A 72,089-nucleotide genomic window follows, 5' to 3' on the forward strand; every position below is an offset into this window, starting at 1 on the left:
GTGTGCGAGGGGGTAGGAGGGAGGAAAGGAGAGCCGGGGGTCACGTGACCTCACGTGGTGGTAAGCGTGAGCAGTTCAGCGCTGGTGCGCATTCTCAGCGGGGAAATTTGTCCTAATAAAACGTCAGGCCCCAAGCAGAATGAACTGTAATGACTTTCTGAGTTCACTAATGGTCAATAAATCTTAGATTAGAGAGGCCCGGCACAAAACCCATGCAAGAATAAGCCAAGCGCTTTCATGGACACACACACACAGCCATGTGGCATTGGACGGAATTTGATGGGTTTATTGTCTCAGTTTTCATGCGTTCCTGTTTGATTTGCATAGTACAGACTTTCAAAAGTTGAAGGGTTTAAAACACATCAATGTTTTAGAAAAAACATTAAACAAAGACAGCTGCAATTTCATCTTCGCCATCTGATTAATTTCAGTGGGGTTTCAATAAAGACAGGGCCGCAGATAATATGTTTTTCAGATACAATTTTTAAGATGTCTATAGGCTATCAAGCGTCAATGCAAGAAAATAGTGCTCAAAATCTCACAAAAAGACTAAAGAATACAAAATTTGTTTTTTTAAAAAAATCAAAGAAAGAGAATGAGACCTCTTTAATTTTTTTTTAACTAGGAAATAAGAGGAATAAAGCTGATAAATGAGTCGGAAGGTGGCTTGACCCTGCTAACCGAACCCTGTGCGCAGATTGCCTTCTTTACTCTAATGGCTTCACTTATCATTTGGCAGTGGGGGGGGGGGGGGGGGGGTCACACTGAACGAATTGCACTGTGGACTGAAGGGGAAATTGGTGTAGACGATGCGAATCAATCATATTATCCATGTACATACAGCGGTCGCTCCTCCCTCCTCCCAGAAGGAACAAAGAAATGAGCTAGTGATCGCCTCCGATTTGACATTACTGAATGGGGTGTGTTTGGAAAGTGCATTACGAGCGTTTTAAGTTGAAATATTAATATGGATGTTTCCTCTCATCCAGCTTAACTTGATTGTTTTGCTCTCAAAAAATCCAACACACGAAAAAGGAAAATCTAATTTGAGATATCAATCAGAAGAATCAATCATTCAGATGTACAAGCCCATATTATTGTAACCTTTGCTTACTTAAGGGACATTTAGAGAGAGGACAGCGACTACTCAATCAAGACACAATAGGACCAAGTTCCCGCCAGGATGAAATACGCTTGGCTCTTGGCTCCCCGAAGAGCAATTCTTCTCACTTTAAACTGTCTGGCTGTGATTTTTGGCACTTCGGCGTCCAAATACGGACAGGGAAGCAGAGAGCCGTCTGATTAATGTCCAATGTACCGTAGTCTACTTGAGGACATTCAGTGCTGCAATATGTTGCCTCCATCCAGGCGTGCCAACTGGCAGCACAGCACTGAGAGAGACTGGGCATTTGATAGGGATTGGCACACTTTATGGGTCACTTGCTAAAGAGTGCAACTGGCGCACACGCATGGCCAGAGGGAGAGGGATTCAGTGGCCCTCACAGTCCAGAGACATCTCATATTCAAAAAATAAATATATATAAAATCCCCATGCGCCACATTGAACAAGTAATACCAGTTTGAGACAGAGATTAAGGATGCCGGATTTATTTTCAAGCAGGGTATGTAGGGTAAAATGAGTGTGAATTCACTGCTAAATTCTAACATATTTAAACATGAGTTTAGCATAGTTCTTTTATAATTGAAAAGCAAGAATCTTGTCCTACTTGCCCTACTGTCATTTTTAAAGTTTATTTTGAACAACTGAAGAATGACATGTAAATAAAAATACTGAATCCCAGAATAAAATGAAGGTATTTTCAATAAACATATAAATTCAGATTGAATGATTCTGCTCAACTGTCCTATAGGTCAAGATCACTGAATAATAACTCCATAAATTATAATAATTCGTGAGCTTAGAATTATAAGGTTCTATCTCCACTTTTGGTCGAAATTGAGTTTGACATAATCTGATCCATTAGGTGTTTATTAATGCCTGTGTGGTGTTATTTTTGTAAAAAAATATTTTGTTAGTAGTTATTAATAAAATAAAAAGGTTCCATCTCTCCATTGCCAGCTGGGATGTAAAAACTTTGATGCTCAATATCTCAGAACTACCCTAAATGGAGATAGAACCTTATAATTATAAGCTCACGAATTTCTAAATTTAATTACAATATATAAAAAAAACATCGTACCACTCAAGGCCTTCTGCCTCAACTCAAGTCTAACTTTAATTGTTCACTTCAAATTAAAAACAATATTATAACATAAATAAACATAAAAAACATCACAGTTCACTTATCCAATACCAAAAAAAAGATAATTGATCCTCAAAACTGCTGCAATAAAGCTCCAAAATGTTAATGTTCAAATTAAAAAAGTCAGATTTAATAAGAGAAACCCCTTAATAAATGTGTTGGCAGTGAGATGGTCAACAGAAAAATTCAAGGTGGGAGGTGGGGCATCTCACCCTACATCCGGGACAACCTTCATGGACCACTGCTTCTTTTTGACCCAATGGTCACCATTCCATTGTTTTGGGGCAAATTAAAAACTTGTAATTGGATTCAGAGCTGAACGGGTGTAGTGGGCGCAAACCTGGCGATTCAAATGTGTTCAGCTAGGCGTCATAATGGTCTCAAGTGCATCTTGAACATAATTGTGTGTAATTGCACACCAAGTTGTTTGATGCACAGCAAGAGAATGAGCTTTTGGATGAAAATGGCATGGTACAGTATGCAGCCAAGTGCTGGCAGGGAGTCTCAGGCAGCAGGGACAAAATCTGTGCTTGAATGTGCGGGCATGTGTGTTTTTCGTAAGACTGATCACACACCTCATCTTTAGAGTGGTCCAAAGAATGTGTTGTTTAGCGTGAACAAGCCTTTTCAGTGTCAATTTTAAAAGAGTAAATGGATTTCTTGGAACCTGGTCACAACGCCACAGTGCAAATATACCTGGATCAAAGCATGTCAAGAGGGGACACAAATTAAAGATCTATTCAATACAAATCCAAGCTGGTTAATGGGATAAACATGGCCAATCTTTTATCTCTGGCACCAGCCATCTTGCAATGTACAACTAAATCGTGTCAGATAAGGTTGCTGTCACTTTCTCCTCTGGCCATTCTGAGCACTGGTCCGTGTGCTAATCAACATCACAATGTGACAGACACAATAAAAATCAAACAGCATTTATAAAAGTCTATCTGCACCGCTCATGCCAGCGGAGGGCAAAACGGCATTACCGTAGAAGAGAGAGAGTGAACAAGATATATACAGAATATATATAGAATGTGTAAGTGTGTGTGTGTGCACATTCAGGTAATGCTCACTAATGACCCATCGGGGGGCTGTCAGCTTGGACCGGCGGGCACACTGACTGAGTCCACTTGCTCCCCAGGGGGACAGTGCTGAAGCCCTGCACTGCCCTGTGAAGTCGTTGATCATAAATATTTCAGCCCTCTCTCACGCTCACTTTCTCTCTCCCTCCCTCTCTCTCTATCCATCTAATGCACAGAGGAATTTGGCGGCCATCATGCCCCCCTTGCCGCACCTGTCACACACCCTCTAATTTGGGCTCTCTAGAGAGGCTGCTCCCTTGTGGACAGCTGTCCCCAGGGGAACATCCAGCAGTAGACCCCCAGGAGCTGTAATCACCCACAGCACCTTTAACAGAGGAGGGAGAGGAGAAGATCACTGTGGAAGGATCAACTATGAGACTATGCAGAGTTCATTTTCTAAAGAGTTGCTACAGTCTTGTCAGCATGCAGACAGATCAAATATCTCAATTTCTAAGCCCTTTAATTTCAGTGCAGACAAATCTTAAATAAACAAATCATTACTGATCATTGCTGATTCAGATTACCTGAATCTTAAATAAACTAATCATTACTGAGTGCATTTGTTGCATTGCCAATGGATATTGTCTTGAACGTATACTGAAACCTATAGTGGAATGCAAAAAGTTTAAATTACCGATGCAACTGTAGAATTCAGTTGATGTAGATGTGACCCACCATGGTTAGGAGGCCAGGATGGACAGAAGCCAATGGTCAACTTTTTGGGGGGATTTTTAATGACCACAGAGAGTCAGGACCTCGGTTTAACGTCTCATCCAAAGGACAGTGTTTTTTTAGTTTTTTTTTTACAGTATAGTATACAGTGGGGAGAACAAGTATTTGATACACTGCCGATTTTGCAGGTTTTCCCACTTACAAAGCATGCAGAGGTCTGTAATTTTTATCATAGGTACTCTTCAACTGTGAGTGACGGAATCTAAAACAAAAATCCAGAAAACCACATTGTATGATTTTAAAGTAATTAATTTGCATTTTATTGCATGACATAAGTATTTGATACATCAGAAAAGCAGAACTTAATATTTGGTACAGAAACCTTTGTTTGCAATTACAGAGATCATACGTTTCCTGTAGTTCTTGACCAGGTTTGCACACACTGCAGCAGGGATTTTGGCCCACTCCTCCATACAGACCTTCTCCAGATCCTTCAGGTTTCGGGGCTGTCGCTGGGCAATACGGACTTTCAGCTCCCTCCAAAGATTTTCTAGTGGGTTCAGGTCTGGAGACTGGCTAGGCCACTCCAGGACCTTGAGATGCTTCTTACGGAACCACTCCTTAGTTGCCCTGGCTGTGTGTTTCGGGTCGTTGTCATGCTGGAAGACCCAGCCACGACCCATCTTCAATGCTCTTACTGAGGGAAGGAGGTTGTTGGCCAAGATCTCGCGATACATGGCCCCATCCTCCCCTCAATACAGTGCAGTCGTCCTGTCCCCTTTGCAGAAAAGCATCCCCAAAGAATGATGTTTCCACCTCCATACTTCACGGTTGGGATGGTATTCTTGGGGTTGTACTCATCCTTCTTCTTCCTCCAAACACGGCGAGTGGAGTTTAGACCAAAAAGCTCTAGTTTTTTTCTCATCAGACCACATGACCTTCTCCCATTCCTCCTCTGGATCATCCAGATGGTCATTGGCAAACTTCAGACGATTTTGGATTTTTGTTTTAGATTCCGTCTCTCACAGTTGAAGTGTACCTATGATAAAAATGACAGATCTCTACATGCTTTGTAAGTGGGAAAACCTGCAATATCGGCAGTGTATCAAATACTTGTTCTCCCCACTGTATATGATGTAGAAGATGCTACACACCATGACTACACACACTGTGGGCAAAATAAATAACATGTAATATCTGTCAAATTTGGAGCAAATGTTTTATTATTTCAAACAAATGTTTTATTATACATTATATATTTATAGCATCTACTTCATATATACTATACTGTAAAAAAGCACTGTCCTTGGGATGAGACGTTAAACCTAGGTCCTGACACTCTGTGGTCATTAAAATTCCCAGAATGTCCTTCGAAAAAAAGAGTAGGGGTTTAATCCCGGCATCCTGGCAAAACTTGCCCAATGGCCTCTGTCCATCATAATGGCCTCCTAACCATCCCCATATATACTACATTGTGGCAACTTTAATTACCTGCAAACTACCTATGAGCAAGTGTACCAATGATAAGGCAGCTTTAAAAGCAAAGGGTGATAAAATATCACACCAAATATAAATTAGATTTTTAAAAATAGAAGTTAATAATTTCATGAATAGAAGTTTATTGATAAATAAAAACTATGACTAGCTTAGTGCCTAAAACTTTCTACAGTACTTATAGTATAGTTATCACGCAAAAAAAACATGATTCACATGCGTAGACAATTTCACATAATAATACATTTTATTTATTTGGCGCCTTTCTGGACACTCAAGGTCGCCTAATTAGGTTTCACATGCATGAAACCTAATTCACATACACAAAAAAGAAATAATTCACATGCGTGATAAAAATATATACAAAAAGCAATTCACATGCGCAAAATAAAATTATATATTCATAAAATAAATTTCACAAATGCAAAACACAATTCGTAGATATACAACTGTGCACAAAAACCTTTGAATGTGTAAAATTTACGAATTTATCCTTGAATGTGAATGTGCAAATCTTCATTGTGTGTGTGTGTGTGTGTGTGTGTGTGTGTGTGTGTGTGTGTTTTTGAGACTTTCCTGGCAGAAGTTTGAGATCAGTTGAAGCAATAGTTTATGACCCTATAGACCCTTTTACAGCCCACGTGATCAAATAGTTGCGCGCGCATTTTGGCAACCGGAAGTGGTGTTTTTCCCCACTGACTCTAACGTGTTAGCAACTCCGAAAGTTTATCAAAACGGTTTCCCAGCATCAAAATGTCTGGTTGTTGCGTTTACGGTTGCACTAATCGATATTCCACCAAGGGGCTTAAGCTTTATATTATTCCGACAGGATCACGGCCGTTTCAGAAGAGTGGCTGCAGGCGATTAAACGTGTTGATTGGAGCGAGGACACAATAAAAAATGCTCGCGTCTGTTCTTTAATCCGCTCGCGTAGCTTGACATGCTGCTGATTCTCGCCATACTTCCGTTGCCAATATGCGCGTGCATACGTCATCATTGTGTACAAACAGTAAAAGGGTCTATTAACTGATGTAAGCTAGTGCTGTGGTAGGACGTAGGCTCACTATTGGCCAGCATCGCACGCATCACACATGACCAGCGTCGGCCAATAGTGAGCCTACATTCAGACGTACAAACCAGAAGCGCTGCGCTGTTACACTACGTGAACTCATTCAGAGGCCCACACATGAATAGTTGAACAAAGTCGTTATTTTGGGGGGGGGTTTGTGCACAAAAAGTATTCTCGTCGCTTGATAAACTTATGGTTGAGCACCTGTAGTCAACTGGACTATTTTAACTATGTTTTTACAAACTTTTCTGGGATGGCAGATGTCGATTACCTAGCAGCCTATGAAGGAGTGAGCCAGCTCTCAGATTTCATAAAAAATATCTGTGTTCTGTATTTGTGTTCCGAAGATGAACGAAAGTCTTACGGGGTTGGAACAACATGAGGGTGAGTAATTACTGACAGAATTTTTGGGTAAACTAACCTGTATGAGCCATATTCATTTTGTATTATTCTATGTAATTTTGTTCTGTGCCACTAGGGGGCTTTGTGCTTTGTGGCTCAGCTGATCTCGGATCAGCCCGGGTAGGTCATTTAACTCAGAGGAAACCCAGACACAGGTGTTGCTGATTTGGGAAGCAAACAGTTTTCGACTGTGCCTTTGTGCCTTGCCTTTGTGGTGAACAATTCGGTTTGTTGTTTTTGTTATATGTATTATGAGTTAAGATATTGGGGTGGTGGTGGCGCAATGGATAAGACACATGCCTTTGGTGTGAGAGACCCGGGTTCGTATCCACTGTGAGACACCAATGTGTCCCTGAGCAAGACACTTAACCCCTAGTTGCTCCAGAGGCGTGCGACCTCTGACATATATAGCAATTGTAAGTCGCTTCGGATATAAGCGTCAGCTAAATGAATAAATGTAAATGTAAATGTAAATATTGCCACTGTATGATATATGGAGGAAAATAAACTTGCTAGATAATACTTAACATTACTGAATTTTCCGTTTGTTTTGTGTGAGGTCATACGGGCACACGTCTAAAATTAATCACGCTGTATTAGCAACCAGTACTAGACTTCGTTTAGGACTTAGTCAGTACATAACCCTTTAATAAACAATTATGTGACTTACATTTTAGACACAATATTGCTTGTTTTGCTCTATTTCGCCAATGAAAATAGTTTATTACTGAATGAATCAGTCCAGTTGAACAAATTGGTTGTATGAATGATTCAATGACTCACACATTAAGAAAGTCAAATGCTTTTTTTCCTAAAATAATCAGCTGTTTGAACAAATCGGTTGAATTATGACTTAATTATTCGCTCACAGAAACTAACATCTTAATTTCTGCTTTGAAGATGAATAAAGGTCTTATAGATTTGGAATGACATGAGGGTGATTAAATGATGACAGTATTATAATTTTAGGGTAAACTACAGTATCCCTTTAGGTAGGTATATACCCAAACACATACTCATATTCAAAAGGCTGAAAAGTGGTTGTCCTGGCTGCACAGGCTCATTGCAAAAACGTTCCTGTGGCAACATTTTTGCAAAACGCTAAATACGTACCAGCACGTACATATCACTGCAGATTCTACTAGACACTAGAGGCAACACTAGAGGCAGTAAAACAGCAAGCACTTTTAATCGTTTTCACACACAATTATGATTATGGTGCAGATTTTGAAGAACTAGACACACAGTGAAAAAAAAAAAGTTTTTTTTTTTTTTTTTTTTTTACTGTGAAAACTAGTAATTATTAATCCAAATTAATTAAATATGTACATGCTGGTACGTATTTTGCGTTTTGCAGAAATGTTGCCACAGGAATGTTTTTGCAATGAGTCTGTGCAGCCAGGACAACCACTTTGGAAACTGTCACACACACACACACACACACACACACACACACACAAAAGATTCTAAATTGCAATTTGCCACTTTAAACGTCAGTGTCCTCAGTGCCCTTAATCAGTGCGCAAATGCCATCAAGAACATTCTGTAGGAACATTGTTTTCTCGAAACTTGAGGAGAAAGGACACAATGTTTCTCTTTAAAGCACACACCTGAGACAAAAACAAAGAGTTACAAAAAAGAGACATCTCTGCGGTCATAAAGGAACAGATGGCATCAGAACCAAAACATGTTGAATTTACTTGGAATTTCTTGGGAAAAGGCACAACAATTAATTTAAGTGAAGGAGGTATATTTATCACAGTATAAAAGCACAAAGGGGTGTTGCTCAAGTATAGAGAGGTTTAAAAATACGCAGAGAAACTTTTTACCGAAATACCAAAGGCACTACAAGAACCTTTGGGAAGTCACGAGGGCAGACGACATCTTCTAATTTTATGTTAGGAATTTTAAATTGTAGGACAAATGTCTGATAAATATCAGTGAGATAATGTTACCTCAAAAAGTTGGGTGTCTTTCAAAAAATAGAAAAGAAAAAAAACAATTCAAAAGAAATATTTAAGGAAAAAATTTATATCGCACAAATAATAATTCACCACCAACATAAACCAGTTATACCACCCTAGAGAATATTACCCACATCTTTAAGCATTCTGCCCATGACATATGGCTGAAACTCATATCTACAGGACAGAAGCAAAATAACATTACTTTGAAGGTCATGTTCTTTACTCTTGGGAATTTGACAGACCAAACATAAGGGTCATAGGATCAATAGCTTCATTATAGGAATAGTTCAATCAAAGCTGAAAATTCAGTCATCATTTCCACACTCATAATGATTTTCTTCCTTCCATGCACTACAAAATAAGAACATGCTTTTTTTTTTTTTTGGGCACCGTAAACAACTGGAATGACACGACGTGTGTAATCGATCACAGAATTTCCATTTTGGATTTACAATTTTAGTTTTTTTTAATCAAAAGAACTATAAACAATATTTCACTACAAATATTTTTGCTTTATAGGCTCTATGCACGAACGCTGCTGACGTATTTCCGGTAGGATCTCAGCCAGCGTCTTTACTTCCGCATAGAGCGTTCTATAGCGAAGTGTATAGCGGCAAAACTTTAATAAAATTCATTTTCTCAGAAACGGAGACAACGATTTTAGAAACTGATTCGCTAGTCGGATTTCGCGCGATATGAGAGAATACTCACCCTTAAAGTTGTCGATGTAGCTCGAAATTTATAATTTAGAGCCATTCTCTTTCTTACTCTTATGTGTGACAGCTAACTGCCTCACAATATTGTTAACATCATTCACGTTAATCGCTGCAAGTTCTTGTAAACAGCGAGTGTAATTTGCCATTATCCCCACCTAATGCAAAAACGGCTTCCGACAAAGCACCGGATGTAACTGGGCGGGCTGAGACAAACCGCAGAAGCCATCGTGCATAGTGCATAGAGCCTACTGAGCCACTGAATGAACGTTAAAATTCAAGGGTATAGCTTTTCGCGTTTTGACAAACTGATTTTCTAACTAAAACAAACAGTTATATGAATTTCTAGAAATGTCAATCCATTTTCATTCTACTTCCTTTCAATAAAATGTAAATTCTGAACCCTGTTTGCTACCTCAATTCAAATTTGCAAATTGAATTGGAATTTTAAAATACATTTTCAATTCAATTGGGATTTGAGAATTGTGCACAAACCAATGAATTGTTGGAGAGGCCACAATAACATCAAAATTGCAATCAAAGTTAAGCTTCATTTTCATTGTTCTGTATTAGGGCCTCTGTCTCAATGTCAATATTCAAATACGCATTTCCCAGAGAATCCTCCAAAGAGGCCACTCTGTTTTGAAGACAGTTGTTAGAGCAGTTCTCTCATCTGCAGTAAGGGTTTCCTTCTAGCTTCGTCCTTTGAATGACACACCTAAAACAGAGGAAGCTGTTCTGATACCAGTGCCAGACTCTTTGCCGTGTCCTTGAACGAGATCTGTGTTTGTCTACGCTAACCAGCTATTAACTTTGAATGAGTCATAATGTGAATATACATGAGAATAAATAAAGACAATATCCATTTAAAGTTTAGATGGACTAAATAATTTAGGATAGAGTTTGATGTGGCACGTGATGAAAATTTGTAAAAGTATACAAATAAATTCTATCGGTAACAGTTGTCTACACACCACAGTTTAGAAATCAGAAACAGATGTGTAAGTTTCAAACCATCAGTTTTATTTTTCCTCACGATCTCTCTCCTGTGATATCCAGCGCTTTCCAAAGCTACCATTGTAAGAGCTGGCAGGTGTAATCACTCATAATACACATTGTACCACATTCATACACCTTCATTCAATCAGGCCATATTGTACAGTCATAAATGCATGTACTGCTCACATGGGGAAAGCATGAGCAGATACAACAGGCTGAATGAACTCCCCAGATGGCGGCCCACATTCATGCCCAAAAAGAAATTGTACGGGAAAAGGAAATAATGTTAATTACCGTAAACAAAATCTGTGTCAGACACACTGATATATTTTAGCCCAAGTCAGTGGGCTGGGCCCAGCTTCATGGTTTTGCATGCTTATCTTTTATTCTCGACCCCCTTCCTTCTCTCTGTGATCGCTTTACAAGCTCAGCAGAACTGCAGTCACAGCTGCCATCAGTGGCCCTGTTATCTCTTTGTGTTTTGCAAAAAAAGGAAGATTAGGCATTAAATATCTCCTCCCATCATGCCACTAATTGTTCTTTAACTCGCTTCCTGCTCAGTAAAAGCGCAGAGCCTCATACAGATGATAATGTCACACTGCATGAATTGGGTGTTGATTTGATACACAAATGTAATTGTTGTGTTTAATGAGGGCAGGCGACGCTACGGGGTGAAGACGGTTTATTTAAGTCTTTAAAAACTCTTCCATCTGCAAAAGAAACAGCAAAGTTTAAAAATTGGCTGTGGCTTAATGCATCAAGTCTGAAAGTTTTTTTGTTTTTTTTTCTGCATTGTGTAGGCTACACATGACTCAATCCCTTGTTATCAACAGCAATTTTATATTATTTAAATAAGTGATTAGATGAATATGCATTGATTTTAAATGACTCTCTATTACCATTGTTGTTTTTCTTAAGCAATTAGAGCTTGAAAATCATATTGTAACTAATGAAATGGGTGACCAGTTGGTTCTATGGTTTCAAACTAATTATGAGTTTATGTCAGGACTAATTATGCCAGACAACTGAGACTTTATCACAGCTCATTTGCAAAGAGTAGCCTATGTGAATTATTTAAAAAACAAAAACAAAACAAAAACAATGGAGAGGAAATATGCTATTACCAAATATCCGGACCGACAAATGCACTCTCAACGAGTCCCTCAAAGTTGGGGGCTGCAGGCTGCAGCCGAGATAACAGACATACTCCACAAACAATTTCTGAATTAAAGGTTCATTCAGGGACGAAGCGGGAGCAGTCTGGTGAGACATGGACAATTATTTCATTACCTCCTGAGAAAGTGCTGCTGAGATCAATTCTCATGCAACGAAAATAATTATTTCACAAGTTTTATAGCTAAATATATTACTTAAAAAGTTTGCCATGTATTTTCTGTGTATTTTAATTTACTTTTAATTAAACTTTAACTAAAAATAATCTCATTACGTCCTCACCCTTGTGACGGATGTTTTTTGTTTGTTTGTTTTTTCACAAAAGGAGAATTTTAAGATTCATTAAACTGTTCTTTCAAAACAGTTAATGTCAGACACCAAAAAATGAAAATTTTGTGAATCAGATTAAATACTGAAGAATCAGCTAAAAAAAAATGTGACATTTACAATTCGGACTGATCTGGTTCTAGGATTAACTTAATGACTCAATGTCAGAGCTGGTCTTGAGTCAACAACTGGAGAACGATTTAACAAACATCAACCTAAATTTTGGTCTGTTCACAAGGCTTTAGATTTCGTAGACTATACTACAAAGATGGTGCAGTCATATTAAAAATGGAAGAAAATGCAGAAGTCCCGACTTCTAAATAAAAAAGCCAATCGGCAATTGGTAAAGTCATTGTGTCAATGCAGCAGCCAGTAGAAACTTTGGTTGCTGTAGACACAGTCAGTGTTCTGAGTTGCGCGCTTATGACTGCACATGCGCATTGGCTGGCCAAGCCTGACAAATGCAATTTTTGTCATGATTTATGCGTTTAGAAACAAAATTTATGAGACAGTTGTTGTCAGATATCATTGGTGATTTCAAATAGGAAATTTAATTGTAAAGTTGGTGAACAGCTTTGGAGAATTAGATTTTTCCCCATTCAAAGAGATACTTGCATTCCTGAAATAGCTGCCCAAGAGACATTTCAAAGAGGTGCCGAGTGAAATGAACTATATATAAAATATAACTATTTTGAACTGTGTGTTATCCATTTCATTTGGCAACGTGGAAGAAAGCTATTTTCTGTGAATATGCGAGACTTATGATTTGTTAGCCCTATTGGTAAAAATCTAAATGCAGTAAACGGTAAAACTATTTGAGCTACAACCACAGAGTGTTTAATTATGACAATCAATTAAAAGCATGTAAGAAATACAAGTTAGCAATATCAACCAAAGAGCTGTTTTGTACAGCAAAAAATTACTGTGAGTGGATGACACTGCTTTATGGACTGCTTTGATGTGTTTTTTAATGTCATTTTATAGACATTTGAAAATGTATAAGGGTGATTTAACATAGGGTGAAATAACATAATAACAGAATTCTTGTACAAATTCAAATTAATAACTACTCCGTGAAGAGGATGAGGATGATGATTTTGAAGCATGTGTGGGTGAGACTGAGGTCATATCCAGAAGGGTAGTGAGCTTCGGCTATCATTTCTTCTCAGTGGAAGAAAATGGAGGCTCAGTCTCCTGACCACACTGCAGTGACCGCTATTAACTCCAGAACGGGGTGAAACCACAAGCCGTAGGGAAGTACTGTCTACAGACTCTCCTCTCTCATGCACACACACACCTGCAGTTTTTCCACTGCTTTCTCACATTTGCACCTGTAATCAAAAGAACGTGATTACTCTTTCGACAAGAAATCAATACAATAAGCCCTGTTTCTGGAATTCTTACATAGTCCTCTGCCAATAGCACTGTAAGGCTGGAGAACCTGGAAGAACTGAAAGAGAGGGCTATTTCCTGAGAAAACAAAGGAAATTAACATTTGAACTCTCTTGCTATATTACCAACCCCATTCGAGACACGATCACACTTGAGTCGATCCCCTCCCAATTTACACATCATTCCCTTCACCCATCCCTAGACCTGAATTCACCCAAGAATCTATATGGTTTGATGTGAATTATTATCATACAGTATTACACGTTTGATATCATTTGAAATGTCTCAGTGCGACTGGTACAAAAGTCTAATTTCCCAAAGAAGTAAAACAAAAGGTAATAAACTTTTTAAGAATTTAGAGATAACTTGCACACAAAGGAGGGTGTTTCTTCCAGGCAAATGGCCCCCTGCTCTCAAAAGGTGTAAACTCAATGCAAATTCCCATTGTTAGCAGATGTTTCCATGTAAATCAACTGCTGTCCCCAGTAAGTCTGGGACGGTGATTAATGCAAATTCTCACTGTGAACTTATGTTTACAATTGAAAAGAGGTTTCTGCCTTGGTCTGTCTATATAAATAAATGCAACAAGAGGCTCGGAGCGTTTTGTAGACAAATTGGCCCGTGATGCTGAGAGTGGCCGAGACTCTCAGCTTCATGTATTTTCTAATGTCAGGTTTGCATCTTTTCTCTTTATTCCAGAGCATTTGATGTTTTGTATTTATTATCTTTGAACTGATTATGAAATTGGCATGATACATTTACCTGACATAATAAATTGTGAACATTTGATTTTATTCTAACTGACTTGACATTATTTTCAGTAAAGAGTTAAAAAGAATAGTCAAACATTCGCTCACATTTAAAGATGCACATATATCATTAAAACCGTTCTCATTTATGGAGTCAGATTAAATAACGAGGTATTACATATGAAAACATTTATTTCATTTAATCAAAATAATTTGCCACGAGAAAAGACAGTAACGCGCAGAGACCTTCATCCGCTGACCGGATGCCTCTATTGGGCCGATTGAGTCGGGCTTACAGCATTATTTATTAACAAAGCAAACAAAGCATAAAGGGATATTTCACTCAATTTCAGTCCCAAAAACACTGCATGTTATATATCAACTATTCATAATTCAGTTTAACCAGGCAATAATTGCTAAATCACAGAAAATAAAAAGTGTTATTTATCTGCTGCAATTGTCAACTAATACACATATTATGATTCTGGTCAGCAACAGTATATATAAAATTTTTATACTATTTAGTTTAAATAAATTAAGTTGAAGTGAGTGTTAGATGATGGCAAAAGTAATCTAAATGTAAAGTGGAAATTAGCATGCACAATCAAATATATAGTATCAGCTGATACCGATCAATTAATAAAAGGAAAATCTGGTACAACAGACAGCACAATTCATTCTTAGTGAGAATAAAGAAACATTTATCATGAGTGTATGGAAACCATAAAGCTCATATATAGCACACCAAAATTCTGCATTTTGTCAGTATGTCTGAATTGGTTTGTGCCTCAGACAAGTTTGACTGAAAGACTGAAAAAACATCTTTCATGAACATACTGCAGTTCCTCAATTAATCCTGTGTATTTGTATAAGTTATTCTACACCACCCACAATGACTGATGCCCGGGTCCATGTCTGGCCTCCATGGTTGCTTTTCATTTGCTTTTAATGACTATTTGTTCAGCGTAACAAGGCTCTTAGACGTTTCTCGCCAACCTAGGGGATTCACAACGATGCAGGCAGATAAAGAGAGAAAAGTCCTAGTCTGTTGATATCACGCCAACCACTGCGTGAGAATGCATATATGAGACCAACACCTGAGTGGAGCTGTTTCATACTGGCAACATGACTTGACCCTGCCGCTAAACCACAGCATCCTGCTGTGAGACAGAGAGTGACTCCAGAATGGATATAGTGATAAAAGAAATCTAAAATGCACAGTGTCATTTATCTCACTCTACGTAAGGCATAAAAGCCTTTTAGTGACTCTAATTGGGCTTCTTGTAACCATGACGCTGCCTCATAGAAGGCTGTGATATATTCAGTGCGAGCTACAGTGAAATTTCTTAAGCTGATCAAAACAGATGTTGCAAATAGATTTAGAGGAGTCATATTGCTGCCTCGAGGGGAAAATAAGTGCTGCTGACGTGTGGCAGAACAGCACAGGCACCTATTCAGCACCTCATTCATACCCTATAATGACCCTGATATGAGTAGCTCAGTCACACAGGGTTTACAAGGCATTTACTCAGTTCATATTGCTTTTATTGTGTAATGTCTGAGCCGGATCTACTTTGAAGTATTAAGACGTATTCTTCAGCACAAGTCCACCCAAGACTTTTGACATCTGGAACAAATGGTTTAACAAGATCAATTATCTGCACCATGTCTCTTATTGTGTTGTTTTATAACCTGCGTGTCAGAAATCCTATCTGCTTGTTAAGTAATCCAATAGCTGGGCAAAGACATCAGGGCTGCATTATCATGTCTGAGCGTCAGGACAAACAGAATTATTCACAGGCTTTGTGTGTGATCATGGGCTGTCAGATGCACTTCAGCAAGAGGACAGTTCCTCACAATTTACTGAACATCCTCACTGTTGTTCCCATAAGAGGAAATACGAGCAGTGTGAGAGAGAATGGAAGATTGATAGAGGGAAAAAAGTAAATGTGGAACAATTGTGGTTGACGATGGTTGTTGAAAAATCTAGCCTTATGCTAATATAAATCATCTGATATATGGTTTGTTGGTGGTCTAATATGGTCTACTAGCTTGGACCAGCTAGAAACCATCCACCACATTCCAAGGCCATAAACAAGTCTTGAACATTGATCAAACCAATTGTTTTGAAGGAGAAAGTAATGTAGTAACAGTCCTTTTCATTTAAAGGAATTAAATATTTGAAGGATTTAAGTAAATAAAAAATTAAGTACTAGATGTATTGTGAAGTAATCAATTTGTCATATCCACATGCCGAAAACTGTTGTTCATGTTTCTTGTCTCATCACATTCAATTATGAATAACATGAATTATGTTAATGATAGCCTATATCTTCCAATTCAAAACGAAATTTATTAAAAAAGTAAAATTGTTTGAATCACTTGTATATTACTTTCAGTAGTTTCTATTGTAAAATAGTAGTCCATGCTTATCTGCTTACATTTTACCTCTCACTCTTTTACCTTTAAAAGTGATGCAGTGCACTCAAATTCAAGGCTTCTGTGAACAGTAAAGATTATTTTAATTGATTTGCCATTTCAATTATTTTGACACTGACTGTTGCTAATTTACACCCATTTACGCTGTTAAGACTTAATAACAAACAGAGTGGTGTATAATGGCATGCAGCATCAAGAATGTCAAATATGGGGGGGTGGGGGGCTGAGCCAACTTGGATATAAGTAATTATTGGGGGGGGGGGGGGGGGGGGGGGGGGGGGGGATTTGTCCCTCTCAATGTCTATGGTGAGTACGGCACTGCCACATTCCAAATGACAGTTAAAGAGAGAAGAGAAGTTAGGAACGGAACAAAAAATTACTAAGAAAAGGAGGAGTGAGAAGTGAAGATAAAAGAGAGAGAAATAGGAAATAAAGAGACTGGGAGTGTGGAAGGACAAGTCAACACAGAGGAGCAGGTGGGCAGAGCCATTGGAGCAATCCTAGAGTTTCTCCTCTCCAAAACAGGAAAAGCTGCACACAGCTGCCAGCACACATGTCTCATTTATAAGCATTTTACATGCTCGTGTCTCTGCATGTGTGTGTATGGAAGGCAGCAGCACTCCTTGCGTCTAGAGAAAATGTCACCAGCCTGGCAAAGTGGGCTGGAACGGCAAGGCAATGGTGAATATGATCATTTAGGGGCGGCTTGATATTTTTAACCTGCTGGTGGGAAAATGTGCTCATTAAAAAACAAAGACAGAAGGAGAAGGCAAATTGGTCCCATTTATGGCACCCATTCCCCTCTCTCTTCCTTATTGTCTTGCTTGTGTGTTTTGCTGCATGTGGCGCGGTGAAAGCGCAACTGATTGCGCTGAATGTGCTGAGAGGGAAAAATGCTCTGTGCACAGCAGGGGCATGTGGATGGCATATGGAAAACAATACATTCTCGGAGGAGAGAGAAAAGACAGAGAGGTGGAAATAGAATGAGCAAGAGGAAATGATGTTGGAGACAAATACATGGTTAAACTTGCATCCAGGCAGAGTAGTAGATGGTCACTGTGACCATGGTAAAGAAAACATACTTGATGACACACTTCAAACTACAGTACAGTATTGTATGAGAAATTCATGTCAGCAGATGTCATATATGGCATTAAATAGTACCTCGCATTCATCCATTCAGGGTATTTCCCTGCCTACAGCCTAAGATGGTGGGATATGCTCAGGCATCCTTGACCCTACATAGGACAAGCAGGCAAGTTTAGGACAAGATTTGAAAATGGTTTGATGGATGCCACATCTAATTTCTTATTAAATGAATGAGCTATTTTATCAAATGTCACAAAGAGTTCAAAGAGATTTAAATGATTCAACTTCATTTTTCAATAAACTAAATATAGGGTGCATTTGATTTTGCTTGATTAATGATTTTACTTACTTCAATAACTTGACTAGAGATGCACCAGTCGACCAGCCATAAATCGGAACAGTTTTAGTTTTATTTTGGCCAATCTCTATTCCAGACTTGCACAAAAACTGCATTGCAATCATTTCCCAAAATGTAATTTGTATGGAAATATTACGAAGTCTGTAAACAGGACATTGACACAGGCCGGACACGGGACACACCGAAGACGGTCGTAAAGAGGAGAACAGAGACACGCCAGCAGAGAAAATATTGTACCAGCTTACTGCCCATGATGCTCAAAATTTAGGAAGAAAAAAATATAGATATTTAATTGGTTTGGTTTATATAAATTAATCTCTGAAGGCAACTGACTCTCTTCAGAAAAGTTTCGATGACATTTTCTTTTCCTCTTACCTCTGTATAAAATAAGCACAGCACTGCTTTGTGTACAGCGGTAACAAAGAAAACGTTATATCATGCTGTTCCATAAGCTTTTGCATTCAGTACGTGTGCCGTTTTTGTTTTGTGCATGTATGTTTTGTAGCATAATTTCACAGAGTCAGACCATTCTTTTTTTGCTTTCAATTTTGAAATTATCCAATCTTATTTAAATCAAAAACAACTGCTCATGATACATGTGTGTAGCATCTTTGTTTGCATTCGGCCTGTAATAGAGCAAATAAACAGCAAATAAATTTACCTGAAGAAAAAATAATTCAGCTACTGGTATCAGAATTGGCCAATTTGCGTGTAAAAAATGGAATCATCAAAAATCATGATCAGTGCATCCCTAAACTTGACCTTTACCAAAATTATCAGCCAATGGATGGTTGAATGGATTGATGGTTGATTGAATCATTGATTGATTGATTGATTGAAGGATTGATTGAAGGATTGATTGATTGATGGACCAGCTAATGCTCATTCTTGTTCTGTGAATAAACAGGTGGTATGCATATGGCCTAACAGAAAAATCTCAGATTTTTTCTCAAAAAATCCGATTTACGATTTAAATAGATTTTTTTTCTTCCCCTACTTAAAATCAATCTGCAGATGCCAAAGAAATTGTTCAAAACAAGTTCCCTTTATGGTAACTAAACAGTTTACTGACAACACAAATGACTGGTATGCTACTGTTTTTATTATTGCTTTCACAATTTCAGATCAATTATTGTGATTTGATTCTGATCTTGATTCAACATCGATTCCTTTGGATACATATATAGAGTAGATACATGTTAATAAAAAAATAATAAAAAAAACTCACACAATGCTGTAAACATACAGAGCCCTGTCAGCTGGTATTATTATTAAAGGTTAAAAATAACATCTCAAATTAAATATAATGCGTTGTTTTATAATAACAACATTATAATATTTTAATGATATAGGTAAAAATATAATACATTTGTAATATAGTTATCATATTTTGCTAAATACTCCTCTCTATAGCATTTTTTTTTTATCCAACTAACGTGCTATGGTAATTAAATGGCCTTCTTGAGGTAAATGTAACGTTACGTGACATATTGTTCTCCAGCTGTTTTATGGACCTCTTTCCGCAGTTGAAAAACACTGATCGATCGATTTTATTTCATTTCGGTAAGTTGAACTGTATCTTTCAAATTACCTATTGCTGGCCCGGATCTACCGTACGGCAATCTGGGTAAGTTATAGCCGTTCAAAGTCAGGGATCCCAGCGAACGGCGATCCGGTAGGTGGCGTCCCCGAGGCCCGCCACTCTTGCGCAGGCATGTGCACAGGTAGGGCTCAACATGCCCTTTTTGCCCTTACACTCCGAAGTGCCCTTTTTTTTTTGGTGGTGGTGTTTTTTTTTTCTTCAATAAATCAATGCTATTGGTAAACCTTTACGTCTGTCTGTCTGTTTTACAAATATTTAGTCATTGAAAGTTTTTAAAAAGAGCTTGTGTAAATCTTATTCGATCCTCAAACTGTCAGTAAACCTAATATCTGCCCCCTCTATCTTGACTTGAATTCTCGAATCAACTGAAGTTCCGCAGCAGCCGCACAGCAGACAGCAGCTGAACGAAGTTTTGCAAGGGTAAACAAAGATCTTGTTGTTTGATTAAGTACTAAACACTATGTCTATAAAGTCTCATATTTTATTTATTTGATGTCTGACTGAGACATGTGGGACCTGAGAAAGAGGTCTAGCATTTGCCATCTAGTCATAGCCAATACATAGCCTACACTTAAATAGCCTGATCATACAGTAGCTACTCTCCGCTCGTCTTCACATGTATAGGCCTACATCATGTTTTTTAAGGGCTAAAGCAGCCCTGACACCCTGTATATCTATATTATTATTATGGTTGTTATTAATAGTGAATAAATCTCAAGCTTTTGAGACTATTATTTTGTGTTATGAATTTGTCATTAAGATGTGACCATTTCTTCCTTTTATATAGGCTTACTAAATAATCTTAATATAAAAAATATATATATATATAAAAAACAAAAACAAACAGGGAGTGGGGTGCCCTTTTTCAGTTTCAACACATCCGCAGCACGGCCCTGCTCTCGCGTTCTATTGGAATTTGAGCTCTCTGGGTCTTCGCGGTGCTGAGATACGAGCGATTTTCTTCTGAGATCGTGACGTCACCGGCGGCCCGCTGGAAGCCGCCATTTTGAAGCGCGCCCAATGGTTTTCGGTTAATATCTCTGCGAAAACACCACCAAAAATTCTGAAATTCTGATGCCTCCTTTGGAGGGTGTGGTTGTCATTGTCACAGTGTCTGGTTGGTGTTCCCTGGGTGTCCACTAGAGGTCTCTTCCCCATAACGTCACCACCACATCATGAACTGCATTTCCCATAATCCTTTGTCTGAACTCATCACTGATTATTGCACACAGCTGTTCCCACTCATAGATCCAGCAGTATGGGTTTTCGTATCCTTCCCCCAACCACTGAGAAGGAAAGGAGAGGAGGGGATGATTCTGTAATTTAGCGACCCTACGTCAGCAGGGACAGATGGTGGGTTGTCTGTCTCAGGCATTTTGGACTCTCTCTCTTGGGTTATAATGATGCAGCACTGAAGGATCTTTTTTAATAACTGCCTTGATGACCCTTTGCCTCGGTGGGAGATGAAGGGGCTTGAAATCCTGTAGCACCCCCAGAGGCGGTAAGCTTGATGCCACCGCCTCACCATCATAAAAGGAGGAAGAGGAGGAAGCAGGCCTCCACCGTCCCTCAAGGCCCAGAAGCTGTCCCCGAGCAGCCCGCTTTTGTCCCGGAGGCTGTCCCCGAGCAGCCCGCTGTCGTCCCGGAGGCCGCCCCCAAGCTGCTCGCCCTGCCGGCTCCGCCCAAACTGCTTGCCCTGCTGGGTCGCCCCTGATGCCTGCCCTGCTTGATCCGCTCAAGCTTCCGGTTCCGCCCTGGCCTCCTGAATGGTAGGTTCCGCCCTGGCCGTCTGCACAGCCTGCTCCTCACTGGCCTCCTGAATGGCAGGTTCCACCCTGGCCGCCCGAAGAGCAGGTCCCGCCCTGGCCGTATGCACAGCCTGCTCCGCACTGGCCTCCCGAATGTCAGGTTCCGCCCTGGCCACCCAAATGGCGGGTTCCTTCCTGGCCGTCTGCACAGCCTGCTCCGCACTGATCTCCCGAATGGCAGGTTCCGCCCTGGCCGCCCGAATGGCACTACCCTGGCCATCTGCACGGTCTGCTCCGCCCTGGACGCCTGCTCAGCCTGCTCCACCCTGGGCCCCTGAACGGTCTGTTCCACCACCTGTTAAGCCATCATCTCCTGTTCTTGTTCCCCTCCATGGACCTGGCCCCCCATCCCTCCCCCGATCCTCCACCGTTCCACCTCCCTCCTGGACTCCTGTTTTTTCAGAGGAGCATCTGGTAGCTGCTCCTTAGAGGGGGGGGTAATGTCACAGTGTCTGGTTGGTGTACCCTGGGTGTCCACTAGAGGTATCTTCCCCATAACGCCACCACCACATCATGAACTGCATTTCCCATAATCCTTTGTCTGAACTCATCATTGATCATTGCACACAGCTGTTCCCACTCACATTGTTTTTATCTGTCTATTTATACCTATGTTTCAGTTATTGTCATGGAGTCCTTGTTTGATGTCAGATTGCACTTCTGAGTTCCATTCCTGTTTTGTTTCTTGTTTTTGGACTGTCTTTGTATGGATTTTGACCCTTTGCCTGGCTGCTTTATGATTACGGATTACCCCATTAAACTGCACATGGATCTTACCCTTTTTGTGTGCATCCCGTGACAGTCAGGTAGGGGAGGGGGGCCCATGAGCTTCAGTGCCCAGGGGCCCCTGGAGGTACTAATCCAGCCTTGACCTATTGATCATTCATGTTTATTTAGCCTACTATTAACTAGTAGTAAAGAGTAACAGATGATCGGTTCACGTGCTGCTTGAACTCTGTCAGAGATCTGTCACGTCACATTTACAAGCACCAAAATGGTGTTTATTGTTTGAATTTCGTAATTAAATTGACAGAATCTGAGAGCTGAGAATTTGTTTCATATCAATAGTAACCTTCTCTGTCTTGTCTGTCGGTGTCAGTGTCCTCTTTGCTTCGCGATTTTTCTCTGCGTGAGAAAATGGATGTGTGGTATGACAGCGTGTAAAAAGTGACAATTGCCGGTGTCTCACCGGTGAATGCGTGAGTGTTGGCAGTGAGAGTTGGCAGCCCTGCGGATTCAGTTTGTAAATATTTTTGGCGGGTGTGCTTGTGCTGTCGTGGTCTTGTTCATTTGCCATGTTGTTTGTGTATCTGTATGGCAAACGCGCGGGGGGTTGGCTGAGCCCATTCGGAACTACGGGAGCCCAGAGGGGAGCGTCGGCGAATGTTAAAGAGAAAACCGATTTTTATTCAAACAAATCGACGTAAACTACACATTCGAGTTAATCGATGAAATCGATTTATCGCCCAGCCCTAGTATGCACATAAGGATACATCTCAAGTTATCAGATTCTCTCATACACACAATTTGTTCCTAAACACCATGCACAGCATTTGAAGCATAATTTGACGAGCAGTGGTATAACGGAGGTGATATTTTGATGTACCTTTTATCAGACTGGACGCTTTATTACTTCCTTCATTGGACAGTGGGGTGTAATTCTTGAGGGAGATTAAGGAACAGGGGTCAAATGACACATCTTTAATGAGCTTTTCAGCTTATACATCAAACTAGTCTATCTGTTTCAACGCCTCTCTGATTAAGCACTTAATTAGGGGCTGGCATTTCCCACTTAGCCTTTCCATAACATCTGGGTTAAATTTGTCTGATTTGGAGGCTTTCATGCCAGTAATTATTTCAACCTTTCTTAAATGTCACCAAGACTGAGTTCTGAGATGCCACACTGGGGCCTCTCCTCTAGAACAAGTCCAGTCATTAAATCAGCAGCCACCCATGGACGTTCCAGAAACATCTGCACTGCTTGACAAGGTCTGGGAATAGTGTTTGCATATTATGTCGTCATATGAGATCTCTTATCTTGTCCTGGAGGGGGTGATTGTGGTATGGTTGGTTGGTGGTACTGAAAACCCGCAAACACTGATTTCTAAAAGGATTACACATGTTATTCAGTGTTCTTTTCATCTCAAGCACCAAGGTTTACAGAAAAGAGCATGCCAGGCATGCTGACAAAAAATAAAAATAAAATTCTTAATAACTAAATGCTGAGCACTGGAAATAAATCCATGGTCAGAAATTAGGAACAGGAGAAGGAAAATGCCTGAGATGCTCAATGCTGAGCCAACATTCCCACACACCTCTCGCTATCGTCAAATCTTAGAAGGTCTAACATGTCACGAACTCCGTCCCTATCCAACATCTACACTTCTGTTAAGGTCATTTTGGTGATTTTATGAATTATTGATGGATCTTTCCTTGTAGGAGAAGCAAAGTTGCCCTAGGGTGCACATTATAATACTGTGTATGCCTCCGGGCAGCAACATTTGATTTGAATATTGGTATAAATGAAAACACTAACCCACTGTTTATGAACAACATCTCTGCAATGATATTAAACCTCATACCAGCCAAAGGGAGTTACAAAAGAGTGCCCGACGGTCACCACTACACAAACCACAGTTTATGTCCTTTCAACTTCTAGTAAACAACACACATGAATAAAAAATTCTACTTCTCTGAAGGCTGTCTTTTCATTAATGACATTGCCACAGGCACAAAGTCGGGAAGGAAAAGTCACACAATGACCAAGTCAGGCAAAGTCACAAGCGAAGGTGGGGGGTCATTTTAATAAGCTGTCTGCCTGCAGGCAGGATATGAGACGAAGCAAATGTACAAAAAGTTTCCACTCAAGAAGTTTCATTAACATTTATGATTTTTTTTTATCCTTTCTGAGAGCATTTCTTATTCTGAAGTGAAGGAGCCAGAAATGGAATGGCATGTCAGATTTCTAGACTTTGGCTAAAAGGACTTGCACTGACACAAATTTACAAACTGGATATTGCTATGATTTCAGTGCAGGCAGCTGCATTATTCATGCAACACTCTCTTCGATATGTTTACTGTTCTTTTTTTTCCTTTCCTTTCTTTTTTCAGCTTGTGGATTTATGTCTTAACATCCAGCACTTACTTGTGATACATTACATTCATTACAATTACTAATGGAGCCTGGGAGAAGAGCATGGGACACATTTGTAGTCATGGCATATAATGCTGTTGTCATAGTGTGCCGTGGATTGCAGATTTGGATGGAAGCGGTTAGTGGTGGATCTGGTAGGCTAATTGCATTTCTCTTCAAGAAAATCATTGAGACAGAGCCCTTTCACGCCCTCCTTTTCTGACAGCACGACATTACCGTGCCGTTAAGCTGAGGATAAACATTAGCACGGGCTCTACGAAAAAAAAAAAAGAATGAATATAGATAAAATGAAGTCAGAGCCTCTTTCTGCCTGAAGCTCTGTAATGCACAGGTAGAGAGACCACTAGAGAAAATCATTCTCAACAGCTGGAAGTATGTGCTATCTGGACAAGTAAAATATGACTATTCATTGAGCAGCACAGAGAGAGAATAGGGGTATTTTTCATATTTTATTCAGGTCAATATGTGGAAAACCTTGTAACTGCTTAATATTTCTAACACAGTATTGTATGCCACTGATTTTGTTTTTCATTTTGGAGATTTAACAACATTTATGCATGACAGGTTCTTTAAGATTTAATAAATCTGTAGTAGTTACAGTCATCAATTGTTCTATGCATGAACTGATTATAATTTATATTATTTACAACTATTCAGTGCTGGGTACTTTGTAATAAATAGCTGTTTATGCAACATCCCCAAGGCTTCGGCACAAATTCAGCCAAATAATTATATCACTGCTTGAGATTGCAGACTTGTTCTCAAAACACTTGTTTCGCTCACTTTGTTTTCAAAATATTAATCGATAATAGATTTTATACCAGACCCTCATAAAATTGCATATCCCAGCAGACTAAATAATCTAAATTATCATTGTAGGGAGCCCTTATTAGGCACTGAGCACTGAATTTTAAGTCGGGTCTATGGTAAATGAATACATATAGTACATTAATGTATTGACATACTTGATGCAACTACATTACCAAGTGATTAATCAATATATGTACAGAGTCATGTATATTTCCATTATACTTAATACATTTTAACATGGTCAAATGAAACATTTATCTAAACTTTAGTTTTGATTGAAGTTGTCTTAATGTGGTAGTTTTGAATTATTTCAATTTATCACAAAAATGTGTATGATATCAAAAAATAATTGGTTGCCCCATGCAGCACTGCCACAGACCCCCTGTTGAAGACGCCTGCTTTAGAGCTTTAAAATAATCCACAGTGTGATTATCTCAGCTGATCAGAATTTGTACATTTATACAGTCTGTCCTCATTTGTACATTCGCAAAAAAAAAAAAAAAGCCTTTCTGATAATTTGCTGTGACAGTCATAATGCAGTGATTAGAGAAGTGAACTTATTGGCTTTTGTGCATTAGACGGTAATTTAATGCCAAAAATATCCAAGGACAACTTAATGGAGTTCAGGTTCCCAAATGATTCACTTTTATTTTATTTTATGTGGAACACAAAATCAGAAGTGTTTGCACAGCTTTTTCATGAGGAGTACATAATGGATTAAGAGTTGTGTACAGTTTAAAAAAAATTTTTATGCTTCTAAAAAATAATGTTTGGAAAAACAAAGACTTAATTAAAATGTTTGGTTGAACTATTCATTTAATTTTCTTCTCTCCATTTGAGTGTTCTTATGAAATTTATATCTAGAATAGCCCTACAACATACCTCACAATTTCATAATTTGCTTAAAAATATATATATATTTAACTAAATATGCATATTTTTACAAATGTCAAAACTTGGTAAACAGGATTCATTACATTAACTAAATATCTAATTGGATGATTTATTTATTAAGTATGTTGTGTAAGCACCCCATAAGGCAGATGAGCAAAATCACTGTGGCTGAAGGAAATCTTTCCATATGCAGGGAAATGAAACAGCTAGTCCTTATCGGAGGAGGATACATGGAGCCAATCAGCCACATCTCTCCAGCCAGATCTACCAGTAATCATTCAGAGAGAAAAAGGAGCAAAAGAAAGACCCAGCCACATCTCCATGTCCGTACACTTATTAACACTGTCGGCTGCAGCGTGTCATACATCTCTCTCTCCCATACAGACACGGCAAGCCTGAGTGCTCAAACACACGCTCTGTGAATGACACCTGAATCGCCAAAAAGGTCAAGACTGCCACAACCTCCCTGATCTTGCGGTTAGCAATTCAGTCAGAGATTGGCTTCAAAGTCTCCTCAAGAGCAGGAACAGAATGAGGGTTTGTACACATGTTTAAGGCCCTTTGATTTGCACACTATAAAAAACGCGGACTGAATTGCAGTGCAGTCATAAAAATGGAATTTACTGTCTAGCATGCAATGTCATAGATGAATAAATAGTACACTGTATACTTAATCAAATCTCAATATGTTTACATTGATTTTACTCGAAATAGAAAGTTACATTTCAGGTGTTCGGTCACTTTTGACTGTGAACAACACAAGTGTGACTCCCAAATGAACAATAACAGATGGTTAAAAAATAATTGCTTTAATCAGACAATGATATCAATTATTGGCTGATGCTTCAGGGCATCCCTAATTTAAATAAACCATTAAAACAGAAATCCAAAACAATTAAAATGGAAAGCACAGGATTTGGGAAAAAAATTAAATGGAATTTGGGAAAAAATAAAACATAACAAAACATTTTTACTGCCAGCGAAATCAAATTAAATGAATCCAAGTGTGACAGCCAAACTTGAGTTTGGCTACTGTTAAGAAAACAATTACATACAGTGTATATAAACTATGACGATTTGAAATATTTCAATATGTATTATGTGAAAATTATTTATATATATAAAATAAAGAAAGAAAAATAAATAAGTAAAGAAAAACAAAGAAAGAAAAATAAAGAAAAAAAGAAAAAAGAAAGAAAGAAAGAAAATATATATACACACATGTATATATTAAAATATATAGTATATATTAAAATATTTATATATAATAAATATTTATTATATAAATACATTTTATATAAAAATAAAACACTAACTTTGAGGTAGAAATTATGCCATAATTGTGGGAGATTATATATATATAATTTCTACCTCAAAGTTAGTGTGCTTAGTTACCATACAACCTTGTCAGTGAAGAGCAGGCTTGAGACTAAAGTAAACATGATATATGATGTGTGGAGCAAAAAAAAAAAAAACACCTATATATTATTAAAAATAATTACATTATGTGTATTTATGATTCATAAAGTTCTAGCCATTTTATAAATTAGCCTTTTAAGAAAGGAGTGTATTTTATTACAGAATGTTTAAAATGTAATTTCCACAGTCCACTACATAATACTATTAAACACCACACATGATTTGATGTGGTGGAAATAATCATGGCATTCATGAAGAAAAAAACTGAATGACATAATTATCCTGTGATGATTGTAAACAATTCACTGTTAGTAGACAAATACAATAAATAATGTGTTTTAAGAGTCTATGAGGTCAGAAGTTCCCAAAGTTAAAAGTTAATAGATAATTCAATAGGCCAAATACTCTACACACTGCCACTGCTTGTTCCACAACACTATTTGGTTTTCAAAATGAAAAGAATAGGCAGGAGAACATCCCTGAAAATGGTTTGCTTAAAAAAAAAAAATGCCATTGAGTCCTTGAGGCTGCATTTAGTCTCTTTATTCAGGTTTACAAGATGCTAACCTTGCCTGGAGCATGCTCGGAGGTATCAAACACAAGGATATCTAAAGCACCCACTTTATTGTGAAAAAAGCAAGATCTGAGATTTTCACCCTGTTAAGATAAAGGGCAGGGTAACAAGACATTAATCGGAAAGTAAAAGGACACCAAGATACAGAGGCATAGTCAAACTACAAATAAACTTTTCAGCTCTACAGTTCATTTTTGAACACTGAATGTAACTATTAACTGGCATTATGCTACCTCTACAACAAAGTCAATTAATTCAGTGCATTTAGCAACTACAGCTCCCAAAGAGAGAAATCAGGTTCCCCAGACCTTGATAATACTGTTTTTATTTTTTATTTTTTTTACTTATCAAAAACATTATCTTTAAATGAAACGAAAGATTCAACCCCCTTTTTTTTTTACTTAACTCTCAATTGCATGATGGAAAAATACAATGAGACATTTCTATGCCTAACCTCACCAGAAAATCCATCTTAACTCTTTCCCCGCCATTGACAGAATTTTCCGGCTTTCCGTGTTTTCACTTTTATAGGGGCACTATCACACATCTTCTGAAAGAGAATCGCCTTATCAAAACACATGCGAAGAAGAGGCAGAATCAAGCGATGGCATAAGCAATCATATGCATAAAATAACAAAAAAAAATTTTTTTTATTGGGTCTGTTCTTTCTTTTGATATATTGAATGTTCAGATATTTAAACAACAAAATATTATGGGGGCATGACACTTTTGTGAAAATGATCAAAAACGCTGGCGGTGGCTGGCAACTAAAAAAAAAAAAAAAAAAAATTAAACACAGCTGCGGAAAGAGTTAAGCTGCTAGCTGTGTCTTGGACCGGGACCAATCCTAGCTACTAGCTGATCTTACCAGCTTAAGGTGGGCAAGCTGGATTTGAGAACATGGACACTGGTCAACCACTTGATGACATGCTTTCATGCACCAGTTAAAAACAGTTTGGACCAACTATTTACCAGCTTAGAAACCAGCTATTTTTACAAAAAGGAAATTTTCTCAGAAAAAGAATACAATCATTGCACCTTTTGACAACTCTTGTACCAACCTGAAATAAAAATGTTATCCGAGAATGGAGGTTAAATCCTCGTCTAATTATGGTTTGATTAAATTCATAACTAGTCTTAACTCCCCTTTACAGAAGCAGGTTTCTAGCCAGTGACTGGCATAGGCCCCCTGTCACATCTAGAGACACGGTAAGAAAAAGGAAAGAGAGGGAGAGATAGGGAGGGAGGAAAGTCTTTTATTGTCTCCCCTGTAGCTCATTAGGCTTCTAGCTGTCCTGGAGGAGCAGCCACCGTTGACAGCGAAAATAAAGAGCGGTTTACAGGGCGCACGAAGGGAAAGGGGAAAAAAACAGGCCAACCTTGCCGCTCATTATCTGCAATTCACCTTCAGCCTAAACATTTTTTCTTAATTAAAGACAAATTGAAGTGCAGGGGGAAAACAGTCGACAATAAGCTGCAAAGAATCCAAATTACTTTACAAGTGTGAATAGTTTGGTGAAATTAAAGGCAAAGAGAAGGGGGGGGGAAATAATCACTCACTTGCTTGAAATAAGGAGTCACTCTCCTCACTCTATTAGATATCAAATCTAATAAACATTCATCTCACTACAGCAAAAATACATTATTGATTTTGTTTTTAAGAAATAAAAAATTCTGAAACACAAAGCACTTCGGCGCTGTTACAACAAGCCGTAAGCTGCAAAAATTTGCCATGGATTTTATTTCCGTACTACCGAGCACAGCAGAGCCACCGCCCCAGTGGTTGCGACTCAGTCGGTGTTGTCAGGTAAGCGGGCGAGTGCCCAGCAGTTCTAATGCTCTGTAAACGGTCCCCCGTCATCAGACCGACAGGCCGCGAGAGCTTTGAGCCATGACCTGCAATTGTCCACACGGGAAACCTTCACAAAGCGCAAGGCTCTTACCACGCTTAGGTGGCTGTTAATGCCATGGTGTGGAGAGTCAAAGTGGACGGAAGATGACTTCTCTGTATCAGCCGTCATGCAGAAGCATGCCGCTATCAAAGTCTGCAAAAGTACTCCCGCTATTGTTACGAGTTGTAACAAGTTTGGAAACTTTGAAAAGGGGACTCAACTTTCCAATTAATCTGGCAGTTTGGGGTAGAAAAGTGGTTAAAATTAATAAATACAAAATAATGTGACGGGATGATGGGTGTAATTGGTCACACTTAAATGAGCATCCAATAGCTGTGCCAATCAGAACAATTCAGGAACATTCCATTATTATGGAAGCAATCACAACTCATTGGCGTGGAGTTCCTTTTATTCCAGTAAATGGCTATTCAGGTAGCTTCCTTGCTTCGTCAGTGGGAGCTGATGGCATATATTTTTTGCCATTAATGCCTTGGACGTCCACAGCCGCCCTGGCCACAATCAAGAATTTCTGGAGAGAGGTGATGACACGCTGTAATTTAGTGCTCTTTGTTTCAAACAAGAGGCCCCTCTGCCCTTTATAGACAGCCAAAATGAGAGCTCCGTCAAAGCTGCCAGCTCGTGTTTCCTTGTCTCCAGTAAAATGAGTTTCAGAGAGGCTTTCATAGAAGTCAGAAAGACGAATGTAATTAGGACGGCAGAGAGCGGCAGAAGTTGCGTCTCTCCCCATGTTATTAAACATGCCTTGATGTAAATGTACAGCTACCTGTGTATGTGTGAGAGAGAGAGAGAGAGAGAGAGAGAGAGAGAGAGAGAGAGAGAGAGAGAGAGAGAGAGAGAGAGAGAGAAAGAGAGAAAGAGACATATGCTCACCTAATTCAAAGTTATATGTGCAATAAATTTATTGCTCCAAATAAGTTAACATATTAGTCCGCCTCGACCCCAGAGGTCCTTTTCTTTGCAGCAGGGGTTCACAAATCTCAGAGGACTAGTGAGAAAGAAAATTGTCTTTAGCATTTTCACAGCCTGCAGACAGTCTTATAACAGACGCAGGATGTGTCAAGTGTTTTGCTAATGGTGAGGACGGGCATTAAAAAGGGGGGCAAATGATGATAAAATAGACACTTTCAAAAAAAAAAAGAGAGACGCACAAAGAACAAAGGAAAGAGAAACACGATGGATGTCTTATAAAGGGCATTTATGATGGATGAGGCTATATTTTAAAAGGGCATGCTCATTTCATTGATAATCTTTCATTCAGATCAATATTGTAAAAAAAGAGCAAATAGGCAAAAAATAGACCGAAGATGTTTTCCATAAACACACGTTTGCCCTTGTGAGCGTTCTTCAAAAACTTCACTGCAATTAAATGTTACGGTGTCGTTTTTAAGCGCAGAGGAACTTGTGAATAAAATATGATGTAAAATTGTGTTTGTGAGATGAATAATGAAACAGGAGAACTAACATCAGGCCTGACTTGCAGAGGTATCCACAGTGTAACAGCTTGTCTTTGTAATCATATATTTCAATACATCTTGTTGATCTAATATTTGCCTCACTTTGACCATATGAACCGGACGGGGAAATGAGGGAAGAGACAATGACATTCTTGTTCTCCGATACTGCTGATTACAAGAAATACCTTGTTACGGAACATCCAATAAAAAAAAGTTTGTGTGGCCTGTTTTCACCAACTCTGCCTTCCAAACGAGAAGAGCTTATTTAGAGAAATGCACGGACAAGTAAAAAATTGAAATATTATTCAGATTTTTTTCCCGTTATGATTCAGTGGCTGACAAGATGAGCTATCTCTGCTCTGCTGACATATGCTTCTGTGTTGGTAAAGGATATGTCACCCATCATATATCTCTTTGTGTATTGATGGACACTCTCACTGATATTTGTTGTTTGACATTATGGTATAAAAAAAAAGAAAAAGTAGAGTACGAGGGAATTTTAAGATTACAAAGTACCCGTTTCTAAAAAACAGCCAACACAGTAACTCGAACGCATCTTTATGCATCTGTAAACGATTCCATTGTTTAAAAAAAAAAATCTAATATTAAAAAGAAATTAAGATTACAGACAAATTGTGTTTAAGACAAATTTAAGAAATTATATTTAAACATCCTTTAATAAAGATTTTAAGAATCTTAGATAAATAAACTTAATTCAAGATGCATTCACCATTTGCATATTTTTTTTTTTAGGTTTGGCCAAATGGAATAAAATTGTGAGTGCTTACAAATGCCAATGATTTAAGACAATTAAAAAAAATCCTAATATCTTATGCAATTTTACTCTAAATAAAAGGATCTTTTTTTAAGGATGTTAAGACTTTAAGGATGTTTATCGTAATTGAAAGGCAAGAACAAGATTAAAAAAAAATATATATTTTTTCCAAGTTAATAATTAGGTAAAGCAACACCACACAAATGCAAAACCATTAAAACTGCTTTTAAAATCCAAACAAAGGTTGTGCATGGAATTGGAATGTGAGGCTCATTTTTGATTCCTTGAGTCTGCTGATGCTTATCACACTTTTGAATGTCCTCTCGTGCCCTCTCCTGGAACCTGGAGGAACAGACTCTCATCTAATCAGCAAACCATATCTCAAACCATGGATGATATGCTCTTATTGCAGAAAAGATTGTGGCCGTGGGTATTACGACAGGCAAAGAGGGTGTGAGTAAGTCTCTGTGGACGGGTTTGCTCTTGTCACCATGATGATTGGAGAGAGGCCTCTCAGCACTTATCAGGAGGCTCAGACACATGACCGGATAGAGGAAGGTTACATTCACCTCAGCATTGTGGAATTAACACACGGAGAAAAGGCAGATGTTTCACTCCATGTGTTTCACAGTAAAAACACATGGAAAACTTACTGTGCACCCACATAAAATCAAATGCATACAAGGTGAACATGTATGAATGACATACTGTACGCTCACGAATCCTGGCTGTATGACTAGGCTATATGAAAGGAACAGCTCACTGCAAGGCATGATTCAAACTCTGCAACTTGATATAAATTTAAATAAAAAAATAAAATAAAAAGATTTAGGAGTACAATTCCAAACAGATACAGCCAGGTAAAAAAATAAAAATAATTTACATTTACTTGAAGCTTGAAACAAGTAGATTTTAGGATAAAAAAATAAATAAAAACATTGACGAAGTGAAAAATAAATATTTAAGACTCTGCCCTATTTCTATATCACTTATTAAATAAATACATGTGAAATTGGCTACATTACCTTCGCAAATCTTTTTTAATTTTTTTTTTTACTGGAGTACAGGATAACACTGAAGTACTGGATAACATGATCAGGTTTTATACAAACTTGGAGTTACTAAGAAGTATTGATATAATAATATTCTGAAATTCATGTTTCTCCAATTTTTCAAATGTAACTTACAGAAATATTTTGTTAAAAAAAGGAATAGAAGCATTTTAACACGTGTAACTCTTTACCAAATTTCATTAAGCTAAAAATCACATTAATTTGTACTGGCATATTGCTGCACTGCTTGGTCAGAATTTAACAGACACATCTTTACAGTTACACCGCAACTGCCTGTGAAAATCTAGAGAACAAATCACTAAAAATAATTTATTCTCCGCAACCTAATCTGTTTTTTTACAGGCATGATAATGCCCGCTTTAGTTATTTGATAAACAGGCAACTCAATAAATGGGATGACCTGCATGCAAATGGCTGTCAATGACACATCACGGTCTCACAATCAGAGTCACTTTCGTCTCGGCCTGTTGACCCGCAACGCAATCAGTGGCTCGCACACAAGAGAGATGCTGTGCTTGTTTACCTCCCTGGTGACAAATCACTTATTTCCGACATGAAGAGCGAGACGCACCTGTCTGACACCTTATGGGACTAAAGCTGCCCAGGGCACTCTTGATAAAAAAGGACAAGCAAGTCATTTATAGAAACATCGTTTCATCTCTTCTTCAGTTTCTCACACCTTTTTTCTTTAAATGAGCTGTCACATAAACCACCACTTCATTTTCTCTAACTTTCCCATGCAGCAAAACATCCACAACAAAGAACGAGAGAAAAAAACATAATAATAAAACAAAAATAAAACAATGCACCCGAGATTCATTTCAACTTCATCGGTGTCACTCGTGGTCGACAGTGATTTCCAACACACCCAATTAGTCTTACTAAATATAGCCGAGAGGCTGTGTGTGTGTGTGTGTGTGTGTGTGTAGGAGTACTTGAGAGAAAGTGCCATGATGATGGTTACCACCATTGGGGGAGGTAGTTATGGAGCGTGTTTGGGAATACACATCTCCTGGACTGCCAACATACTAGAGATTTAGAGCTGGGATAACAAGACAGAGAAGATATGGTCCACGGGCTCCAGTCTTCAGCCACTTATTACTACCTACCACAGTCGTCAAAAGGAAGAGTCAAGCGAAAAATGTCTCTTCGTTCTTCACTTATCATAATTATCTGCACTTAAATATAAATTTACAAAGCTGCCGCTGTTACTTAACAAGGTCTTGATTCTCCTCAGTTTAGTTTAGCAAATAAAAGCAAGCAGAAATAGAGCAACTGCAGGATGTCAATGAAAATGATTCAATATTCTGAAAAGCTTTAATAATATTTGTGACATCCGTGTACATGCTGTTAATCTGCATACTTCGTCACCTTCACCTGGGGTGTGTCTGCCCATGCATTTTATTTTATTACACTCAAATCTGTCTGAACAATAAACATACAATAAAGCCCAGGACTACCGCTCCCCTCTGAACACAATGAGCTGTCTTTAGAGGCACCGCTCATGCATAATGCATATTACACCAGGCCTTTCCCCCGTAGACGGGAGCATGTGGTGGATTTTATGAGAAGTCTGTAAAAACTAGTAAACTAGTCTATGGTCACCTTTAGTCAACAGCCCCATTCTGTTTATTTGGCTTGTTTCACACCCGGTGACCTTTGCTGTAATGGGATGATATTTAATTTTTGTGTCAGCAAAGTTCTTATACAGTGACTTGATGCTTTTAGATTCACCTGCACAAGCCCTATGGGCTTGATCTGTGGGTCACATAATTTTCTGACAAGGATGCCAGCACAGGTTTTGCAGACACTCTACTGCAGTATTTGGCCTGTTTCACACAGCAAGCCTATAGGGCATTTTGTCCAAGAAGGCAAGGGAAGCAATGGTGCCACGAAATTCAGAGGAGAACTCCCTTGAGCTTCTCATTGAGCTCTTAGTAAAAAATTATAATTTTTTTTTAATTAAAATAAAAAATCCTTACACTCTTAAGTGTCCCTTACTGTAGACTTGGAATTTAGTCTTTCCCCTTATTATTAGATTCACAGGACCGGACACCAGTTATCTTGCCAAGAAGAATCTTTATTCTTATATGTCAGGAGAGAAACTCTGAGAAGATGTTACATTCATGCCAGGTCTATACGTTCTCGTATTTCTCTTCCCTCACATCTCTTAGTTTCTCTCTCCTCTCTTAGTTTCTCTGATGTGTACAGTAAGATTGAGCTTATATACATCAGGCTTCCTTTTATGGTAACAAACTATGTTGCTTGAGCTTTAAAAATGGAACGTATATATCATGCGAACACATGGCACAATTCACTTTCATATTAAGAACATATCTTTGTTGCTTACATCTGCATCAGTTGGAAACATGTTACAGTACACACCCCTCTTCCTATATCTCTGACATATGATCTTCATATGAATCCATGCTACACTGTTAGACTTTTCAAGGGTTTTTTACAGTAACTTACTGGCAACACTGTTGCCAGTAAGTTACTGTAATTAAGAGTTACAGTACCAAACCGTATTTCAGTTTTACAGTACATGGTACTGTAATTGTGTAATACAGTGCATCACTGTAAAAACGAAGCTAATCAGTACACTACTGTAATTATTTTTATTTGTACTAAATATAAATTAGATTTTACAATTTTGATATATGATTAATTTTATTTGTATCCTACATAAGTACTACTGACATACAAACCAATTAGACAAAGTTATCACAAAATAAATTTTTTTTATTTAAAACATTTCATATATATCACAAAATAAACATGCCAATGCTGGAAATGATATGTGAAATTTTTACACATTAATGGGTGAGTTTAGGGATAAAATTTTTTGTGTTAATTTTAACTCATTCATTGTGTTAATGATTTTAACAAAGTAAATATGTCAGAAAGGTTAGCACAAAGATGAAACGTGTTAAATTAACACATTATGTGCTGTCCTTCACTGCACACATTTTTAAAAACATACATAAAACCATAAACAAAACATTAGCACAATACATGACACATAACCCCACCTTCAAAATAATTTCACTTATTTACAAAAATGTGTTGATTCATGTACACTGGTGGCCAAAAGAAGTATTTAAGTGTCTTAATGTTTTTGAAAGAAGTCTCTTTGATGCTCAAGAAACATTTCTTATTATTATCAATTTCTGACTGTCTACTCCTCCATCTTTTCTACAGCATAGGAGTAAAAGTCATCATCAAAATAATCTTTAAAAGCCAACACAATGTTTTTGTCCACCTTTGCGAATAAATGAACTTCTCCAAAGATTGGTTCCTGTTCAGAACTTGATTGACAACATCAGAATGTTCCCTGGTCTGCATGCGTGTCCACAAACACAAATGTACTCAGTCCTTCAGAGGAGATCCCGGTTCCAACACTATATGAGAGAGAGAGAGAGAGAGAGAGAGAGAGAGAGAGAGAGAGAGAGAGAGAGAGAGAGAGAGAATATTAGTGTCACATTATTTTTAACCTCCTTTTTTGTTTATTTTTATTATTATTTTCACAAAAACTTAAGAATATATATTTGTAAACAGCTTTTGTCAATAAATAGCATACAAAAGAACTAAATTAAATGATGCCAGATTAAATTTTAATACTTACAAATCCTAAATTCTGTCCAAAAATGCTGAGATCCATAGAAAGAAAGACTGGAATCGATGATTTTAGCCCATTTCAGCTTGTCTGCAGTGAAGGGGTTCCTGTTTGAGACAAATACACAGTAAGACACATGCAAGAAATCACTGTGTGATGATTGTTCTCCTTCCTACAGTAGTTAACCCACCTGTGCGCTGATATTAGGACCTTCCTGGTCAGGTGGGACTGCAATGGTAGAGTCTTCTGCCTAATAAAATATAAAAATAATGCAAAAATATAAACTTAAGTTGTTTAGAATGCTAGATTTGGTATGAATTAGTGAGAGTTTTACTGCAGTGCTTACCTGGATACATTTAATCTGGCGAGACAGAACAAAGACAATGGCCCATCTTCTGATTGGTTAATTTGCTGTGTAATAAATATAAAGTTAGACATGATGCAAAGGTCACTTATTTGATATAAAGTTAGCCAATTTTATAGAGATTTTATAAGATATTGTAAGCTACCTAGTCTGCACCTGTGGCTCCAAAGCAATTTTCACATATTGCTAATCATTTCAGCAAACTTATCTCAAAATATAGGCTATCACAAATGGCCTAACGTTACCTCTGGAATCTTGCTACAAGTCACTGGCGCGAATTGGCGCTTTGTTGCAGTTGCCTTTAAACACATAAAAATGGAAGTAAATATTAAATTACATAAAAAAAAAACTATAATATGTTATAGTTTGCAACTAATGCTAAAACTATAAAGGTTCTCATCTGTAGGCCAACATTATCTACAACCAAAACAGAATTTCACATGAGTTTATTCACATTTATTGTTAATGTAAACGCGTTACACGTTGGCTTATTTTAACTCGACAATTCAATAATCTAACAAAGTGTGTAAAATGAAACGTTATTTACCGTGGTAAAGTTCGTTACCGCCATGTTGACGACGTTAGGCGAACGTTAACATACTTTAAACTGGGCACAATCCTGTCAACACACACAATGTTTTATTTATTTATTGTTTTTTTTTTTTTTTTTTTTTTTTTTTTTTTTTTTACCTTGGTTGCTGATCTCTCTCTCGGTGAAGTGCATTCCGTCTCTTCCCCGGGCCAGACAGGAACGGCGCGATCCAACAAAAGACAGACCCCACTGATATTACACTGGATGCTCTGGCGCGACACGAGTCACGACAAATCCCAGACAGTGTAGTGATGCGCCGCGGCCGTTATATTTCTGACGTACGGTACTCCGAGTCCAAGCGCTCGCGCAATTTCTGACAAGGGACAAACAGGTTTGCATTTTGTATTAAAGGTCCGGTTGCTTCAATGTGTCCAATATAGACAGCCTCTGGCTATTATAGCGTTGTAGACACGCGGTGTAAGGCAAAAATTAGGAAATAAAAACCACGATGGAATGGTGCCAGCCAGAGAGGCAGTTACGTCAAATACAGTAGTATACAGCAAATGTAAAAAATACAGTAAGTCTCTGTATGTGGTGTTAGACAAATACAGTAGTATACAGCAAATTTTAAAAATACAGTAAGTCTCTGTATGTAGTGTTAGACGTAACAGAAAATTCCCATGATGCAATGGGAATCACAGTTATTTACTGTAAAGAGAAATAGCAGTATAATACTGGGGGATTTAAAGTAAATAACTGTAGAAATTACAGAAAAGTCTAACAGTGTATCTATAGTCTCTCCCATGCACTCAAACTCTCATGCACATAAAACTCTATAACTCTATAAGATATTACAACTGATTATGAATATTAATAAGGAATAATAGTACAGATACATAATATTCAATAATAAAATAATGAAATTATATTAAAAGATGAAATTTTAGTCTTCACTTACGAAAAAGAAGTATACTTCAAGTTCATTTTATGAAGTATCCTTAAGTAATGTTCAAGTATATTTTTAAGTATACTTACTTTATGTAGTTAACTACTAAGTAAACTACTTAGTTTACTATTTTAATACAAGTAGTATTTTTTTAGTAGTAAACTACTAGTTTATACTGCAAGTACTGTAAGTTTTCTTTAAGTGAACATAACATTATACTTATAGTTTACTATTTATATATTATTTTTGCACTTGCAGTATACTACTATGTTCAAATATAGATATAATTGTTTTATACTTGAAAAATACCTTTAACTGTACTTTAATTTTAAAACCATTTTATTAGCTTCATGCATCCTTTTTTAATCAACACTTGAATGTCGGTAAGTTTCATAAAGAAAGGCAAGATTTTAAACAAAAAAGTTGAGAAAATCACATTTTTGTCAAAGACTACACCTTGATCAGATTCATAACGATGGATTTGCACCTGCCCACACTGCCAAAAGAACCAAAACCTGGTTCTATTATGATGGTATTACTGTGTAATTACTGTGTGATTTCATGTAATATTCAAATTTTTTGAAATCCTGTTTTCGTGGGTTTTATGAGCTGGAAGCCCAAATTATGTACAAATAAACAACTAAATACTTGAAATCGTTTAAGTTGTGGGCCCTGAATCTATAATCTGTGGAAGTTTAATGTTTTGAATGGAATTATGGAAATAAATAAACTTTTCCATGATATTCAAATTTTTTGGAAAGGGTCTGTATATGAGAGTATTCTTTTAAATTGCTATTTTAGTTTCTTTATCCTAAAAAGCATGTCAACATTAAATGTAAATGGAGCATTCATTTATAGTTTTTTATATGAAATGGTTATTGGAAGTGTGATATTTAAAAGAGTAGTACAACAAACTTGATTGCCAAGAAATATAACATGGTAATTTAATCTTCATCGAAAGGAATCTAGATTCGTCCCCCCAAACCTACTATTTCATTATCTGCTAAATTAATAAATATATATGTAGTTCGTTTCAGCATTTAAGACTTCATGGAAGTCTATATTGTAACAGACTGTGTTGATAAATAGGTTTATAGTGAATTTGAATACATTGCTACACACAAGAAAAAAATAGGCTCAGCACTGACATTCTACTATGCCTCTGTAAGCATTACCTGTAACCTCTTAAAATTTACACAAAAACTAAATTAAACCTGTCTTAATACCTTCATGCGGTGAGCTGTTTTTACTTCTGAGAAAATTGCAAACAGACTTCTTCAAAAACTTAAAGCAAGTGCCTCTCCAAAGGTAAAAACTAGGAGAGCGCTTTCAAAAGCAGAGCTATGATGCAAGTCTCTGGAGCCTGTTTGTTAAATGCCTGAACAGTGGAGAAAAGATGGCTCTCTCCAGCATCGGTCCATCCTGACGGGCGCTGTGGGAGCAGAGAATGGTGCTGTGGTGCGGATCCGCCAGCACTGCCATAAGACTTGTAAAACAGGTCTGATCAGGCCCCACTCTCCATCTCAACTCTCACGGCTTGACTGGCATGACACGGGAGGAGGCTGCTCAAAGGGTAGAACGTGTGTTCTTGTCAGGCCGTTCCGGTTTTCATGCGAGTATTTCCTAGCAATAAGAGGAAGAGGAAGAGCCGTTGATGCCGTGCCCGTCGAGTGAATATTCAATCCGCCTTCATCTTCAGTGAAAGGTTTCATGATTTTGCTAAGCTGCAAACTGACAGGCGTGACCGGATTGATCCGTCACGCATGTAGAAACTCAAGATGCAGAGACTGCACAAGATCAATTGCAGTGAGGGGGAAAAAAAAAATTAAGAGAGCAAACGTTGAAGCAGCTCAATACATTCCTTTATACAGAAGACTGCAGGTGTGTTTGTAGATTTATGTTTGAAATAACCACAACATGCATCGGTTTAAAAAATTATGAAAAGAAAATAGAAGACAACATCATGATACACAGAACTATAATGCAATTGCAATGCTATTTCAAACAACTACCAGTCTGACATCCATTCAGTTAGTGAATAAAAAGTTAAATAAATGTGAGCCGCACAAAAGCTTCTGAAAATGTCCAGCATGGTCAAATCTGACAAATGGACTAATACTAAATGACAGACAAATTACTGCACTAAAGGGACATTTAGCAACTCCCATCGCAGCTTGTGTGAATACAAATTGGCAGGTAAACAAGTGCTATTGGACTCGGCAGATAAGTATTTTTCAATCAACCTCACCATTTTTTCGTGAACAATCAGTTCAGTAAACTGCAAATGCCCTTCGTGGATGAAACAAGGTGCTATTTATTCGCTCTCTCAGTCTGTTATTTTGAATTTAATTATTGTGAGCTGTAAGAATGACAGTAGGCTACAGGCACAATGGCAATAACTTTAGCAAGGTAACAATATGAACAATTGAAATTTTAAAAAGGCAATAAGCATTTACTGGTGCGTGTTGCCGCCATCAAATTTGCTGAATAAAGTGTTCAAACAAGCCTTGTTTCAAACTACAGCTTATTCTTCGACCAAAAAGATTTCTGATTGCTGGCCCACTTTTATAATAACTAGATAACATACAGTACAAAAGCTCTATTGCTTATGATGATTTAATGCAGTGGAACAAAATAATCCTGAATATGACTGGGCACAGACTATTGATGATTAAACACCACGCAGCACGTGCCAACGAGTTAGTGGACAAATCCTTAACCCCAGAAAAACAGGGTGGTAAGCCAACCGTAGCTTTGTGCTGGTGCCGCACCAAAGCCCGGTCCTAAGAGTGAGCAGCAGGGCGCTGAGCTCTCCTCCTGCGCTTCTGGCATCAGGGCACACTGGTACATCACGATTCCTGGGTTACCGCCCACCCGAGATGAGCATTTATCTTTGGACAACATTATTGCCTAATTCAAACAACTGCTGCTTTGACAGCACCACCAGTAAGATACATTTGGGGTGAGGAAACCTAATAAAGAAGAAATGTATTTATTCAGTGTCATCTCCACATTAGCTGTAGAAACATCACATATAGGGATTCTGAATAAACATTTTCATGAGAATAAATACCATAGTATAAGTCAGACCTGGTCTGTTCCGTTTAATGTGCACGTTGAGCATTAGCTTACATTATGAATCTGTTTGTAATTGACTTTTTGAAAAGACAAGTTCTCACCATATAGCAAGAATGACAGTGTTGTAAGAGATCCTGATATTAAATTCTGACCAATTTGATAAATAGTCAATAAGCAATAAATTAAATTCTAACACTATAAAGTTATAAAAATATAACACTAAAAACTGAAAACAATTGTTTAGCCATTACATTATAGTGTACATTATTAAAAATATTTTATTTTTAGATAAAGATTAGTGTTTTAAAGATTAACTTGAAGTTAGCGTTAGATCACAGTACTTAGTTTAAATGTAAAAATAGGTGAGAGGACCAGGCATAATAAAAAATAAATAAATAATCCAACATCAGCCAATATGGGCTATATGAAACTGTTTGACGCTACATAATAGAATTTACAAAAGACGGAGTTGAATGACATTCTGTGACCTTTTTGCACATGCCCAAAAAAGTGGAACCTTGAATCTATGAAGCAAATTGAATTAACCAAGCACTGTTTACGCCCTTCTGTGTTTCCCGCTGTGAAAATTAACTGCAGAATCAAATGAAAGTTTTCCGCGTTCAATTAAAATCAATGTCCCTTTCCTGAAGTTCCGGCTTGCTGGCAAAGTGTCTTTGTGTCCATTAGGGTCTGATTAGTGGAGGCGTCTAATAAGCAATTCCTTCCACTTGCTGCAGAAATTATGAAGCAAATGGTGCAGAAGCGGAGGAAAATGAGAAAGCCATAAGCATTCATAAGCATGTAAATGCACTAAACTAACCCTCAAGACACAAAGCAGAAGCACTCAACTCAGAGTAGAGATGGCCTCAAATGAAGATGATAGAAAACATTGCCTCAGGTAATAAAAACTACAGAAAGTGACATATGCAACTATCTGTAAAGTGACGTGCACAAGGGCGAAAGTAAAATAAAGTAAAATAAAACTAAGAAATTAGGCAATGTTAAAGGGTTGTGAAACATCCCTTTTTCAGCATAAGTTTATCACAACTCAATTTTGAAAAATATTCAAGAAACGAGTGTGAAAAGCTGTGAAAAGGTGGGAGGGCAGAGAATGGGAAGAGGGAAGGAGACCAACAACTCACTCACTTCCAGAGCAACAACACATTCAGAGATGGACACAACAGCGTGAGCCGAGACATTGCTCTATATCAGTCATAGCACATGTGTGAATGTGCGTTTATAATGTAACTATCATAGACAAACATGAGATAAATGGCACACATACACCAACAAATGGGTATTTTAACATTTTAGAGATATTGGTCTTCAAGGAAGAAAAACTGATACAAAGGATTTAAAAGGTCTTCGACACTACAGAACGGATGATATATTGGTTAAACAAGTTGTAGCATGACAGTTTTAGACTATCATAGTCGTCTGTACTGTTGTGTCCATGATCATGCCACTGTAACAAAACAGTTATTTCCATAAATATATTTTATTTAGTGACCAAATATGTGCACCAAAACTATGCTGTTTCATGTTTGCAGCTCTAGATAAAAAAATTAAAAAAAAAAAAAAAAAAAAACAATGGTCAGGATTCGCACAGTGAGTGATGCTTACAAACTGCTCTCAAGACTTCTGTGAGTGATTTATTTAGTTGTTTGAATCCTCTGCTGTGTGTGCTCGCTACTGTATCAGGAAGTGTGCGGTAGCAATTGAAGGAAATTAGAAGAAAGTTCCCACTCTCATGAATAATGTGAGGTGTTAACACTTCAAATGTGATTTCATGACGCATATTGTCGAGATCAAAGGAAAGTATCAAACAAAACAACTAAATCTGTGCAAACCGACTTAAAAATATATATTTACAAATTAATTTAATTATACATAAATTCAAGAAGTGCTTAAGCGTGATTCTATCATGGCTGCAAAACAGGCCAAATTATAACAATTTATAACATAACAGCATCTTTAAAATGTATGAATTGAAGAATTGGACTACAAACTATTATTATTTAAACTCAATAAATGGAACTATAATGGAAAATATAAAGGTAATGTTACAAGCTGCCATTTACCTGTACACGAAAATGCATCAACAAAATGACAACCTCCATACACCAGGAGATGGCAGCATAGTTTAAATTTTTAGAGCTCTATAAACAAACATATCTCCCAGACCAATGCTGACCACCACTGTCTTCACTGGACATAATCTTGTAATGAACACGCTATTCTAAGCAATCATACATTCTGACTTTTCTCCAGACCACATCTGGATGCTTCACACCATGTGACTCTGACTTTAATACAACCACTAATCTTTTCCTGGTTTATTCAAGAAATTGAACCTCTTAACCACCTTCAAATCCACACTGGCCACTTTTCTCAATGTGGATTCTGGATTATTACCATTGGTAGACTTTAATTAGATAGAGAACAACTTTGGATTTCTTCCATGTGGGCAAAGGTTTCCTTTTTCCTATTTTTTTTTAAGATACTGTTGCCCTAAGTTAGGTTGATTGTAACATGACTTACTATGATACTATTCTTAACAGACTGAAGCAATGTAAACAGAACTCAAGTGGCTGTTATAATAGCAGACAGGAAAACAACTTAAGTTAATAGGGTTTCCCTTTTTAGCCAAATGTTTTTGTCATGACATCTGCCTTCTCATGTCAGTTATTTCCTAATGCTTCATCTAACTAAAACGGCCATATAAAAAAATCTAATTAGCCTTTATATTTAAAATTTCCAAATGACAGAGCAGTGACAGTTCTGGGTCACATGGTGCCCTAAAAGATCTCAAACATCTATGTGGCGAGCAGGATGAGGCCGAGGGCCGTGAGAGAGCGGCACGAGGCCGGTGGCGTACTGATGAGCGACACCTGCGCGACGCTCTCTCACGGCCCTCTGCCTCGTCCTGCTCGCCACAATCATATGCTCAGGAAAACGTTACCCATCTTGTCGCAACTCAGCTTCAATGAAAGATCATAAAACGGGCACACAGAGAAATCTGTGGCCGGTTACATAAACCGTTAAGACTAGTCTTACAAGTCAGTCATAACATTTTTGTCTTTAAGACTGTTCATGACTTTTAAACGTCAGTTACATAAAAACTTAGATTGGCCTAATTTCATACCGAAAAGTAAGATTGACTGCCCTTTGACTAACTGCTAGTGGGTCATACTAGATCTTAAGACACTGTCTTACCATAACGGCTATGTTTATGCAACTGGCCCCTGAGGTGTGCAGAGGCCGCATCATGTGCCAGCCTAGGCGATCATGAAAAAACAAAATTATGATGAACGAAATTTCATAAGTGGAACTCATACAAAATAAATATTATGTTAAGGCTTAAAGTTGTAGTAAATATGTGGCTTAACAATAAAAAAAAGATAAAAACACTGACAGCAGCTCATAAAAAAAGCTCAGACAAAAGATGTCAATATGTTCTTGTAAGCACAATAGCGTGCACTTTTTTAATTTTTGCATAAGAAAATCTTATTTATCCACTTCAGCTGTGATTGCCCTGAGGTGGCTGTCAAGTTTTGCTTACATTATGAAAAGCTGTGCGCACAACCATAGTTACTTTAAGCATAACAAAATAATTCAAACCACATTCATTGAATGATAGTTCAAGAGGATAAAACAGCTAGCATCTTATTTACTGGTTGAAGACTTCTATGAAGCAGCATACATGTAATAGCCTTTCCTTCTATTCTCAAATAGGTCTGGAAAGCATCTTCAAGTGACAGCATCTGATTAATGCAATGCAGTACAGCTGTATTAACCTCTCTGCCTGTATTCAGGATTTACAGACGATTCATTCATCACCTGGCAAATTAGTACCTAGCGGCTGTTATCTTTCAGGGAGGTCTCCGTGCCGTGCCACTGCTTTCCATCGCCTTCAATTTCACTAAATCCAGGTTCACACTGTATAGGTTGGCCACAATTTAGCAAATTCTGTGAATCTTAAAAGATTCCTCTGATCCTAGGCCAAAATCAAAGTCTTTGATCATTCGTTTGACATGTTCATTTGATCAATTTTACCTCAGACAAAATTGTGGCAGTATCAGAAGATTTGACGCACAGTCCTGTAGTGTGACTTCTACGACAACCGTCAAATCAGACAACCATAGAAGCGTCGAACGTTATGACTTAGTGAGACATCATTAAACCACCCTTTGCTTCACACACATCGGCAAAGATGTAAAACTCTGGACGAGTCTCCTTGTGTGCGCAAGTTTTGTGTCTTGACTGCCATACAGTCTGACATTAATGACAACTGACATCCCACAGTGTGACGTCTGACAGAGGGGATCATGTTCTGACATTCTGACCAGCAATTATAAATTGTACTATTATAAATTTGTATTTAAGTGGCATGAGGCTTGACAGGGTCTAAGGGTACACGACAATGATGTACTAAAAAGGGAAACGTTTTTCCTTCGCATTTTTCGCATACAGACGACAATGTTGTCAAAACGATCCCTGTTCACACGGATCCTCGAAAACGATAAAAAAATAATGCTGTATTATGCATGTCAGGCCAGTAGTTGGCGAGGTCACTTTGTAAAGAAAATCTACAAACCTACAGACTGAACACGTAATACGCATGCACATGACGTCACAGTTTTCTCAAATTTGCATTTTTGTAGTTTACATAGAGACAATACCAGTATCGTTTTCAAAGACTTTGAAACCTGTTATCAATAGTTTGCATTTTCAGGTCACTAAAACGCCACTGTCCTGTAAATGAAAGGCTAAAATGCATAAAAAGTTTTTTGTTTTTTGTTGAAAAAGGTGTTGTGTAAATGGCACCTTAACGCAGTCTTGGACTGTAATCATATTCAGAATATAACATTTAATCAATATTTTTCTTACATTTTACATTATGCCTATTGGTGAGCCAAAATCATTACAACCAATCATAGGTAAAGCGAATATCATTGCATCTCCTATCAAGGCTACATATTAAGGTCTGTGTTGATTAGATGGTACTGTAAGCAAACAATCATCTTGTAATCAATGTGCTGGATGCAGGAGAAATGGACAGGAATAAAGATCTGAGAGACTTTGACAAGGGCCAAATTGTTAAGGCAAGGCGACCGTTTCTGAAACGGCAAGGCTTGTGCGTTTCTCTCGGTCAGCAGTGGTGAGAATTTACCAGCAGTGGTCCGAGGAGAGACAAACCACAAACAGGCGACAGGGTGTTGGGCGCCCAAGACTCATTAATGCACAAGGGCAACGAAGTCTATCCCGTCTGGTGCGAGTCAACAGAAGGTCTACTATGGCACAAGTTACACACAATTTTAATGATGGTTATGGGAGGAATATGTCACAAAACTGCTGTAGGGCTGCATAACCACAGACCAATCAGAGTGCCATGATGACTCCTGTCCAGCATCGAACGCATCAATGGGATCCTTCACACTCCCTCTACCTTCTTGTCGACGTCCCACAGTGCATCATGGTGCCAACACTTCCCCATGTAAATGGCGCACGCGTGCATGGCCGCCCATGCGTGCGCCATTTACATGGGGAAGTGATGAGACCAGGATGCACTGTGGGACGTCGACAAGAAGGTAGAGGGAGTGTGATGCATCCTACTAGACTTGAAGGATCTGCTGCTAACATCTTTGTGCCAGATCCCACAGAAAACAAAAAGGGATCTTGTACCATCCATGCCTTGGCAGGTCGGTGCTGTTTTGGTAGAATGTGGAGGACCAACAGCATATTAGGCAGGTGGTTATAATGTTTTGGCTCATCGGGTGAATTCAAAATGCAGGGTGATTGAGCCATTGAGATGAGTTGGAAAAAGTGTCCTCCCAAACAACCTGAATATACTCACTCACTCACTCACACATATATATAGAATATCATAAGGAAAACTTGTAAGGAAAACTAATTATTGTGTATTTACTACAATATACTTGCTCCAGAAAGACGTGTAATGACTCCTTTCCACAGCATCTTTATTCAGATCCAAGAAGAGGTATTTTTGGCACTGGAAATGAGTGTGTCATTTTTCTAATGGTCATTTCTAATGGCCGTGTGTGTTGTTTAAATAAATGCCATTTGATATGGCCTTGACAAATCCTGCCCACACACTCAAGATCCGCCAGACAAGCTAAAACAGGCCTTAAAACATTGAGAATCATTTTTAAACTGTTCTCTCTTGATACTGTCCAGGAAGTGCTTCTGATGATTTGAGAAATTCATGCAGGAGGTTTCCCAGAGGAACTCAATGTGCACTCCCAGGCTCAGTGGCATGGCCACACACACACACACACACACACACACACACACACACACACACACACACACACACACACACACACACACACACACACACACACACACACACACACACACACACAAATAAAATAAAAATCTCACCATAGACCAATGGTCAGTGTTTAGATCTGTGTGCCATTCAGCTCTAAAAAAAAGAAAAAAAGGGGGAAATTTCCACAGATGTGTGTTGTCTGTGGAAGATAGGCTAAGTTTTTGTTGGCATTGCTGAACAGGATTAAATGTATGGGAAATGTCTTGGTGGTAGCCTAGCTTAAGTAGACTAGACAGCAGTTCATTTGTCAATATGTGCGAGTGAATACCAGTCCCTAATAGTGCTTTAGGGGACCCTGCTGATCTGAGCCCTAATTATGAATAATTCCTTAATAATTACAGGATCGTTCACAGTTTTCTTGATGTGAAACGCAATATCGTGGAAGAAAAACAATCCATAAAAAATCAAATTAAAATGAATAGCCCTGAAAAAAAACATCCACATCAATCGTCTGTCTTACAGAGATTCCATTCTCAGTTCTCAGTGGGTCAGAGCGTTGTCCCCAGAAACAACAGTGACAGAGACCAGGGCTTTTGAGGCTGTTATCAGTGAGATATCCTCTAATGTGGACCTCACAACCCCATATTGAGACATGTCAACAGCAGAGCACTTTATTTAACTTCTGTGGGAAGTGGGAGTCAAGGATGTATTTTCAGAGATCATTAAGCAGTGGATTGCTATTTATCATTAACCCTCATGTTCTGCTTTTATGTTCAGGCACCACAAAGTAGGCTGGCACTTTTCAGAAATGCTGCTTCTGTTTGGGGTAAATTTGATCAAATTTAATAAAATAAAATAATAATAAAATAAAATAAAATAAAATAAAATAAAATAAAATAAAATAAAATAAAATAAAATAAAATAAATTGACACAGAGTATCCTATAGCCTGTAATACATGGTACTTCAAACATAATTTTTTTTTTTTTAATAAAATTAAAAAGGAAGATCATTGAAGCATAACCTATAGGTACACAATATCCCCAACAGAAATATGAGTGTTAACATGGTGTGGCCTAATTTTAGCAAACTATTTTATTTTTTATTTTTTAAAACTATTTTAGCAAAGCTGTGTAAAATAATAAAACTTGTTTTCAAAGAGTACATCTTGAATAAAAATGAACTTTTTCAAAAATTGTTGAATTTTTTCTTTTTTCTCAAGCATCTAATCAATTTAGTGTGGTTTATACTTAAAAAAAAGAAAGAAACATTTTTTTTTGCCATTGCCAATGTGGTAAGAAAAAAAAAAGAGACTTAAATCAAGATAACAAGAAAAGAGACGTTCCAGATAATAATTTATTGTATACTTAAGACATACAGAATGCCATCGTTCGTTTCCTAGTTCACATGGCTAACCTAAAAACATATTTAACTGCAGTTTATCATGGGCAATTGCACTTTAGATGTAAGTGAGGGTTACTATCCATCATACACCGACATCATTATGCATGACACACTGTCTGGCATTTGACCCAAGTAGTAACTGCACAGAGGCATCAGTGACTCGTGACCGGCCTCCAGTAAAGAAAGTAAAGTAATCACTGCCTCTTCATCCTAAAGGCCTTTTTTTTTCTTTTGCAGCCTGTGCTAAATTTCAAAATACTTTTTTGTGACTAATAAGAGGCCTTCCACCAGGTTCTGGAGTTCTGTTCTTTCAGTCTCTGAGCAATAGCGGATCCAATCAATTTGTGAACTATGAGATACAGACATGATATTGCAGGTAGGCTAATTTACAAAAAACTGACATTTTCTACCGCGGGTTTTGAATTAAAACGGTAATATACGGTTGCACTGCAAATTATGGCTCTATCTAGACTAAATATGTCAATTTTTTATAACGTCTGGAGAACAGATGACCCATATGACCTACAAATAATGTTAAACACTATATTACAATTATAAATAGCATCAGCTGCATAACCAAGGTACAAATTTAATCAACTCGTAACTACATCCATCCTTAAAGGTCAGTAAAGAATTTTCAGAGTCCATTAGTCTTTACGATTGAGAAAAAAATAAACATCAGCTTTATATCTGAGGAGCAGTATGCTGTAGCCAAACAACTGATATTTTTCTTGAGAAACAATCAGGTCCAAAGGAAATGAAGAACAGTCATGGTAGGGTCATGAGAGTGGTATGTCTCCCCAAAGGGTCCTTGAGGAAGCCTCTCCAAACGACTTGTGAGAAATGGCATTCCTGCCCTTTTCCTACCAGACTGTACCCCAGTGCAAAAAATTTTTTTTTTTTTTTTTTTTTACCAAGAAGGTCTAAAGTTATTTGTGGGCCAGATCAAAACTAAAAAAGCTTACTGAGATGTATCCCTTACAGCTTAAAGCAGGGGTTTCCAAACTCGGTCCTGGGGGGCCACTGTCCTGCAGAGTTTAGCTCCAACTTGCCTCAACACACCTGTCTGGAAGTGATGAGTGGGACTTTGATTAGCTGGTTCAGGTGTGTTTAATTGGGGTTGGAGCTAAACTCTGCCGGACAGTGGCCCTTCAGGAGCAGGTTTGGACACCCCTGGCTTAAAGCATCAAGATACTTGACTTTTTACTATGTTAAAGTACTTTTTCTTATCTCATCTTAACATCCAGATTGTGAAAACTGTAAGTAGGCCATTAGTAGGTTGGTTTTTGCATGGCTCAACAACTGGCGTGAATTTGGGGTGGTTTGTTCAAACAACAGAAGACAGTGGAGACTTCAAGAAACTGAAGAATTTTTTTTTCATGTTGTGGCACAAATTACACAGTTCAGTGACTACATAGTAAAAGACAGAGCCTACTTGAAAATTATCAATTTGTCATTATAACCATTGCAAATTCTGAAATTTAAAATCTCAAAGCAGGCTAAGATGGGCAGCACTGAAGAATGTTTCAGAAACAACAAAACACAGAAATTCTGAATATGGGACCTAAAGGAAATCCGGTCATCATTTAAAAATCCTAGGCATTTAAGGGTGGAAACTACTTTAGTTTGTTGACCTTGAGTAGCGACAATGCTTTCATTAAACCCTGATTTGAGTTAGAGGGAAAATATTTTGTTTGTTCTGTATTCAAAACAAGTTTTGGATGACCAAGCAGACCTTGCACTCAATTAATATAGCTTTCAGTAAATAACTAAAACTCACTTTAAAAAAGGTCCGTTTATAAACTGCACTCTACAAGAGATGCTTTTTGTGGACATGGTTTATAATGTGAGACAGGAATCTCTCTCCCGGGCCCATATCCACAGAGATGATTTATTTGGACTTCATGCAAAAACGTAAGGATAAGAGAGTAAGTTCTCTGCTGGGGGTCTGGCTTGTGTTAGAATAAAGAGATGAAATGGGTCTATTGAGGCTGCTGTTGCCATGGAGAGCACTACTTGTCAGATCTGAAAAGGAATCTATGATAGAAATGCTGAAGGATGGGATGTTAGTCAGTATTCTGCTTTGAGCTATATGTGAACAACCAACATTTGACAAATTTGATATTGTAACATTCCAACTTGTGGTTGACTTCCAAAGATATTATAATAACATTGCTTAGAAACTATAAAGGGTAAACATTATCTTTTAGTATTAGCCTATCTCTTTTAAAAAATAATTTCTCTATCATGGAATACATAATTATACAGAATCATTTCCAATGTCATCAAAAACAATACATTTATATATCATGCGAGTATACAATGCCAAAATAATTATTAATGCCAAATTCAATGCCAAAGAATTAGTCAGTGCACTTTTACAAAATGGCTTAACTTTTCCCCCGCCATTGACGGAATTTTCCGTCTTTCCGTGTCTTCACTGTTATATGGTAGGGGTTATATAAATAAGACTGAATCTCCTAATCAAAACACATGTGAAGAAGATGCAGAAACGAGTGATGTCATATGTAATCATATGCATATGTAAAATAACGCGTCATCAACATTAAATGATGTTTTATTAACAAGGTTCGGGAGGAACACATTCTAATGATCAAGCAATCAAGTCATTCTAACCAGCTGTCATCAATCAGTTACTATCAATCAGTTACTATCAACAGGTCCACTCAATCAGCATGAGTTAAACCTATAAATATACGCAGTCGACTCACCCATATTCCTCGACAGTTTTCAGCATCCCTCCACCACCCCATCTCCTCACACTTGCATGGTTATATTCCTAACCAGAGACTGGGGGAGTACTCTGGGTTCGGGCCCAATTTCCGAGCTCGGAGCCCTCCCCCCGGACAGCACGCCAAATATACGCATAACCATTTACTCTCTGATCATTCGTAAGTGTGAACTCGTGAAACAGCATATAATAAAAACTGCCTAATGTTACTGAGTGAAATGTCAACCGTTTGATCATTGTTCTGAATCCGATCTAGATGTAGTCTTTGACAAAAACGTGATTTTCTTAGCTTTTTGCTCAAAAGTGTTGATCAATTTAATTTTATTTTATAAAATGTTTTTATTTTATTTATTTTTTTATAGAAGAGGGTCTGTTCTTTCTTTTGATATATTGCATGTTCAGATTTTCATACAACAAAATATTCTGGGAGCCATGAAATACGTATTTGTGAAAATGGTCAAATATGCTGGTGGAGTTGCGGTGGCTGGCAACTTATTTAAAAAAAACGAGTTAACACGTAGCCTTTCACAACTAGAATTTTACAGGAATGTAGCTAACATGTTTAGTTTACAGAAACTGATGCTCATACAATGCATTTTGTACCATAGCACCACCCGACCCCCAACAGCACAGTGTAGAGAAGCCAATGAAAAACAAAAGATGGAAATGATACTCCAAGAAAAATACTAAGTTGATTCCAGCAAAGAATGTCCATTAACAAAACTAAAGTGTGTTGCATACAGAACCACAGAGGTCCACAGAGGCATGAATTATGTCTTTGCCACAAATAATTATTCTATTCAATTCACAGATCACTCAAAACAAAAGGAAAACAATAAAAGTGAGCATTTTAACCCTCTATCAAGAGGCATTATGTTGCTTGTAAATAGAAAGAACATTTTACAGCTGTGGAACATGCCGTGCCTCAGTGGAAAAATTAAATAATTGTCCTGCTGGAACATAATGCTCACCAGATTGTTTACAAACAGCTGTGTCTCATGAACTGTTTCCATGCACAATGACACTAAAGACCAAACAGAACAGAAAAGTCACAGTTTTTCAGTAGGGAGTCTGAAATGAACTGTATTTTTAGCCACTGACTGCGAGAATTATAAGGGACGTTTAATAACGTATGCGACATATGTTTTTGTTTCAATTAATACAATATGCATTAAACTTCTGAAGGGTCTTTCCTGGGATTCGGTAATATTTCAACTTGGATTTTTTTATTTTTGAAACTACATATCATTTATTTTGTAAATACCCCATATTATCACATCTCTAACAAATCTGAATTTCCCAGCTCAGGCATTAAAAACTTTTTATTATATATATATTTTTTTTTTTTCTTTATTCACCTTTTATTCTCAACCTCCTATCGGACAAAATGGAATTGGTATAAAAAGGATTTTACACAAAACTTGCTATAAAATCAGTGGCGTCATGCCCATTCAAAGTGAGGGGGCACGTGCCCCCTCAGATTTTTCCTCCCTGATAATTTTTTTTTTGTCACAACTTTATTCCTATTATGCTCCATAATATACCACAGCCTATAACGACTCAAATGTATTCTTCTGGATGTGTAATAAATCGGTCAGCAATGCATCAGCCCGCCCCTTTTTCCTAATATGGTGTCTGTGTATATCAAATCTAGAGCGCTACGCACGTAACGCTCTAGAATCTTTGCTGTGTATGTTCAAGCAACTCACTCGTCTCGCACGTTGAGCTGGCAATGTTTTACAGATGGTCTTGAAGTGGTAAGTGGGCAAAGCAACAAATCGGCATTGAATTAGTTATCGGATGATATTAAAAGGTAGTGGGATTATTTTTGGTTGACCTGGAAATTTTTACTTGATTAAAAAGTTATGGATTTGATATTAGCTGCGAATTCAGAGCATTAACTTAAGATGTGTCAGTGTAACGTTATCGATACCTAGCCTAGTCTAACCGTAAACTAGTTGGCTAACGTTACTGCCATACAAAGCCATAGTAACGTTATCTGATCGGTTTTGATTACTTTTTTACATTTCTGTCAAATATTAACCATTTTCAAATAAACGGGGTAGTGTTAACCTTATTCAACACTGAAATCTGTCAAACTTCTTTCAAAGTCCTTCATCACATATTAACATTAAAATAACTTAATTTCAGAGCACCACAAAGTCAGACCTCAGCACCTTTATGTACCTTTAATGTAAGATCGTTCTTAGGTCACATACCAATTATCATAACATAAAAACTGCAATGGTAGGCTACTGTTTTTAAAATCATGTGTAGTAGGCCTAAGTGTACAGTAAGTGTGTGTGTAAACATGCTTTAATGAAGTAGACTTCAAAAGCTTTTGAATTTGAACTTACAGTTCTTTCATCAACCTGTCTTTTACATAAACTTACAAAATAGATACTTTAACTTAGTCCTCAGATAGAGGAGGGTTGCTGCTAGCTCCGTTAAGGTATTTCCGGCCCTCCCAAACTGCATTGAAATGGTATGTTTAGCAGCCAGAATTAAAAAAATTTCAGGGGGAGAAACCCCCTGACCCCTCCTAACATGATCCATATCACCCGTCAGAAAACAATTGCAACGTATCAGATTGTGCCCCCCCAGAATTTTGGCTTGCATGACGCCCCTGTATAAAATAACATCTACCTAGTGCCCATGAGGCCCTCATAACAATTTAACAACAATGTAACATTTATGATAATTTTCACATTATTGTGGCTTAAGTTAAAAATAAATAGTGTGTCTGTAGTCTCTTTAATAAAATAAAATAAATGTATTTAGGTTTTTAACTAAAACCACACTTTATTTTGTTATTCTTTAACATGTCAGGTAGTAATCAGCAAGAAAGGCCTTAATTTTTTTCATCGTCTTCACAATTTTTTCCAAAAAATATTTGTGACAAGGTTGAGAATAGTAACCGGGTTGAAGACTGCAACCAGTTTGAATTTTTTTTGTCTCTTTCTCTCATATTGTGCCCTTCTTTCTGGTTCAACATATCTGCATGCCCAACAGTCTTTCTGCTGCTGATGTGGCTGCCAATTTCTGACATAGGATGCTTGTCAAGTGGACACATTACATCAAAATATCTTGCTTTTATTTTTTTTATTAAAAAATTTCACAAGAACGAACCGCAAATAAATACTGCTTCACAAATGAAAAGCTTTTAACATTTAATTTTGGTGAACCACCACTTAAAAAAATTCTTCACTTTAAAAAATATTACCGAATCCCAGGAATGACTCTGCAAGCATGTTTTAGCCCAAAACCTTTGTCAGTTAGGCCTAACAGTCATACTGCTTAGTGCTTACATATAGGCTAGATATTAACAACAAAAACATCAACTATAGCGTTTATGGGAAAATGCAATCATCTAAACAGGAACTCGTCCACTTATGCTTGAATGCCTTTGGCATTCCTTTGGTGAAAGTAGAAAAACTCATAATCTGATTGTCTTTGTACATTAAAGAAATAAATAAAGTGCTACTTATTTGCAGGAGCAATATGTAAAGAATAGTTCACACAAAATAAAAAAAAATAATGCTATTTACTCACCCTGTCGGCAGGGCCGGTTCTAGACATTAGGAGGCCCTAGGCAAAATTCATGTTGGAGGCCCCCCACCCCCAATAAAAAAACACTTGAAACAAATATGATTCCTAACCTTTTTATTTATACAACATTTCATTTTAAAAGCAGTATATTTTTACTTACACAGTACATAAGTTTGGACACATTACTATTTTTAATGTTTTTGAAAGAAGTCTCTTATGCTCATCAAGCCTGGATTTATTTGATCAAAAATAAGAAAAATAATATAGTGAAATATTATTAAAATTTAAAATAATGGTTTTCTATTTTACTATACTTTATATTTCTGTGATGCAAAGCTGAATTTAGTGTCACGTGATCCTTCAGAAAACTTTATAATATTCTGATTTATTATCAAATGTTAGAAATGGTGCTTAAAGGAGAAGTTCACTTTTAAAATGAAAATTCTGTCATCATATACTCACCCTCATGTTGTTTCAACCTGTATGAATTTCTTTCTTCTGCTGAACACAAAGGAAGATATTTAGAAGAATGTCAGTAACCAGACAGTTTTTGGGTCCCATTGACTTCCATAGTAGGAAAAAATATATACTATGGAAGTCAATGGCACCCAAAAACTGTCTGGTTACTGACATTCTTCTAAATATCTTCCTTTGTGTTCAGCAGAAGAAAGAAATTCATACAGGTTTGAAACAACATGAGGGTGAGTATATGATGACAGAATTTTCATTTTAAAAGTTAACTTCTCCTTTAATATTTATTTTATAACCTGTGATACTTTTTTTCAGGATTTTTGATTATTAAAAAGTTGTTTTAAAAAAGTCTTCACTATCACTTTTTATATATTTAACACATCCTTGCTGAATATTCCTGTTTTTTTCTGTATTTTTGATCAAATAAATGCAGGCTTGTAGAGCATAATAATAAACTTCTTTCAAAAACATTAAAAATAGTAATGGGTCCAGACTTTTACCGGTACTGTGTGTACATATTAATCAAACTTTATCTAAGGTAATCTCTTTTTTGTTTAATGAAGATGTTATTGTTGTTTTTGTTATTTTGCTGTTTTATTCAATTTATTCACAGTTCCAGAATCCCACTTCAGTAGATGAGCATAAGTGCTTTTATATTGCATTGCTACCTTAAATATGCTATACACAAATCAAGTGGAAGAGAAAGACACGATCGCTACTGAGCAGAAAAAAAATATATAAACTGATATTATTGGCGTAATGTCAGGGTATAGAAGATAGACCCATAGATATGAGATCCTTTATTTGAAACATTTAAAAATGTTGTAGTGTGTTGGCTTTTTAACTTAGAATACAGACGTCTTGTCTTTTAATTTTGTAGCTTTTTTACTAGTCAGCTCCCGACTCGATGCTATTCATTGTACGCGCAAATTCAAAGCGTCGCGTCTGGGCACGTTAATGACGCTCGCGCTCTTTTAAACTCGTAATAAAGCGGTGAATGATTTTTCCAGAAATGACGCTGATCTACAGTACAAGTTTATATTTAGAATACATTGCAATCACTCCAAAATAGATGACGACAACTCACACACCTGCATTATGAGCTGTGCTTCTTTGTGTGCTTATTAGGCTTTTGCCTCGCAGCACCTGATGGATGCGTTCGTTACACATACTTTCAGAAGCCGGCACCCGCTTTGTAACGGACACATTAATTGGTTTAACTGCAGTAATGTAACAGTCTATGGTTAAGATAAACATCGTCACTATTTTTAGTTAATTAATAAATATTGAAATAAATTGTAGATAGGACATTTGTAATTTTTTTTTTTTTTTTTTTTGTCCCTCTGTCTGGGCCCCATCCCGCCAATCGGGCCCTAGGCACGTGCCTAGTTTGCCTTTGCGTTAATCCGGCTCTGCCTGTCGCTTCCCCGACATGCTTCTTCAGTGAGATGTGGGACGGAAGTTAAAGGATTAGTTCACCTCAAAATGAAAATTTCCTGATAATTTACTCACCCCAATGCCATCCAAGATGTCCATGTCTTTCTTTCTTCAGTGGAAAATAAATTAAGTTTTTTGAGGAAAACATTTCAGGATTTTTCTACACACACCGGAGTTCAATGGCAACCAGAATGTTGAAGTTCAAATCAATGCAGTTTCAAAGGGCTTTGAAGTGCTTCAAAGGGCTCTGCACGATCCCAGCTGAGGAATGACGCATTGCGTCATCACGTTGGAAAGGTCACGCGTCACGTCATCTATCTAAGTTATTTGTCTGTGTAACTTACTCTGGTTCAAAAAGGTAGGGAAGGGCGAAAAATTCCATCTCATTTTCTCTTCCAACTTCAAAATCGTCCGACATCTTTGTTTTAGTTTATTATTATTATTTTCTTCTTTTTTTTTTCGTGACCTTTCCAACGTGATGACGTAATACGTGGCAAGTTACTGTTTTTACGAGCGAGTTATTCGTTCAAACTTCTCGTTCAAATCGGCAATTCGGCAATTCTTTGGTGAAACACTGTTGTGTTGCTCGGAGAAGATCGACGCTCGCGGTGCCAGGTCTAGAGGTAACGTTAAGTGCTTAGAGGTGAATGATGGATCATCAGATAGGCACATAATGATAACATATTGCCAGGTATACGTATACCGGTAACAGGTTGAGTTACAGGCACACATGCAATTTAAAGGTGTCCTGCCAGGGGAAGATTTTTGCCAGCTGAGTTGATGGTCGTCTTCCCCTTCATAGATTGCCACCTAACAAATAGAACGCCACCATATTTACGACCGATCTCGCCCCGTATGGCAGCCCAAACTGCCCATTTGAATGAGACAGAGATATCGAGAAAAATTATATTATTTGATCCTTATTTGTTACCCCCAGTTTTATTTTGTCCATTATTATCTGCCCCAGACTTGCCCCAATTGGCCTTCCATGATATATAAATACTTAAGTCATAGAGCTTCATGGCGCGCGTTCATGAGAGTCGGGGCGATGTCATGAATTAATCTATGAATCTGCTGCTGTTTGGAATGACTGAATCTATCTAATCCGAACAGCAGCACTTGCAGAGTCCAGCTGAGACATCAGCCGAAGATCATAAAAGACTGCCATATCTGTCCGAAAGAACAGATGTTCAATTATAGAGAAGGTTTAATACACACAAATATCGAAATGAATGAATCTGTCGAGTCGAATCTTTTTGAATGATTCACTCACGATTCGGCTGCGATTAAAAGCTATCAAGAGGTAAAGTTCATCAGTGATTATAATATAACGACTTAAATTGCAGTTTGTTCGTCACATAAAGCTATCATATGAATAAATAACGATATTAATATAACGGACGAATCGTATTAGATCACTTTTGTGATACTTTTGTGATGTTTTTTTTGTCTTTTATTATTTACATTTTTTTTGCGTGACAGCCCCCAGTAGGCTAACGTTACTAATTCACTTTCATTACATCGACAAGAAGAGTCTCCATTACTCAAAAATGTCCCTTTGTCTTCCACGGAAAGTAACCTTAAGGATTTGCACATGAAGGTGAGTAAATGACGGCAGAATTAGCCTATTTATAATGTTTGGAAGAACTAGTCCTTTAATATGCATTTCAAGGCTGAGATTATGCATCATCTGCAGAGCTAACGTTACTTACACAAAATAACATCTAAAGCGCATGTGACGAATACAATATTATGAACTTCAGAAAACTATATTCGATTTAGGTAGGTAAGTTATTAACTAACAGACAGACAGTTATATTCAAAACAACCCCAAATCTTACCATGATAAAGTGCTTTAACATTTAAACAGATCCAACAAATAAAATTAAGAAAAAACATTATCTGTCGATATCTGTCTGTAGGCTATAATGTTGGGCATTGAGAGTATAATGGAAATATAATTAACCACAAACCAACATGAGACTTCAAGTCTTTTAAATAAATGATTCTCTCTTCTATCCTTTTCTTTTGGTATTCAGTCGGCATCTAGTCATAGTTGGGGGCGTGGCGAGGGTGGAGTCGGCGTGGGGGAAAACGTACTCGGTTACTAACGTAACCTCGGTTCTCTCTAGAGAGGAAACGAGTACTGCGTAATATCTTACGCTAGGGGAAATCTCTTTTCCGCGAGATACTGAAGCCAAAAAATTATCCTTCATTTTGAAATAATGTAAAACGCGTTGCGGCAGCATGCAGACATAGGCGAGACAGCTCGCGCGCCTATTGGCTGCCCTGCGGCAACTGCAGCAGCCTATCGATAAGGCCCTATCGTGACGTCATCACCAATGGGGGCGCTTCGCGCCCCATACGTCACGTCCCGCCGAAACGGGCGTGGCCTGGGGCTATAAATATAGCATCGAAAGGCTAGCTTACCGGTTTTTCATCGCCGGAGCGAACCGGAGCGTGCGCAGGCACGGCAAGATACGCAGTACTCGTTTCCTCTCTAGAGAGAACCGAGGTTACGTTAGTAACCGAGTACGTTCTCTTACGAGAGGTACTCTCGTACTGCGTAATATCTTACGCTAGGGGAAACAGTGTAAAACGCCGTGCATGCTATGATCCAGCACCAAAGTCCCAAGGGCAGGTGCCCGGGCTCATGTAGTACATGATCATAAGTGACTCACAGAGAGCCCAGGAAGAGTGGCTAGAATAGCATCATTCCTGTAATGCAGCATCCTATAAGAACAGTTATAGTGATGGTATTTACTCAGTCAGGGCGACCCCGGCCTGGACTGATGAATATAGTGGGTCTTACACATTGCCCATAGAGCTGCGCGATCTAAACGAGCGTTGCTCGCGCTATTTTGGTATTCTGGGCCGGACGTACTCGGGGCAGACAGTACCGATTTCTAGACTGAAAGCAGCTTAGCTTGCAGAGCGGGAACCTCTAGGTTATAAAACCTTATAAATGTAGACGGGGAGGCCCAGCCTGCCGCCATACAGATATCTTGCAAGGCAATCCCACTAGACCAAGCCCACGACGAGGCCACGCCTCTCGTGGAGTGCGCTCTGACACCCAATGGGCACTGCAAGCCCTTAGAGGTGTAAGCCAGCGCTATAGCATCGACTATCCATCTGGATAGGCTCTGTTTCGAAACGGCGAGTCCCTTAGAACGTCTGTAGAGTGAAACAAAGAGCTGCTCCGTCTGTCTGAAAACAGACGTGCGGGACACATAAGCCCTTAGCGCCCTGACTGGGCAAAGGAAGCTGGCGTCCTTCTCCTCGTTAGAGACCGGCAGGGCAGACAGGGAAATTACCTGGGCCCTGAACGGTGTATTGAGGGATTTAGGGACGTACCCGTGCCTTGGTTTGAGTATGACTTTCGAGTCATTTGGCCCAAACTCCATACACGTCGCGCTCACTGAGAGCGCTTGTAAGTCCCCTATGCGCTTCACTGAAGCGAGAGCCAGAAGAAACACCGTTTTGAAAGACAAGTGTTTGATATCTACTGACTGGATAGGCTCAAATGGGGCACCCTTCATGGCCTCCAAGACCGTAGAAAGGTCCCATATGGGGACTGAGGGAGGTCTGGGAGGATTTAACCTCTTAGCTCCTCTAAGGAACCGAATGACCAGATCGTTCCTTCCTAGTGACTGACCAAGCGTTGGTTTGGAAAACGCTGCTATAGCCGCCACATAGACTTTGAGCGTGGATGGGGCTCTGCCTTCATCCAGTAGCTCTTGTAGGAAGGAGAGAACCTCCGTCACTCCACAGTCCAGGGGTCAAAAGCCGCGTGCTGTGCACCAGCTGGAGAACACTGACCATTTTGAGGAATAGAGCCGTCTCGTAGAGGGAGCTCTAGCCTGCATGATCGTGTTTAACACTCCCTCTGGGATATCAGAGGGTACCCGTTGATGGCCCACGCATGTAGGGACCAAAGCTCCGGGCGAGGATGCCAGATCGAGCCCCTGGCTTGAGAGAGGAGGTCCCTCCTCACTGGTATTGGCCATGGGGCAGTGCTCGTCAGCTGCATAAGAACTGGGAACCAAGCCTGGTTCTTCCAGAACGGAGCAACCAGTAACACTGAGCATCTGCTTTCCCTGATCCGCTCTAATACCTGAGGTAGGAGCGTGATGGGGGGAAAGGCATAGAGCGGGCAGCGGGGCCAGACGTGGGCCAGCGCATCCCTGCTCTTTGAGAAAAATTCCGGGCAGTGAGCGTTTTCTTGAGACGCAAACAGGTCTATCTTTGCTCTGCCGAATGTCTGCCACAGCAGTTGGACTGTCTGCGGATGCAGTGACCATTCTCCTGCTGGAACATTGTTCCTGGACGGTCTGTCTGGTCCCACATTCAGGTGGCCAGGCACATGCGCTGCTCTGAGCGAGCGCAAATTGTGCTGAGCCCATACCAGGAGGCGTTTCGCTAACCTGTATAGGTTTCGGGATGTGATGCCTCCCTGGCGATTTATGTAGGCTACCACTGACATGTTGTCCGAGCGGACCAAGACGTGGTGTCCTGCTATTTGGGGACGAAAGCGCCTCAGCGCGTTGTCGACTGCCATCATTTCCAGGCAGTTTATGTGCAGAAGCTTTTCCCGTTCTGACCACTGGCCGAAAAACGGTCTGCCCTCGAGCAGTGCTCCCCATCCCGAGGTGGAGGCGTCCGTGGACACCACCTTCACACTCGAGGAAGTCCCCAGGCTTACACCTGACTGGTACCAGTCGGTCGCTCTCCAGGGTATCAGTGCTGAGACGCATTCCTGATCGACCTTGAGACGAAAGAGACCTGAAGTCCATGCTCGACGCGGTACTTGCGCTTGTAGCCAGAACTGCAGTGGGCGCATGCGAAGCAGACCCAGCTGGAGAACTGTGGATGCTGCTGCCATGAGACCGAGCATCCTTTGAAACTTCTTTAGCGGGACTATAGTGCCGCGGCGGAAGGTTTCTGTCATGCGCTGAATAGTCAATCTGCGCTGTAGCGATATTTGAGCTGTCATTGACAGCGAGTCCAGTTCTGTGCCCAGGAAAGATATTCTCTGACTGGGAGACAGTGAACTTTTCGCCCAGTTGACTTTGAGACCCAGATTCTCGAGATGTTCGAGTAAAATGGTTCTGTGTTCTATGAGCTCCGTATGTGACTGAGCTAGAACCAGCCAATCGTCCAAGTAGTTCAAAACTCGCATTCCCCGAAGTTTCAGGGGAGCGAGGGCTGCGTCCATGCACTTCGTGAATGTACGGGGTGCTAGGGACAGGCCAAACGGTAGGACTGTGTATTGATAAGCCTGGCCCTCGAAGGCGAATCTCAAAAATCGCCTGTGACGTGACGCTATTTGTATTTGGAAATACGCGTCTTTCAGATCTATTGACACAAACCAGTCCCCGTGGCGAATTTGCGCGAGGATTTTCTTGGTTGTGAGCATTCTGAACCTGCGTTTTGAAAGCGCTACGTTCAGTTGTCTTAGATCTAGAATGGGTCTGAGACCCCCGTCTTTTTTCGGAACCAGAAAATATCTGCTGTATAGCCCCCCTTCGCTCTGAGCTTGAGATAAAGGCTCTATTGCCCCTTTGCTCAACAGTTTCGCAATTTCGGTACGAAGTACACTTGCTACTTCCTTTTCTACCGTGGTTTCGACTCGCACCGCACAACGGCGGGGACGTCGAGCGAACTGTAGCGAATAGCCTCTTTTTATAATGTTCAGCACCCATTCTGATACACCGGGAAGCTTTGCCCACGCATGTGCGTGCATAGCTAAGGGTTGAATGAGATTGGAGCTCTGGTCGTGACATAGTGGCGACCGGGGAGCTTCGGTATGCTGTATTATAGACACCGCATTTGCAGCGCTCGAGGCGGGGAGTGTTTTGATCACAGCGGGCGGTTCGCCCGCGCTCGGCTCTCTCACGGCAGGTAGCTGAGAGACGGCGAGCGTGGGGGAAACCGAGGGATTCGTCATGTCTGTGAGTGAATGTGGGCGCAGGACAGCGGGCACATTTGCACTGAAAACACCATCGACCTGAGTCGGTTGTATGTGTGTTGGTTTCGTTTTTACAGAAACCAAGAGACATGCAGCGTGTAGTGTTTGTGGGCACTGGGACGTGGGCACGTTCACTACATTCTGTGCGCAATCGACATGAGTCGATTTTATGTGCGCGAGCCCTGTGGGGCGGGCTGTGTCTGTGTGTAGGAATGGGCACTGGGCAGTGGGCATTTTTACTACACTCATAACACCGTCGGCCGTGGCCGGAATACCAGAAAATACGCTCTTTACAGGATTTATCTGGGTCGCCGTGAAAACGGCGTTTGTGTACAGGCAAGCGGGTAATGCAACCGACTTGTTTACTGCAGAGTACACTGGAACAGTCGCATGTAATGGAACTGGACGAGCGGGAAGTTTTGGTGGAAACCCGGCCGCAGCGGGGCTTGAACACCGTCGTTTTCCTAAGCTGGCTAGGAAGACTTTGAGGCCTCGGGCTTCATCTCAACCTTCGGCCGAGTCCCACGCTGTGGGGGGCGGCGGCCGGCAGAGCGAGAGCGTGGTCTCTGGTCCCGGGCCTGTCGACGCTGTGAAGCGGCGGCGGGGGGCGGTGGCTGCGAGCTGCGAGCAGACGGCTGTTTAGAGCGGCCTGATGCGGAGCTAGAGCGCTTTGGCAAAAAGTGCTTCATGGCCTGCGACGTCTTTTGTACCTCAGCGAATCTGTCCGCGAAATCTTTGACGGACGATCCAAAGAGGCCAGTAGCAGAAACGGGGGCGTCGAGGAACACAGAGCGCTCCGAGTCCGGCATTTCTGAAAGCGTCAGCCAGAGGTGTCTCTCAGCAACGGTGAGAGAGGCCATGTTCCGCCCTATGGCCTGTGCAGCGGATTTCGTAGCGCGGAGTGCGAGGTCCGTAGCGCTCCTTAAATCCGCCACGTTGATTGCTTCCGTGCCTTCCTCGTCCAGCTTTCGGAGAAGGTTAGCTTGGAAGATCTGGAGAGTGGCCATAGTGTGTAGCGCTGATGCAGCCTGCCCAGCGGCGGTGTAAGCGCGACTGTGCAGGGTGGAAGTAGCGCGGCAGGCTTTTGAAGGTAGCGCCGTCTTAGTCCGCCGTCCAGCAGAGGGCGGGCAAAGATGGGCTGCTACCGCCTCCTCCACTAGAGGGAGAGCGAGGTATCCTCTGTCTTTGGCACCGTCCACCACGGAGAATGCCGCCGAAGCAGAGGAACGTAGCCTGGCTGAAAAAGGGGCGCTCCAAGACTTTGCCAGTTCTTCATGAAGCTCAGGAAGAAACGGGGCGGGTCTTGAGGGCGTGGAAACGCGGTCCCCTTGCAGAAAACAGCCGTCCAGACGGTTGCGTGTAGGCTCGGCGGGCGCGGACCACTCGAGGCCGAGGCTCTCTGTGGCCTGTGTGAGCAGACGCATCAGCTCAGCTTCAATGCTGGCCCGTTTTCCTGACGACTCGCGGGCAGAAGAAGGGGCGAGGTCCACAGAGCTCGCCCAATCCTCGCTGTCCGAAGCCAGGATAGAGCAGTTGTCCTCCTCGAAAACTGCCGCTTCTTCCTTGTCATCTCCGGCGGAAGCGGCGGCCAGCGGCGGCCACTGTCCGGGAGTGAGAGACTCGAGAGAAGCAGACGGCGAAGCTGGCAGGCGCACCGGCGAGCTTTTCTCGGTGGGAGGCTCAGGGATCCGCTGAGCACGGCGCTTTTTACGGCGCGGCGTCGAAGCGGGGGGTGCAGGCTCGTGGAAAGTTGCCATGCGAGTCCTCAGAGTCGCCATAGGCATAAGCTCGCAGTGAGGGCATCCGCCGTCAGCGAGCGCTAGAGCCGCATGTCCTTCACCCAGGCAGGAAACGCAGATGACATGGCGGTCCCCGTCGCTGAGTGGGGCTCGGCACGAGCCACAGGATGGACGAGACATCTTGAAAAAGACGCTCTGCTCTTTTAGAAAGGGAGTGTGAGTCGCGGCGGCGAACACACACAATGCAATGAAAGGATATAACGCCGGATAGCGTAGCAGGAACGGTGGTTGAAGGCGGCGCGGCCAGCGACTCCAGGTACCGAACTCGTCCCGCTGAAATGCTGTTTCCACGGCGCGGCTTCTTCTCTCTGGATCCAGCGATGCGTGAGCTCCGCTGAAGAGATGAAAAATCGGTAAGCTAGCCTTTCGATGCTATATTTATAGCCCCAGGCCACGCCCGTTTCGGCGGGACGTGACGTATGGGGCGCGAAGCGCCCCCATTGGTGATGACGTCACGATAGGGCCTTATCGATAGGCTGCTGCAGTTGCCGCAGGGCAGCCAATAGGCGCGCGAGCTGTCTCGCCTATGTCTGCATGCTGCCGCAACGCGTTTTACATTATTTCAAAATTAAGGATAATTTTTTGGCTTCAGTATCTCGCGGAAAAGAGATTTCCCCTAGCGTAAGATATTACGCAGTACGAGAGTACCTCTCGTAAGAGAACACTGCGAACATCGTGTGTATTTGAATGACAAAAATGTGGTCTTTGCGACTGGCATGAAGTTGGTTTGACGTTGGACGTTCGATATTCGCATATTTAGGGACCGTCTCAAAATTACATGCGACATTGGTATAAACGTTTCTAACTTCAATAGCATTTGAAGACAATGACTTAGTCATAAAACCAACTGTACATTGTTCACCCAGGTGTCAGGTATGATGCACACCTTTTAGATTTTTGATATTTATGACAATAAACTGCTAAATCATATGCAAATATTGTTATGTATTTCACTACTGTATGGGGTCAATATTTGTATATGATTTAGCAGTTTATTGTCATAAATATCAAAAATCTAAAAGGTGTGCATCATACCTGACACCTGGGTGAACAATGTACAGTTGGTTTTATGACTGTAAGTCATTGTCTTCAAATGCTATTGAGCTTTAAATATTGTCATATTTTGTGTATGACCCCATACAGTAGTGAAATACATAACAATATTTGCATATGATTTAGCAGTTTATTGTCATAAATATCAAAAATCTAAAAGGTGTGCATCATACCTGACACCTGGGTGAACAATGTACAGTTGGTTTTATGACTGTAAGTCATTGTCTTCAAATGCTATTGAGCTTTAAATATTGTCATATTTTGTGTATGACCCCATACAGTAGTGAAATACATAACAATATTTGCATATGATTTAGCAGTTTATTGTCATAAATATCAAAAATCTAAAAGGTGTGCATCATACCTGACACCTGGGTGAACAATGTACAGTTGGTTTTATGACTGTAAGTCATTGTCTTCAAATGCTATTGAAGTTAGAAACGTTTATACCAATGTCGCATGTAATTTTGAGACGGTCCCTAAATATGCGAATATCGAACGTCCAACGTCAAACCAACTTCATGCCAGAACGTCCAACGTCAAACCAACTTCATGCCAGTGTCTTTGCGAGTCATTGACGCCTGCCGACCGGCAACAGTACATTGTAAAATGAACTGCAATAGGTTATGATAGCCCTTATTTAATTAAAAACTGGGTCAATGACCCAACCAAATGGCCGGAGGTGTCGTTTCCAGACATATTTTGTTATCTGGTTGAATCTCCAAGACATCGCGGCAGTAGCGGTAACATTAGCCTGTAACTCAATCAACTTATGTTGCATACTATAACTCCATAAAACCTTGTCACTTACCAATTGTACGTATGCTTCACTCCAAACTATTAATCCTTTTGTAAAACGGTGATCAGTAGTACGAAGTTGCAGAGGGACTGTGCTGACAGTTATCCCTAAAGTCCTCTAGTAACTCACAGACTGCAGTCTACTCCATAGGTTCTCGGCTCGCGTCATGAGCCTTCAGCTGATAACGCTAATGTGAATGAGACATCCCTTATGAAAAACAGCTATAGGAATCTTGTAGTATTTTGGGACATACTATAGAAGTAGGCTACTATAGAGGTATTACAGAACATAACATAAGTTTCAAAAAAGAAAGCTCAAAAGCCATTTTGTCCTCATTTCCGGTTCTGTGTGTATATTAAGGATGTAGAACATCAATTCATAATTTGTTTGTTTATTGGCGGTACAGAAAACGACAAAGCAACTCTTCGGCATGATTGCCCCGTGTATTTCAATGAGCGCCAAGGCAATGTTTTCCCCCACGGGCTAAATTCACATCACGTGACGGGGCGTTCCCGGGGGCGTTCCCAGTCTGTATCTATAGAATAAAATACCAGTTCGGGGTTCCTCTTTCGGCTGTTGTTGCAGCTAACTGCACAACATATTGCAGGCAATACTGAGACCGTCGGTCGTAAAGATGGCGGCGCAAAGCTACAGTGACGTCATGTGACCCGAACGAAAAGAATCCGGAAAGATTTTTGCCAGCTGAGTTGATGGTCGTCTTCCCCTGTATAGTAAGCATCTTCTTTTACTGTCTATGGCAGGGGTTCCCAAACTTTTTAGCCCGCGACCCCCATGATAAATGCGCTGCTGCCCCGCGACCCCGCACCTCCCCCACCCTAGAGTCCGAAATTAACTTTTTGGCTCACCTGCCACGGGGACTGGTAGATGAAAAAATCCACCAGCCAAGCATATTTTTTACTGGCCAAAATAATAAACAGCCTTTTTTTTTTTTTTCACGTAGGCTATACATTCATTTCAGTACTTTTAATTGAGATAAGGTAGGCCTATTATGTTGAATACAAACGTAAAAAAAATGTCCAGAGCAAAATTTGAAATGTATAATATAAAAAATATATATATTGATCAAAATGTGAGAAATATATGAAATATTACTATCATTGGGGTGAAATACAATTTTTTTTTTGTCAGTTTTGTTACCTGACTCATGTGGAAGGCGAAGGCAGAACGTAACCTCGGTTCCCTGAGAGATAAGGGAACGAGTATTGCGTTGCGAACGCTATGGGAAAACTCCTTTTCTCGAGAAAAGAACGGCCATGGTGTGTAAAGCAGAAGCAGCCTGGCCAGCGGCGGAGTATGCACGATCCGCGAGTGCTGAAGACGTTCTGCACGGCTTTGATGGGTGCGCAGCCTTCCAACTGCCAGCAGAACACAAATGTGACCCTGGATCACAAAACCAGTCTTAAGGCTATGTTCACACTTAACGTCTTTTTTCAAACTGCCAGCGTCTGTTCTACATTATAACCCTATGGAGTAAACCGTTTTTTCAAAAAAGTCCTGAGCGCTTTTTTAGACGCCACCGCCGGCGTCTTTTTCTGCAGCTCAGAGCGTCTTTTTAAGTTGAAAAAAGTTCAACTTTTCTGAAAAGAACGCCCTACGTCAAGCGCTTTTTTGACAGCTGACCAGTGACAAGCGAGTAGCGATTCCATAACAACAAGTCTGTCGTGCACCCACAAACGTCTTTGTGAACCGACATTCTCCTCCCCGGTAAAGGCCAATTTATACTTCTGCGTCGAGTGTACGCCGTAGTGTACGTCGTAGGCTACGCACGTAGGCGACGCCGTCGTGAGCATTTATACTTCTGCGAATGTCTGTGTTGCTCTGCAGTTACACCGCCGAAACGCTAGTTGGCGCGGGTGGGTTTTAATGTTCCAGTTCCACTGTGTTTACATTCCTCGCGGCTGTTTTGAGTTTAGGTTTCTACGAGCAATGGCGACTGAAGGAGTCATACAGATGGCTGTATTTCCGCACTTCTTCAAGCAATCTCTCGGTCACTTGGTCTGTTTCCATGGCTCTTCACTGATCTTCGGAATTTAAAAATGGCGGGCGGGCGGTGCAGAGTGCAGAAGATCATTCCGGAAATGCGTAGGAGGAAACGCGATGCTATCCAGCCGACCAATCACAGATCTTGCGGTCCGCGTCGCCGCGACGCGTAGTTACATTTTTGAGGAGGTGCGCGTCAGGGTACGGCGAAGAGTACGACGTATGGTACACGTCAATGCGTATGCTACGCCGTACCTTCTACGCGAACCCGACGCAGAAGTATAAATTGGCCTTAACTTCAAAAGCCAACGCAAGAGCCAACTTTCTCTTTCTCGACATTTTTTGCATCACACAGCACTAGGCTACTGTTGCAGCTGTTGTTATAGCAACAAAAGACGCGCTCGGCTGCTATTTGTAACCGAACGCTGCCAGCGTTTTTTTTTTGCTAAAAAAACGCCGTTGTCACCTTTTTCTTGCACGGGTATATTTGTGGCAAGAGCCAACAAAACATTGTATGGGTCAAAATTATAGATTAGGATATTAAGTAAAGATCATGTTCCATGAAGATATTTTGTGAAATTTCACACCTTAAATATATAAAACATTTATTTTTGTGAGTGGATGCAGCACTATCGCCAATAGAAATGGACAACTTTAAAGGCGATTTTCTCAATATTTCGATTTTTCTGTACCCTCAGATTCCAGATTTTCAAATAGTTGTATCTTGGCCAAATATTGTCCTATCCTAACAAACCATACATCAATGGAAAGATTATGTATTCAGCTTTCAGATGATGTATAAATCTCAATTTAAAAAAAATTACCCATAAGACTGGTTTTGTGGTCCAGGGTCACAAATGGGCGGCGACCGCTTCTTCCAGTGGCGGGATCTTTTTCCTCAGCGCTGTCAACAGATAGAGCGTTAACTGTGTACACAGCTGCAAAGAAGCCCTGGCCGTCCTGTCAAGGACGCTTGTCAAAAAGTATGGGGAAGCTTGACGCTGGGCCGCTCTGAATAGTGAGTGCGCGCTCGCGGCCGGGTCTCTCTCTCTCTCTCTCTCTCTCTCTCTCTCTCTCTCTCTGCTCAGAAGAGCGCGCGCGCGCTGAAAAGTTCATATTTTGGTATGAACATTCACCCGCCAGTGTGGCTGATAGCCTTTTGAGATTTACTCGCCAAACAGAAAATCTACCCGGTGTGATCGTGCGAAAGGGTTAAATTAATTGCAACAAAAATGTATAGGGCCTATATATTTTTTCCACTTTTTTTTAAAGAAATCATCTCGCGACCCCGCGCCTCACTCTCTCACACGTCACACACACACAAATATAAGTAAACACTTTGCGATTTTTCGATCGCGCCCACACCTCTCTCTTAACATATTCCAGCATTGCAATCTTTACATCGCAGCCTGCTTCGCCTGCTTCAGAGCTAAGGCGGAGCTACAGATTAAGTGTCCCTAAAGAACCCGCATATCTAAGAGTAGTTCCGCATTGCATTAATCAATTTGCACGCGAGTTTTATTTATATTTATATAATAGGCCATGACGACTTTTGGGGATTGCCTCATCGGTGGGGGGCTGGGGGGCCAGTCAAAAGGGGGTGGCGGGCCTGAGTCGGCCCGCGGGCCTTAGTTTGGTGACCCATGGCATAGACAGTATATAAACTGGACACAGCGACCCCATTGGATTCAACGGAGACAAGTGAAGTCAATTAGAAGCTCTTACTTCCTGGGGGTCGAGCGTACTGCGCAGACTCAAACTGAGCTTGACAACGTAGATGTGACGTGACGTGAGCAACCCGTCTGTCTTCTAGTAGCTGTGCCAAGAGAAATCTGAATCATTCCCTTCCGAAACTTGCAGAGACGGAGAGTGTGAGTAGGAGGTGTCCATAAGCTAGGAGCAGGAGAAACTTTTGCTATGTATTCTGATGAATTATTTTGTCACTTTGCCTCCACGTCCCCCCGATTGCCCGCGAGCTTCTCCTCTTGTCCATACGGTAATTATCTACTGTGCGACAGAGAGGCGTGGTTATGACGCAATCGTTAGCCTATTTTTACAAAAATTGCTTCTACAGGGCCATAACGGAAGCTACAAGGTAATGGAGCCTTTTATACATTTTCGTGTTTCTTTAGAAATAAATAATGGACAAATGGAGTCTTTAAACGCCTCAGATGTAAAGTTATTCACTGTCAAAGTGACGCCAAAATGAATGGGAGTCAATGGGATGCTAACAGCAGGTGGGGGTCCGCTAGCCAATGGCGGCGCCAGGGGAAACTTCAAAATAATATGAAACCCTGCCCCCCTGGTCTATGGTAAGCATCATAGATATCATATATAAACGCTAGATGTCTTATGGCGCC

At 39.6% G+C, this 72,089-nt stretch overlaps 1 protein-coding gene across 2 annotated transcripts; it reads right to left on the minus strand.

Moving 5' to 3' along the window:
* Positions 1-36,904: 36,904 nt before the first annotated feature.
* LOC309495361 (uncharacterized protein) lies at positions 36,905-38,672 on the minus strand. Of its 2 annotated transcripts, XM_082165037.1 has the most exons (7): positions 38,194-38,219; positions 37,892-37,945; positions 37,629-37,693; positions 37,473-37,532; positions 37,292-37,389; positions 36,987-37,067; positions 36,905-36,951 (listed from the first exon to the last, which is right to left on the minus strand). In XM_082165037.1, the coding sequence occupies exons 1-6, from the start codon at positions 38,215-38,217 to the stop codon at positions 37,036-37,038; spliced, it is 333 nt and encodes a 110-aa protein (XP_082021163.1). In that variant the 5' UTR covers positions 38,218-38,219; the 3' UTR covers positions 36,905-36,951; positions 36,987-37,035. The 2 variants fall into 2 exon arrangements, 1 of the variants encoding a protein (XP_082021163.1); XR_014204631.1 differs by lacking the exons at positions 37,892-37,945; positions 38,194-38,219 and adding an exon at positions 38,337-38,672 and having other exon boundaries at positions 36,912-37,067.
* Between the last annotated feature and the right edge of the window lie 33,417 nt (positions 38,673-72,089).

The sequence above is a fragment of the Leuciscus leuciscus genome (genome assembly GCF_965113295.1).
Source record: "Leuciscus leuciscus genome assembly, chromosome: 3".
NCBI lineage: Eukaryota > Metazoa > Chordata > Actinopteri > Cypriniformes > Leuciscidae > Leuciscus > Leuciscus leuciscus.

Coding starts and splice junctions, on each gene's coding strand:
- LOC309495361 (XM_082165037.1), bottom strand. CDS start 38,217: ATGGCGGTAACGAACTTTACCACG. Junction 37,946..38,193: donor CGGTAACGAACTTTACCACG/GTAAATAACGTT, acceptor ATGTGTTTAAAG/GCAACTGCAACAAAGCGCCA. Junction 37,068..37,291: donor TTGGACAGAATTTAGGATTT/GTAAGTATTAAA, acceptor TCTCTCATATAG/TGTTGGAACCGGGATCTCCT.